Source organism: Equus asinus, chromosome 26, assembly GCF_041296235.1.
Source record: "Equus asinus isolate D_3611 breed Donkey chromosome 26, EquAss-T2T_v2, whole genome shotgun sequence".
In the NCBI taxonomy this organism is placed as follows: Eukaryota; Metazoa; Chordata; class Mammalia; order Perissodactyla; family Equidae; genus Equus; species Equus asinus.
Window position 1 is genome coordinate 39,767,825 of NC_091815.1, and position 57,711 is coordinate 39,825,535.

A 57,711-nucleotide genomic window follows, 5' to 3' on the forward strand; every position below is an offset into this window, starting at 1 on the left:
GGACTCCAGACTGAGCAGTGTGGGGCTGAGTGGGAGGTGGCTCTCCATCCTGGTGATTTAGTCTGACATCCTTCACTGGACCTGGAAAATGTTTTTGTTTTTGTTTATGCTTTTGTTTTTGAGGAAGGTTAGCCCTGAGCTAACATCTGCTGCCAACCCTCCCCTTTTTTGCTGAGGAAGACTGACCCTGAGCTAACATCCGTGCCCATCTTCCTCTACTTTATATGTGGGATGCCTGCCACACAGCATGGCTTCCCAAGCGGTGCCATGTCTGCACCCGGGATCCGAACTGGTGAACCCTGGGGCCGCCAAAGTGGAACATGTGCACTTAACCGCTGTACCACCAGGCCGGCCCCCTGGGAAATGTTTTGCTGATCCAACCTGTTCATTTCTTTTAATCGTAGGGACTCTGAGATCAAGTAAGCACACTCAAAGTTTCTTTGTAGCTCCATTTTCCAGTTTGGCTGCATGTCAGAATGACCTGGAAAGTTAAAGAAAAAGAAAACCACCCATGCTTGGGGGCCACACCCAGAGATAAGGATTTGCTTGGTCTGGAGTGTGGTCTTACGGTGTGCCTGACTCTGCCAGGTCAGTTTTCTGATTGTCCCTTGTAGTAACCCTAGTGACTGCTAGGTGCCTTGTCACTCTGTGTCCCCATCCTCTCATTGAAATCAGTGAGTCCATTTCAGAGGCACCACTGTATTCTCCAGGCCTATAGACCCTCTTAGAGGACACAGTTAGGATTTAGGAAGAGAGGAGGTCACATATGATAAACCATTCAGTCACTCCCACCTCTCTAGGTGTGGCTGCCCCCCACAACCAGCTGCATCCATATACCTGGGGTACTTGTTAGAAATTCAAATTCTCAGCCCCTAACCCAAACCTACTGAATCAGAAGCTCTGGGGATGGGGTCCCGGCTCTGGTTTAACAAGCCCTGCAGGTGATTCTAATACATCCCAAGATATATGAACCACTGCCCTTCATCTTCGGTTCTTAGATTTGGAATCACCTGGGTAGACTTCTGTTCTTTTATTATGAAATAATTATAGATTCACAGGAAGTTGCAAAAATTGTGCCTGGAGGTCTCATGTAGCTTTCATCCAATCTATTAAAAAACGTTTCCAGGGAGAAGGGGCAGAGCAAAATGGCAGGGTGAGCTGACCCAGGATTCTCTCCCCCCAAAATACAACAAAAGATTGGAAAAACTGAATTTCAGAGAATAAATCTAATGCCAACATGTTAGAGACCTACAATACCAAGAAGGCGGAGAAGGCAAACCTTGCTGATGGCCTCAGAGGCACTGGAACGGGTAGGAGAGAACGTGGCTCCCTCCTCTAGAGTCTGGGGTCGCAAGTCAGGAAGGAGCGGGAGAGGGGCCGCGCGACCGGGGGGTCATCCAGGACTCCTGTCGCTGGTTCAGTGGAAACCCGCTGCTGGGGGCGGGGGGAGCTTCCGTCTGCAGGGACCCCATAAACCCAGGGCCTTAGGAGGCCAGAGAACAGAACTGATCTGAATCCAGATCAGCGTGCGAGAAAAGCAGCCCCTCCCTCCCGGCAAACTACGCTGGGCGCTGCCATCTTGCCCGAAGGCGGAGAGCTCAGAACACGTGGCTCTCGACCCCCATCTAGTGGCGACAGGCTGTAACTGCAACTGAATTCTACCACCATGAGAAAAAACCGCTCCTCTACCATCCAGCAATTTATAAAAGCCCCAGACCAGAAGGAAAACAATAAAAACACAGAATTAAGTCCTGAGGACTTGGAATTAGGTAAACTAAGTGATAATGAGTTCAGAGCAGCTATAATCAAAAAACTCAATGAGGTAGAGAGAAACAAGCCAATGAGTTCTGGAGTTATTTCACAAAAGAGATTGAAATTATAAAGAAGAATCAAACAGAATTACTAGAGATGAAAAACACAATGGACCAGATAAAACAGAATACGGATTCCCTGAATGCCCGTGTAGACACCATAGAAGAGCAAATTAACATAACTGAAGATAGACAGGCTGAATGGCTCCAGACGGAGGAAGAAAGAGAACTAAGAATTAAAAAAAAAGAGGCAAATCTCCGAGAGATAGTGGATTCAATGAGGAGTAAGAACTTAAGGATCATAGGAATTCCCGAGAACGTGGAAAAGGAAAATGGAGCAGAAAGTGTGCTTAACGAAATTGTTGAAGAGAACTTCCCAAATCTAGGGATTGATGGAGAAATGTGTGTAGAGGAAGCTTTCAGATCTCCTAGATTTGTCAATGTAAGAAGACCTACTGCAAGGCACATAGTAGTACAATCGGCAAGAAGGGAAGGTAAAGAAAGAATACTCAGGGAAGCAAGAAAAAAGAAGAGAATAACCTACAAAGAAGCTCCTATCAGACTTTCAGCGGATTTCTCTACAGAAACCTTACAAGCTAGGAGAGAATGGAGTGACATAGTCAAAGCCTTAAAAGATAAAAATCTTCAGCCAAGAATACTCTATCCAGCAAGAATTTCCTTCAGATATGAGGGAGAAATTAAATCTTTTCCAGACAAACAAAAGTTAAGGGAATTTGTAACTAAAAGCCCTCCACTACAAGAAATCCTCAAGAAGGCTCTCATACCTGAAAAAAGAAAAAAGAGAGACAGGGGTCACAATCCACAGACTAGGGAGACCGATGGCTAGAACCAGAACAGGATAGCAAATATTCAACTATAGCATTAGGGTAAAAATAAGGAAACTACCAAAACAAGGACGATCTTATCACTCTAACTACAAATTCATAACACGAGTTGGAATAAGAAATGAAAATAATTATTTAGGAGGGGAAGAGCAAAGGGTCTAAATCAGTCTAGGCCAAGTAAGTAAGAGACCACCAGAGAATAGACTATATTATACACGAGATTCTAAATACAAACTTCAAGGTAGACACTAAAATAAAATACAGAACAGAGTCACAAATCATAAATAAGGAAAAATCTAAGAAACCCAGCATAAGAAATTGCAGTATTAAATGGGTAGGCTAAAGCACACAGGAAAAGAAATGCAGGAAAACAAGATAATGAGTGACAGATTGAGAGCATTAAGTCCACATGCATCAATAATCACTCTCAATATAAATGGATTGAATTCTCCAATAAAAAGACACAGAATAGCAAAATGGATTAAAGAACAAGATCCAACAATTTGTTGCCTCCAGGAAACACATCTCAGCCCCAAGGACAAACACAGGCTCAGAGTGAAGGGGTGGAGGACAATACTTCAAGCTAATAGCAAGGAAACTAAGTCAGGTGTTGCAATTCTTATATCAGACAAAGTGAATTTCAAAATAAGACAGGTAAAGAGAGACACAGCGGGACACTGTATAATGATCAAAGGGACACTTCATCAAGAAGAAATAACGCTTATAAATATCTATGCACCCAACACAGGAGCACCAAGATTCATAAAGCAACTATTAACAGACCTAAAGGAAGATGTTAAAAACAACATAATAATAGTAGGGGACCTCAACACCCCACTCACATCAATTGACAGATCATCCAGACAGAAAATCAACAAGGAAATAGTGGAGCTGAATGAAAAACTAAAACAATTGGACTTAATAGACATATATAGATCACTTCACCCTGAAAGAGCTGAATACACATTCTTCTCAAGTGTACATGGAACATTCTCAAGGATAGACCATATGTTGGGAAACAAGGCAAGCCTCTACAAATTTAAAAAACAATAGAAATAATAACAAGCATCTTCTCTGATCATAATGCTATAAGGCTAGAAATTAATTACAAGAGAAAAGCTGAGAAAGGCACAAAGACGTGCAGACTAAACAACACACTTCTGAACAAGCAATGGATCATTGAAGAAATTAAAGAAGAAATCAAAAAATACCTGGAAACAAATGAAAATGATAACATGCCATACCAACTCATATGGGATACAGCAAAAGCTGTATTAAGAGGAAAATTCATCGCAATACAGGCACATCTTAACAAACAAGAAAAATCGCAAATAAGCAATCTTAAACTACACCTAACTGAGCTAGGGAAAAAAGAACAAATAAAGCCCAAAGTCAGCAGAAGGAGAGAAATAATAAAAATCAGAGCAGAAATAAATACTATTGAAACAAAAAAGGCAGTAGAAAGGATCAATGAAACAAAGAGCTGTTTTTTTGAGAAGATAAATAAAATTGACAAACCCCTAGCCAGACTTAGAAAGCAAAAAAGGGAGAAAGGTCAAATAAACAAAATCAGAAATGAGCGAGGAGAAATAACAACAGACTCTGCAGAAATACAACGGATTATAAGAGAATACTACGAAAAAACTATATGCCAACAGAATGGATAAGCTAGAGGAAATGGATAAATTCTTGGACTCCTGGAATCTCCCAAAGCTCACTCAAGAAGAGGCAGACAATTTGAACAGACCAATCACAAGGAAAGAGATTGAAACAGCAATCAAAAACATCCCAAAGAATAAAACCCCAGGCCCAGATGGCTTTCCTGGGGAATTCTACCAAACTTTCAGAGAGGATTTAATACCTATCCTTTTCAAGCTATTCCAAAAAATTAGGGAAGAAGGGACACTTCCTAACACATTCTGTGAGGCCAACATCACGCTGATACCAAAGCCGACAAGGACACCACGAAAAAAGAGAACTACAGGCCAATATCACTGATGAACGTAGATGCTAAAATTCTAAACAAAATTTTGGCAACCAGAATTCAGCAATTCATCCACAGAATCATACATCAGGATCAGGTGGGATTCATACCAGGGACACAGGGATGGTTCAACATCCGCAAATCAATCAACGTGATACAGCACAGCAACAAACTGAGGAATAAAAACCACATGATCATCTCAATAGATGCAGAGAAGGCATTTGACAAGATCCAACAGCCATTTATGATAAAAACTCTGAACAAAATGGGCATAGAAGGAAACTACCTCAACATAATAAAGGCCACATATGACAAACCCATAGCCAACATCATACTCAATGGGAAAAAACTGAACGCCATCCCCCTGAAAACAGGAATGAGACAAGGATGCCCTCTATCACCACTCTTATTTAACATAGTCCTGGAGGTCCTGGCCAGAGCAATCAGGCAAGAAAAAGGAATAAAAGGAATCCAAATAGGGAGGGAAGAAGTGAAACTCTCCCTGTTTGCAGATGACATGATCTTATACATAGAAAACCCCAAAGAATCCATTGGAAAACTCTTAGAAGTAATCAACAACTACAGCAAAGTTCAGGGTACAAAATCAATTTGCATAAATCAGTAGCATTTCTACACTCTAATAATGAACTAACAGAAAAAGAACTCAAGAACACAATACCATTCACAATCGCAACAAAAAGAATAAAATACCTCGGGGTAAATTTAGCTAAGGAAGTGAAGGACCTGTACAATGAAAATTACAAGGCCTTTCTGAGAGAATTGGATGACAACATAAGGAGATGGAAAGACATTCCATGTACATGGATTGGAAGAATAAACATACTTAAAATGTCCGTTCTACCTAAAGCAATCAACAGATTCAACACCATCCCAATCAGAATCCCAATGACATTCTTTACAGAATTAGAACAAAGAATCCTAAAATTCATATGGGGCAACAAAAGACCCCGAATTTCTAAAGCAATCCTGAGAAAAAAGAACAAAACGGGAGGCATCACAATCCCTGACTTCAAAACACACTACAAAGCTACCAGTAATCAAAACAGCATGGTACTGGTACAAAAACAGGTGCACAGATCAATGGAACAGAATTGAAAGCCCAGAAACAAAACCACACATCTATGGACAGCTTATCTTTGACAAAGGAGCTGAGGGCATACAATGGAGAAAAGAAAGTCTCTTCAACAAATGGTGCTGGAAAAACTGGAAAGCCACATGTAAAAGAATGAAAATTGACCATTCTTTTTCACCATTCACCAAAATAAACTCAAAATGGATCAAAGACCTAACAGTGAGACCTGAAACCATAAGGCTTCTAGAAGAAAACGTAGGCAGTACACTCTTTGACATCAGTATTAAAAGGATCTTTTTGGACACCATGCCTTCTCAGAGAAGGGAAACAATAGAAAGAATAAACAAATGGGACTTCATCAGACTAAAGAGCTTCTTCAAGGCAAATGAAAACAGGATTGAAACAAAAAAAAAAAAACCACTAACTGGGAAAAAATATTTGCAAGTCATGTATCTGACAAAGGCTTAATATCCATAATATATAAAGAACTCTCACAACTCAACAACAAAAAATCAAACAACCCAATCAAAATATGGGCTGGAGACATGAACAGACATTTCTCCAAAGAAGATATACGGATGAGCAATAGGCACATGAAAAGATGCTCATCATCGCTGATCATCAGGGAAATGCAAATCAAAACTACACTAAGATATCACCTTACACCCATTAGAATGACAAAAATATCTAAAACTAATAGTAACAAATGTTGCAGAGGTTGTGGAGAAAAAGGAACTCTCATACACTGCTGGTGGGAATGCAAACTGGTGCAGCCACTATGGAAAACAGTATGGAGATTCCTCAAAAAGTTAAAAATAGAACTACCATACGATCCAGCCATCCCACTACTGGGTATCTATCCAAAGAGCTTGAAGTCAGCAATCCCAAAAGTCCTATGTACCCCAGTGTTCATTGCAGCATTATTTACAATAGCCAAGACATGGAAGCAACCTAAGTGCCCATCAACAGATGATTGGATAAAGAAGATGTGGTGTATATACACAATGGAATATTACTCAGCTGCAAAACAGAACAAAATCATCCCATTTGCAATAACATGGATGGACCTTGAGGGAATTATGTTAAGTGAAATAAGCCAGCTAGAGGAGGATAATCTCTGTATGACTCCACTCATATGAGGAATTTGAAAATGTGCTCTAAGAGAACAGTTTAGTGGATACCAGGGGAAAGGTGGGGTGGGGGGTGGGCACAAAGGGTGAAGTGGTGCACCTACAACATGACTGACAAACATTAATGTACAACTGAAATTTCACAAGATTGTAATGTATCATTAACTCAATTAAAAAAATTAAAAAAAAAAAACCACTTCCAAGTGACACAAAGTCAATGTACAAGTACTTCCCCCTTATCTCAGGGGGATACATTTCAGGACCCCCAGTGTATTCCTGAAACCACAGATCCTACTGAACCATATGTATACTATATGTTTCTTCCTGTAAGTACCCACCTTTGATAAAGTTTAGTTTATAAATTAGGCACAGTAAGAGATGAACAACAATAACGAATAATAAAATAAAGCAATTATAACAATATACTGTAATAGTAGTTACCGTAGGTCTTAGCAACCTCAGCACAAGATTTCTTTTCTTTCCTTATTCAGTTGAGAATCTATACCTCTTCACTTAAAGGAAGCACATTATGGCTTCTTTTTGGCGCATCTGAATTGCCAGCTTCACTCCTCTGGCGCTTTGGGGCCACAGTCAAGCAAAAGAAGGGTAACTTGAACCCAAGCACTGTGATTCTTGGACAGTTGATCTGCTAACTGAGCTGGCTACTAAGTGTCTAAGGGCTGGTAGCGATACAGCGTGGATCCGCCAGACAGAGGGATGACTCACGTCCTGGGTGGACGGAGCAGGACGGCTCCAGACGGCTTGAGACGTCATCGTGCTGCTCAGAACGGCAGCAATTCAAAACTTATGAATTATTTGCTTGGGGAATTTTCCATTTACTATTTTTGGACCGAGGTTGACAGCGGGTATCTGAAACCACAGAAAGCGAAACCGGGGACAAAGGGGGATGGCTGTAATGAACCATCTAAAGGGAACAGCAGGATGGAGAACATGGGTGGATAGACTTGTTTTTGTTTCTTCCCATCCTGTTCTCTTCTCAGCCCCTCTATGTAGGCTTTCTTCAAGCTCCTCGCCACTAAAACAGCTCTTATCAAAGTCCGCAGTGACTTTGGTCTCGTCAAAGTCAATAGTCAGTCTCAACCTACCTCTAACTTGAATTCTTAGCAGATGTGGACAGAATCGGCCATTCCATTCCTCTCAAACCCTTCGTCCTCTTGGCTTCAGTCACACGCTCGTCTGAATTTCCACTTCTCTACCTGACTTCTCTTTCTCCTTCTCCTCTGCCTCACATCCTCCTCTTCCAGATTTGCAAATAGTGGCATATCCTTGTTATGGGCTAAAAACCATCAGATTGTTAGAATGAAAATTAAAAAAAAAATTAAGTTGTACCCATTCACTATGCAGTAGCTCTAAGATACAGAGAAAATGAAAGAACATTTTTAAAAAGCATACTTTCCATACCCAGAGATATTAATTGTTAACATGTTCTATTTCTTTCCTTTTAAAAATTTATTTAATTCTATCTGCAGGTCACAGAATTGTTTTGACACTAGTGTAATTGGTGTAGTTATATTTCTCTTTAATTATATACTTATTTGTTAACTTACTTTCACTGTTGTTAATTTTACTTTTACACTATCATCTCCAAGAAATAGAATGTTGACCCTAACACGTCTATGGAGTTGCTTCCCTGAGAACGTCTCTCAGCCTGCCCGCCTGGAGGAAACCCGTCACAAATTCTAACTTCATCACTCCCTCACTTTAGAAAATAACTGTCACATTCGTGTGTGTGGCTAAGAACATATTGTTAGTTTGGGTTTTTTTTTTTTTTTTACAAAAAAGTAACAAACTGAAGGAAATCTTCTTGGAGCTGCTTTTTTTCATTCAATTTGTTACTAAAATACGTCCACATTTTTAAGTATAACTGTAGTGTATTCATATTACATTCTGCATACATTCCATGTCTGTGGCATATGGATATGCCCAGTATAGCCATCCTCTTGGTGGCTAATGGTGCTGTTGCTTGCTTATTTGTTGTTATATCCACTTCTCTACTCACTGTTGTCTGACTTTCTTTTACAAAACAGGATCACACTATACACAGTATAGGCAGATAGAACTTTCAGACATTAATCTATAAATCAACATCTGAATCTTTTTTTTCCACTCATTCCCTTCCTCAGTCAAGGTGTCACTGTGTGCTCATTGCCTGGGGGAAGCATGTGTCAGAGAGCAAAGCAAACATTTTTCCAAGTCCTGCTGACGTTTCAAACTGCAGCGAGCTTAGACGATAGCTTGAGAGAATAGAAAATGTACCCGACATTTCTTGGAAATGCAGCGGGCACTGCAAGACTTCCCCACACTCCAAATAAAAGAGGGTCCTACTGGACAGCGAGGAGAGGCTAAGAGATGAGAAATGAACAGAACAGAAAAGAGGGAGGGGCGAGAAAGAGACTGAGAGAGAAAATTGTCCCAAGAACATAGCTCACCTGGAAAGGCTGGAAGACCCCCAGAAAGAAATGGCGGCGTGGTGCTCTCATGTCCATGGGACCCTAGGGGGACTCACAAAGGAGTCGTGTGCACCAAGTCCTGGAACCATCAAGAAAATTCCAGAAAGATGAACTTCTCGGTGCAATGTGTACACAGTAAACGTGGAAAGGTTGCCTCCACCTCCTCGAGGGGTTATGACATTACGGAAGACTGAGGTTAAAAATTTTAAATGTTGGAAGGTTAGCAAAGTGAGGTCTCATGATGAGAAATTATCTTGCGTTGTTGACATTAAAGAAGAAATATTTCTTACAGGGAGGGGTTCAAGGCCTGAGGAGTAAATGAGAATTGGAAGAATCAGGGTTTACCGTTTCTTTACCGGTTCTAGTTTTTCACAGAACAAGGTGACTATGTCTCAGCTGCTGCCGCTAGCATCCTACACATCTTCGGGTTTTTTTGAACATTTTAAATTGTAAAATTGTGTCGATTTTAGAGCTAATTAGTATATTTATTATGACAAATGTCCAGTAGGTGGCAACAAAAGTCTTCTTCGCTAGATGTGTCGCTAGATGGTTCTCTTACCAACATTTAAAATAACCAATGCTTCAAACGGGGAAATGTTTTTTCTACCTGATATACCAGTGAATATCTTTTTAAAATATGTCTTTCTGCTGTTAGTGTGGGGCTCAATTTGATCCTTCCTATGGCAGTTCACATGATTTGCCATTTTTTCTTTTACTAGGATGCTATGTTTAAATTTCATCATGAAATATTATGTTATTATACAAATCATTATTTTGACCCCAAAGTCTTACAGAGAGATAAAATTATGATCTCTATATAATGATATTCTGATTAGACTATGGCCTGTTTTTTTATTATAAAGTTTTATGAGACCAAAATTATCATCATTTACATATTTTTAATTGTAACAAATTCTGGGATAAACTGCTAAGCTATTATGTTCTCTCTACTAATATCAGAAAGAATTTTTTTAAAGCCTCAGAAAGAGAAAACAGAAAGATAATAAAGATAAATGTGAAAAAAAATTTATCTTGATCATTGAGTAAAATGTTCAAGAAAATAAGTGAAATGCCAAAGAGGAAAAGACTTTGGAGCCAATAATTTCAGCCAAATATACCACAGACACAAGGTTGGAAGACGGGAGAGTTCTCAGCTGGTCTTCTGCCTCATGTCAATGATAACGATGAATTCCACAGAAAACAGTAACAAAAACTAAAACAAAGAATCAGTTCAAATGAACATATTTTTTTCCCCAATTGTTTTTATTGTGGTAAAACACACCATAACATAAAAATCACCATCTTAACCATTTCTAAGTGTATAGTTCAATAGTAAGTATAGTCACGTTGTTGTGCAACCAACTCCAGAACTCATCTTGCAAAACTGTAACTCTATCCGCAATACATAGTAACTTCCCAGTCTCGCCTCTCCCAGCTCCTGGAAACCATCATTCTACTTTTGATTGCTATGAATTTGACTCTAGGCACCTCATATAAGTGAAATCATACAGTATTTGTCTTTTAGTGACTGACTTATTTCATGTAGGTTAACGTCCTCGAGGTTCATCTATGTTGTGGCATGTGTCAGAATTCACTTCCTTTTTAAGATTGAATAATATTCCATCGTATGGATAGACCACATTTTGTTTATCCCTTCATCCACTGCTGGACACTTGGGCTGTTTCCACCTTTTGGCTGTTGTGAATAATTCTGCTATGAACATGGGTGTACAAATACCTGTTTGACTTCCTGCTTTCAATTCTTTGGAGTACATACCCACGAGTGACATTGCTGGATCATATAATTGTTTCCATATTGTTTTCTTTATGCACCACGGTGCACAAGGTTCCAATTCCTCCACGTCTTTGCCAATACTTATTTTCTGTGGGGGTTTTGGGGTTTTTTTTTTTTTTTTGACAGTGATGGTGTGAGGTGGTATTTCATGGTGGTGTTGATTTGCATTTCCCTGATGGTTAGGGATGTTGAGCATCTTTTCATGTGCTTGTTGGCCATTTGTACATCTTCTTTGGGGAAATGTCTATTCAGGTTCTTTATCCAGTTTTTAATTGGGTTGTTAGTTTTCTTGTCGAGTTTTGGAGTTCTTTATATATTCTGGATATTAACCTCCTTATCAGATACATGATTTGTAAATCTTTTCTCCCATTCCATAGGTTGCTTTGCATGCTGTTAATTGTGTCCCTTTGAAGCAGGAAAGGTGACTTTTTTAAAAAAAACATTTTTTACAATTTTTTAGGTATAATTGAAATAAACTGCACATATTATCAGTTTATGATTTAATGTCTTTCGATGTCTGTATAGACCTGTGAAACCGTTATCACAATCAAGGTAACAATTTTCATCCTCCCTGCAAGTTTCCACGTGAGCCTGTGTGGTCCCTCCCTCCCTCCTGCCCAGGTACCACTGTTCTGCTTTGCATCGTCATCGATTAGTTTGCAGTTTTTAGATTTTAAATAAATGGAACCACACAGTCAGCATGTACTCTTTGGATGTGGTTTCTTTCACTGAGAATTTTGGTTTTGAGATTCACTTCTGTTATTCCCATTTCAAGAATTCATGCATTTTATTGTTAAGGGTTATTCCATTGCGTAGACACGATGTTCTTTTTCTATTTATCTGTTAATGGACATCTGAGTTGTAAATTTTTTTATGCACAAAATTCTCCTGTATACGCAGTGTTTTTATGCACTCTATCTTCTTCTTTTCATCTATTGATTTATGCAGCTCTGCTCCAATAACACGTTTTAGTCATAGGCATCTTTCTCGTTATTACTCTTTCTTTTTATTTTATTTCGAGTTTGTGTGGTGCCTGCACTTTCTCTTCCACGTGAACTTTAGAACATACTTCATAAATTCCATTAAAAAATCCCCAAAGATAAATATATCTTTTATTACTTTTTCTTTGCAACTACATCCTCAGATGCTAGCGCCATACCCAACATATGTTAGATGCCTCAACAATATTTGCAGAAGGAGTGGACAGATAACACCATGGGATTCCACAGAATGGAAGCGACATAGTCATTGAGGAAGAATAAGAATAAGATAGATCTTGACTGCTCTGAAAAACGTCCATAACAAACTGACAACTGAAAAAAAGCAGGTGACCTAACCAAAGACATGGGCTGGGTCTGTTTGCGTATTCGATGCAGGTGCGTGCAGGTGTTCGCATCCATGCGCGCCTGTAAAAGGTCTACAGTGTCCAACTGCAAACAGGGTTCCTGGGAGAAGGGAATGAAGGGAGCGGAATGGCCAGGGAAAGTCTCCTGCTTTCTCTGCATCTTTAAAGCTGAGGTCCTTTGAAACAGTAAAGGTACTTCCATTTTAGTTAAAAAGCTTTTTGGCTACTATCTAGCTTGTGAAAACATACACAAAGTTGCATCTAATCTGCAGTTTCAAGAACGTCAATATTGAGCCTAAGTGCAGTCCAGGGCCGCCTGAGAACCTGGGGTGGGGAGTGGGGAGGAAAAGAGTGGTTGACAGCCGGGAGCAAACTTTCTCCAGTCACCACAGAGAATAGGGATCTCAGCCCTCAGCTCCTGTCATCATGCAAACAGCAAAAAGCAAAAACAGCCTCAACGTTCGCAGGTGGATTCGGCCTAATTACAGCCCCGATGCAACTCTCCTCTTGCTGTTTCAAAGTTTTAATTCCCTCTAACAAGTTCAAATTTATTTATTCCCAAACCTCCCTTCTCTGTGGCCCAAAGTTTTCTTTTCCCCTTTAGTGTTCTCTCTCCCTCCCAGAAGAAGCTGTTTTTCCTGCCAGCCCAGAGCTGGGTTAACTAATTGATCGTAATTACACAACCTGGCAGGAAAGATGAAGAACGCAGCTCCAGCTACTTCCAGGGGCCCTGCGAGGGTTGTTAAGATGGTTTAATGAGTCCCGGAGCATGAGGCTCAATTTCTGCCAGTTGAGGTGCTAAATTGGCTTCAGAAAGTTCACTCTAAAGATCTGGAAAATATTGTCGGTTGCCAGCTTCCAGGGCGGCCTGCTTCACTTCAATGCTTGTTTAAAAACCAGTCATCTCTGCCTGTTTCTGATCATAAAGATGGTATACATATATTTATTGAATGTATTTGGAAAATACAGAAACAGGATAGTGGAGAATATGTAAGTGGCCCATAATCCCACCATGTAGATTCAAGCAGTTTTAATATTTAGCGTGTCCGTCTATTTTTCCTATATATGTGTACATACACACATTTATAGACACATATACGTTATATACAAATGTATATATGCATGCATCTTCATGTAAGTATATATAAACTACATAAACAAGCACGTATACGTCGCATACGTATGTATGTACATATATATTCACACACGCGTCACACACATAGATTTAAAATGCAGAACAACTGGGTAGCCATGGAAGAGACTTACACACAGGAGTGACACAATCAGAATTTCCTTAAAAGAAAAAGATCAATCTGGCAGTTAGGGTGGGGACACGTGCCCCTGGTGGCACACACCAGCAGAGAGGCCACTGCCACGACCCAGGACATGCTGGTATGTGCCAACCCTGCTCTGAGCGAGGCAGTGGATGGAGGAAAAGGAGAGTCTGAGAGGCATCAAAAAGCCCAAAGGGCAGGGGTCGTGGGGACTCATGTGTTGCAGGCGGGGGTACAGAAAAGCAAATCGGTGCCTTGGGGATCCCCCAAAAGGAGCCCAAGATGAGGAGCAGGGCCAGAGGGGGAAATTCAGCGCTCATTTCAGGGTCAGTGAGAGGCCTGTGGTGTGTCGGGGAGCTGTTTGGAGTCCGTGGGATCCCTAGGTTTGGGGCTGTGGAGTTGACATGGGACTTGGCCATCATCCCAGAGTGGTCAAAGAGCCCAGAATAGTTGGGAGAGAGTGTGGGGAGAGAACTCTGCACTGGAGTCCGGAACCAGAGGAAGGACTAAGTAGGAGAAATGGGACCCAGGGAATCGTGGGGGCGTCCTGAGTCAGGACCGGGGCAATGCTCGGGGAGACCAAGGGGAGATCTGAGGGCCACTGAGACAGAATTCCTGGAAGGGGCTGACTCATCGGGGCCGGAGGCAGCTGGAGATGAACCCAGGGCTGATGGCCATGTTCCCAAGAGAAGGTATGGGAGGATACGGAACACTTGTTCCCGGGCCGTGGGCCGTGGGGTCCCTTCAGTTCCAGACAGACCTCTGATGTGCACACACTGGACGCCCACTGTCCTCACCCGGCCGAAGAGCTGGCCGCCTTCCACACCTGTCTCCTCCCCACCACCACGGCCGCATCTTCTTGGACACGGGCAGGGAAAGCCTCCGCAGGTTGCAAGGGCTTTGACCCCACCTGCCCCTTGGCGCCTCCCTCGGGAGTTATAGGGGTGCAGTTTTGTGGCAACCAATCCCACGTTTTCTGTGAGCCTCCTTAGGGCCACCTACCACCTTCAGTAAATACAGAGTACCTACCATGTTCTAGGCCTGTGTGGACAGTGGGGAGACATCAGGGAGTTTCTGCTCTGAAAGTTTGCATAGTCAAGCAGGGCTGACAGATGCACAAAAGCATCTGCTGTGTTTTTCAAAGACGGTCATGACATGCTCTCCCATCCACGTGTTCTCAACTTGCCAGTTCCTCGTACAGAGGTGGAGTCTAATTTTCTTTCTCTTGTATCTGGGCAGGGTGGTGACTTTCTTGTATCTGACAGAATGTGGCAGAAAGTTTGATACAACCTGCCCCCTCCTTGCACTGAAGGCCTGTGTTGGCCTCAGTTGACCCATTGCCCTGAGGCTGCCATGTTGTGAGGAAGACCCAACTAGCCAGTTCCACAGGGAGAGGCCCTGAGACAACACAAAGAGAGAGAGATGGGGGCCAGTCCTCAGCTACTCCAGTCACTTCAATCTCTTGTAGTTCTGGCTCTAGTCATCGGATGAGGGACCCTGAGCCGGAACCATGCAGTGCAGTCCTTCCCCGAATTCCTGACCCACAGGAACCACGAGAGAGACCAAAATAATTGCTGATGTTTTCAGTCACTAAGTTTTGGGGCAATGTGTTGTTTAGTCATAGATAGCTGGAATAGCTTCACATCTTCCCACCCTGTACTTCTTTTTTTTTTTTTTTTTAATTTTTATTGAGTTAATGGTAAGTTACAATCTTGTGAAATTTCAGTTGTACATTATTGTTTGTCAGTCATGTTGTAGGTGCACCACTTCACCCTTTGTGCCCAGCCCCCACCCCACCTTTCCCCTGGTAGCCACTAATCTGTTCTCTTTGTCTACATTTTTAAATTCCTCATATGAGTGGAGTCATACAGAGATTATCCTTCTCTAGCTGGCTTATTTCACTTAACATAGTTCCCTCAAGGTCCATCCATGTTGTTGCAAATAGGATGATTTTGTTCTTTTTTACAGCTGAGTAGTATTCCATTGTATATATGTACCACATCTTCTTTATCCAATCATCAGTTGATGGGCACTTAGGTTGCTTCCATGTCTTGGCAATTGTAAATAATGCTGCAATGAACATAGAGGTGCATGGGACTTTTGTAATTGCTGATTTCAGGTTCTTTGGATAGATACCCAGTAGTGGGACAGCTGGATCGTATGGTAGTTCTATTTTTTATTTTTTGAGGAATCTCCATACTGTTTTCCATAGTGGCTGCACCAGTTTGCATTCCCACCCTGTACTTCTGATCCCATCCTCTCCTTATTGTCCCTCATAAGATTCCCCTGGGATCTTAATCTGTAGAATCCAACCAACATTCTCTTTTGGGTTTGGTCTTGTTTTACCACATGCCTCTCCTCCATCCCACCTCAGATGTACCCTTTCTGACCTCTCTGTCCCTCCTGTTTGTGAGGAGTCCTCATGGAATCCACATATGCAGGCACACATAAAATTTTAGTGGCTGAAAATTCACATGTTTGAGTGGCTAAAAATGATTTTTAGAAGGTTTTCATATTCAGGATTCACATGCATGCTGTGCAGTTGATCTGAAAGGAAAGTTCAAAACCTGCCTCCGCCACTTATTAGTTTTGTGACTTTGGGTCACAAAACATCACAAATAAATACAAATATAAACAAATGACATAAAATGGTATTTTAGGCCTTTTTAAAAGTTTTTAAGAATCCTGCATTCTCCTACCTGCTGGGGAGGCACGCACGTCTGTTCGGCAGTGTCATTGTGGCTGTTCCAGGAAGCTTCACTCAGTCAACAGCCTCCTTTGGATTGAAATCATTTTTTGACTGGAAGACAGTTTTCACATTACAGCTTTAAAAACTTGTAGTTATTTTTTCTTGGTTTGTCACTTCCATTCACAGTTAAGTAAACAAATATAAGTAAACAAAAAGAAATGATTAGTGCTTTTCCCCCCAGTTTTTGGTTCTTCATTTAGTTCATTGGTGGTTTGCAGAAACAAGAGATGCTATAAGGAATTTTGCCCTTTCTGATTTGCTGTGTGCAAATTTCTCTAAGATGCATCATACGGACATAGGGTCCTGCAGAAGAGGCACTGGGGCTGATGGAAACTCACAGGCTTCCACAGCATGTCTGTCCTTCAAATTCTTCCCACTCTTCTCTGCCTCAGGAGCTTTGCACAACCTGTATCAAAGCCATCTTGCCCCAGATTGTCACCAATTCAGATCTAAATGCCAATGGTACCACCCTAGTGAGGTATTTCCTGACAACTCTAACTAAGGCAGTATCACAACCCCATCACTCGCTACCCCATGACCTATTTTATTTACCTTTTTTGCAGCAATGACCAGTCCCTGAAGCAGTATTATGTTTTGCCAATATTATCCTTGGTCTTCCTACACTAGAATATAAACTCTTTGGTCTACGGACCCTGAACCCCTGACACCTAGACTACTTAGTGCATGGAGGATGCTTTGCTTATGTGCCTCTCTCTTCAGCCTCACAGCCACCCGACCAGGCAGACGGTCTGATGAGATGGTTCATAGCATCATGGTTTAGAGCAGTGCCGTCCAATATGGGAGCCACTAGCACGGGGATTTAAATTTAAATTAGTTAAAGTGAAATAAAATTAAAACTACATTTTCTCAGTTGCATTCGCCTCATTTCAAGTGCTCAGTTGCCAAATGTGGCTGCCATATTGGGCAGCACAGAGGTAGGGTGTGCCCATCATTGCAGAAAGTTCTATTGGACAGGATTGGTTTAGAGCACACGCCGCACCTTCAGATGCTTGGCTTCAAACCCCAGTTCTGCCGAATACTAGCTACATGATTTTGTGTTGACTTTATGCTTTCTGGGTCTGTTTCCCCATCTGCACAATGGGGCCAATAACAGTTCCTATCTCATCGGGTTGTAGAAGTTACTAGATGAAAGGCACTTGGAAGAACGTCTGGTATATACAGAGTCAACAGTGTAAAAAAGTATTAGCTGTTTCTATGATGTCTCCATTGTTACTTCTCAAGAGATGGAGGACCAAAAAGGAGAAATAATTTGCCCACAATCACAGAGCCAGGAGGCAGAGGCGCTGCCTGAGGGGCTTTGATTCCGTAGCTTTCTGATTTCAGTCTGGCTCATCCCCATGACACGGTGTAAGTCCCTTCCAGACAAATGTCTTAAATTCATTGCTCCCTCATCTGTTTAGTGGGGGACAAGAGACTCCAGTGGACCCTCCATCCAGCTTAGAGGTGAAGAAACTAACTGGACAGCCAGACAGAGCCCTGGAAGTGGGTTGTCTATTCGAGGACCTCGTCAGTAGCTTGGGATTCCCCGGAAGTTGGGAGAAGGGAGCCAGCCTGCCTAGGTCAGAGAAGCATGGATGTGGCAGAGCTGGTCTTGCCAGCTGAGGTCATGACCACCTGTGTGGGTGCTGCTCGTGGGAGGAACGTCCCTGTGGCAAGGACAGTACGCTCTTCCCTCCCACCATGACTAAGCTCTGGGGTTGCTCCAGGAACGCAGGGCAGGTCTGAACAATTTTCGTTAATTCTCTGTAGAGAGCTGGGAGGTTGCTGCCAATGGTTTAGTTTTTAAATTTGGTTATTTTTAACATGTACAGTCACTGTGCTGGTAACTTGGCCTTTTCTTTTTGTAATACAGGATGCTATTTTGTTGTTATTTTTAGAGCTTTTAATGTATGTTTCCATACTTAAAATTTTTTTGAGATAAAATCACCCCGATAAGAAATTAATCATTTTAAAGTGTACAATTCATTGGCACTCAGCACGTTCACAATGCTGTGCAACCATCACCCACACCTAGTTCCAAAACATTTCCACCCCCCAGAGGAGACCTGGTTCTTGCTAAACGGTCGCTCCCTTTTCTCTCCCTGCCCCCTGCCCCTGGCAACCGTTAATCTACTTTCTGTCTCTATGGATTTACCTATTCTGGGCCTTTCAGATGTAGGGAATCACAGAATACGTGGTCTTTTGTGTCTGACTGCTTTCACTTAGCGTGATGTTTTCAAAGTTCATCCATCTTGCAGCCTCTGTCAGCACTTCATTTCCTTTTGTCGTTGAACAGCATCCCAGTGCATGGGTAGACCACATTTTGTTTATCCATTCACAGTTAGTGGACGTTTGCGTCGCTTCCACCTCTGGGCTATTGTGAATGGTGCTCCTGCGAATATTCCTGTGGGTTAGGGACTGAATGTTTGTGTCCTTCTCAAATCTATGTGTTGAAATCCTGATCCCCAATGGGATGGTGTTTGGAAGTGGGACCTTTGGGAGGTGATGAGGTCGTGAGGGTGGAGCACTCTTGAATGGCATTATTGTCCTTATAAAAGACATGAGAGCTGCCTTGCTCTCTCCTCTCTGCCAGGTGAGAGCACAACAAGAAGATGGCAACCTGCAAGGAAGGAAGGAAGGGGCTGGCCCCAGACACTGAATCTGCTGTCACCTTGATCTTGGACACACAAAGTTTCCACTATTATTAACGTCTTACATTAGTGTGATACATTTGTAACAATTGATGAATGAATATTGATACATTATTATTAACTAAGGTGTATAGTTTGCATTGGGGTTCATTCTTTGTATTGTTTCGACAAACACACAATGTTATGTATCCCCCACTACAGTATCGCACAGAATAGTTTCCCTGCCCTAAAAATCCCCTCTGCCCCATCCATTTATAATACACTTTAGTTTCATGATAAAAAAACTTAATGGGGCCCGCTTGCTGGCATAGTGGTTAAGTTTGCATGCTTCACTTCAGTGGCCTGGGGTTTGCAGGTTCGAATCCTGGGCACGGACCTAGCACTGCTCGTCAAGCCATGCTGTGGCAGTGTCCCACATAAAATAGAGGAAGATTGGCACAGATGTTAGCTCAGCAACAATTTTCCTCAAAAAAAAGAGGAAGATTGGCAACAGATGTAGCTCACGGCCAATCTTCCTCACCAAAAAAATATATATATATATTATGCTTACAAAACTTTGTGGTTAGTGAATATTTGAAGCCTTGGAGAAATGTCCAGTATTTATTGTGCACAAATAACAAGACAGGTTTTTTTTTTTTTTTTGAGGAAGATTAGCCCTGAGCTAACATCTGCTGCTAACCCTCCTCTTTTTGCTGAGGAAGACTGGCCCTGAGCTAACATCCATGCCCATCTTCCTCTACTTTATATGTGGGACGCCTGCCACAGCATGGCTTGACAAGTGGTGTGTAGGTCCATACCCAGGATCCAAACTGGCGAACCCCGGGCTGCCAAAGTAGAGCATGAGAACTTAACTACTGCACCACTGGGCCGGCCCCAAGGCAGTTTAAATACTTCATGCATGAAATGATCACTTCTTGAGATATACGTGCCTAAGATGTTATATATATCACACACTAAATGTAGGTATTTTAATGATATATACATATATTGCTTTCTTAAGATCCATATAGAGAGACTGTCTGCACTATGTACTTTACAGATAGGAACACAATCTTTTCAACAACCCTAGAAAGTTGTTACCATCACTCCTATTTTATAGATGAGGAAACTGAGGCACCCCGTGCTTAAGGAACTCGCTTGGGGCACACAGCTAGTAGGTGTTGGAGACAGGTATAAATGTAGAGATTGTTGGGAGGGGATATGCCCCAAATGGGAAAGTGATGTTTTCTCTGAGTAGAAGTGTGATGGGTGGTTTTGTTGTTGTTTGTTTTGTTGTTTTTCTGAAATTTGCAATTTGCCTAGGATGGGGTTGACAAAGTTTTTTCTTTAAAGGGCCAGACACTATTTTAAGCTTGTGAGTCAGACGGTTCCTGTCGCGATTATTCAGCTCTGCCGTTGTAGCCTGAAAGCAGCCGTGGACAGTACACACATAAATGGGTGTGGGTCCAATAAAACGCTATTTGTGGACACCGGAATTTGCGTTCCATGTAATTTTCACGTCATGAAATATTCTTTTTCTTTTGTCTCCCTCCTCCTCCAACCAACCCCTTAAAAATGTAAAACAACACCCTTAGCTCGTGGGCTGTGCAAAACCAGGATTTGGCCCGTGGCTCATAGGATGACAGGCATCGTGATCAGCGTGAAGTTGTTCTAAAATGCTGCTTTAAGATAAATAATCAGATGCGGGCGGGAAGAAGCAGTTCCAGTGTCAGCACCTGGTGGCGTGGGCACAGGCCCAGGCACCTGCCAGCCTCCAGGCCAGCTGGAGGACACGTGTGGGCAGTTGGCTGGGCCCTTGGAGTTTGGGAGAACAGTGGACGAGCTGAGTCCTGTTTGTCCTGGACTATCCGGCCCCACTATGGGCAGATCGGAGCTGTTTCTGAAGATGTCGCTGCTGATTCTGCTTTTCCTGGGCCTGGCAGAAGCCTGCATCCCCCGGGAAGGTAATGTCCACACCCACTGCTGGTGCCCCCTCCACTTCTGATGATGGGGAGGCTCCTGTTGGCTGGCTTCAGATAGGGCCTCCGGAAGTCTAACCAGACTCCTTCTTGCTTCAGGTTTGGACATTCTCATCTCCTTTCTCTTGGTGGAGATGGTGGGGGTGTGAGTCCTGGGTACCGGAGCCTCTGCCCTGAGAGACAGACGTGTGTCTGCATCCTGATATTCTCATGGACTCTTTGTGACTTTGGGGGGAGACATTTCCTCTGTAAGCCTCACTGTCCTCATCTGGCCAATGGTCATCCGAAGAATCACCAGTGTAAGGACTGCTGTGTTTGTATGGTGCCTGGAGGTCAACATTATTAGGAGAAAGATTTCTAGAGAGACCCCAGATCCTTATAATAGAAAGACACCATATATTGTGAAGAGGACTTGAGTCTTGTCCAAAGCTGACATTGAGTTCCTGGTTTGTCCCATGTGCTCGATGCTGGGAATGCAGTGGCTGAAAAAGACAGACACGGTCCCATCTTCATGGAATTATCAGGTCACACAAATAAACACATCCTAGTGTGGCGATTTAGAGAAGGCCTCCCTGGAGAAGTGATGTTTGAGGCAAGACCCTGATGAGAAGTAGGAGCTAGCCAGTGAAATCGTTAGGGGAGACAAATCTGGGTGGGGGAGTTGCACATGCAAAGGTCCTGGGACAGGAAGGCACTGGGTCCCTTCATGGGTCTGAGAGAAGCCAGTGTATCTGCAGCACGTTGGACAGGGTGAGGGGCATAGCAGGTGGGGATTGTTACAAGTAAGAATAGAGAGGAGGCAGAAGCCAGAACACACAGGGTCTTGTGGGTCTTATCAGGGATTTTGAATATTCATAAATGCAAAAGGAAGATGTTAAAGGGTTTTCAGCAAGGGAGTGTGATATTCAGAGGTGTGTGTGTAGTTAGACAATCAGTCTTGCCTTTGGGTGAAGAATAGATTGGGCAGGAACCAGAGCAGAAGCAAGAACACCAGTCAGGAGATCACTGCCATCATCTGGGGAGGTAAGATGAGTGGAAGGTGAAGAGGCATTTAGGAGAAAGAGTTCGCAGGACTGAGCGCTGGAGGGAAAGAGAGGAGTGGAGAAAGACTCATAATTTTTTTCTGTTTTGGAACCAGGTGATCGAGGCTTCCCTTAACTGAGATGGCAAAATTCTGTAGAGCCGCCGATGTTTCAAATTTCATTTTGAAGTAATTTTAAACTTACAGAAAAGTCACAAAAATAGTCAGAGTTCCCAATTTCCCTTAATGTTGCAGTCCTACCTAACGGTTGTACAGTGATCAAAACCAAGACCTTAACATCAGCAAAAAAAAGGCTAACTAAATTATAGACCTTATGAGAGTTTCACTAGTTTTTCCACGAACATCCTTTTTCTGGTTGAGGATCCGGTCACAACTCCTTACTCTGGTGATTAGTCCTTAGAACTTGCGACCGAAGTCCGTCAATCTTTCCTGGTTGTATATTCTGCAGAATGTCTCTCGATTTGAGTTTGTCTGACATTTTCTCACAATTACATTGAGGTGGTGCATCTTTGCAGGAGAACCCCAGAGGTGGTGCTACACCCTTCTCCGGGCATTTTGCCTGGGATTACGTGAGGTTGCTGTGTCTCATCACTTAGAAGGTGGTGTCTGCTGGACTTCTCCACCGTTCAGTTTCTATTTTCCCCATTTTCATTAATAAATATCCTGAGGGAGGTACTTAGAGACCATGCAAATATCCTGTTTCTCTTCAAATGTTTACCCACCAGTTTTAGCATCAGTCTGTGACTCTTGCCTGCAGAAAGGATTCCTGTAGTGCTTGCACAGTGGTGATTTTCTATTTCTCTTATTCCTTTTACATGTATTGGTTGGAATTCTTCTGTAAGGAAGAGCTGAGGCTTCTGCTCTATTTGTTTACTCAAGATTCATGTTTATCAATGTGAACTCATGGATATTTATTTTGTTAACAAAAAATAATGGATTGGTTTTTGATGGGTGGGAGGGTGGTGACTTTTTGGACATGCTAAGTTTGGACAACCTGTAAGATGTTCAAGACATCTATAGGTCACAAGTTCCATGATAGTAGAGTGTGGGATGTCTTGTTTACTCCTATACCAGCATCTCTCTCCCCACACAGTCTTGCAAATGCTTACAGAGTGGGGATTGAGCCTAATTCATCTGCATACTCAACATCAAGCATAGGCCAGTGACCAGAGTTATGTGCCAAATGAATGTTGGTTGGGTGAAGTGATGGATGGATGGATGGACGGATGGATGAAGGATGAATGCATTGATGGGTGGATGGATGGATGGATAAATGGATGGGTGGGTGGGTGGGTGGATGGATGGATGATTGGCTGGAGGATGGATGGATGGACGGATGGACAGATGGATGGACCCTAGTAGATTTATCAGTACAAACAGTGGGTGAGCTAGCTGATCTCCAATGACACTTCCAGCTCTGATCTCCTCAGTCATTGCCATGATCTGAGTCTAATGCTGAATTCTCTCCCTGCTGCCTGCTTCCTGCTCCTGTTGGGATCTGATGACTGACACTTTTGCCTCCAGTCGCAATTGAAGAAAAAAGTAAGAACTGTGAAAACCCCAAGTTTATATTCCCATGGCTAGCTCCTTGCAGATTCATTTAAATCATAAGACCCCTCATGAAATTCTGGGGAAAGGTGGGACTGAAAGAGCTGCCCCCTCCTTCATCCTTTTGTCTGGGGAAGAGAGCTTTAATAGGCTAATGGAGAACTCTTATCAGGAAGAAGAATGGTGGGGATATTTCCACTAGGGTAACACCCTGGCATGACCCACACTCACTCTAGCTGGTGGTTCTCAAACTTTATAGTCTTAGGATCCTTGCACACTCTTAAAAATTGTTGAGGACCCCAAAGAGACTTTTTTTGGGGGGTGAGTAAGATTGGCCCTGAGTTAACATCTGTTGCCAATCTTCCTCTTTTTGCTTGAGGAAGATTGTCGCTGGGCTAATATCTATGACAATCTTCCTCTATTTTATGTGAGATGCCACCACAGTGTGGCTTGATGAGCGGTGCTAGGTCCGCACCTGGGATCCAAACCTGTGAACCCCGGGGCCACTGAAGCAGAGCACATGAAATTAACCACTACACCACTGGGCTGGCCCCCCTCTTTTTTGTGTGTGTGAGGGAGATTCCCCTTGAGCTAACATCCATTGCCAATCCTCCTCTTATTTTTGTTTGAGGAAGATTAGCTCTGAGCTAACATCCATGCCAATCTTCCTCCACTTTGTATGTGGGATGCCTCCACAGCATGGGTGACGAGTGGAGTAAGTCTGCACCCAGGATCTGAACCTGCCAACCCAGGCCACCAAAGCGGAGCGCGTGGAACTTGAACAACTCAGCCACAGGGCAGGCCCCACAAACAGCTTTGTTTTTTAAATGTAGGTTATTTCTATTGTTGTTTATCTTAGTAGAAATTTAAAAATTTTAATTTAATAATATTTATTTATACAAATAAAGCAAAAAGCACATGAAAAGATTCTCAACATCTTTAGCAATCAGGAAAACACAAATCAAATCTCAATGAGATCCCACTTCACACCCACTAGGATGGCTATGACCAAAAAGACAGATGAAAGACAGCCCTGACGGCCTAGTGGTTAAAGTTCTGCGCTTACCACTCGGGTGGCCCGGGTTCATTTCCCAGGTGCAGAACCATACCACCTGCATGTCAGTTGCCACACTATGGCGGCAGCTCACAGGGAGGAACTAGAACGACTTACAACTAAGATACACAATCATGCTCTGGGGCTATGGGGAGGAAAAAAAGGAAGATTGGCAACAGATGTTAGCTCAGGATGACTATTTCCCTGAAAAAAAAAGGACAGATGATAACAAGTGTTGGCGAGGTGTGGAGCAATTGGAACCCTTTTATACTGTTGGTCGGAGGGTAAAATGGTTCAGCTGATTTGGAAAACAGTGTGGTAGTTCTTCAAAATGTTGAACATCGAGTTACCATATGACCCAGCAATTTCAGTCCTACCCAAGAGAACTGAAAGCATAAGTCCACACCAAAACCTATACACAAATGTTCACACCAGCATTTTTCATAAATTGTTTCAAAAAGTGGAAACAACCCAAATCTCTATCAATTGATGAATAGATAAACGAAGTGCGGCATATCCACACAAAGGAATATTATTCAGCTACAAAAAGAAATGAAGTACTGACACGGGCTGCAACGTGGACGAACCTGGAAAACATTATGCCAAGCGAAAGACGCCAGTCACACAGGACCACCTATTATCTTGTTCCATTTATACGAAATATCCAGAATAGGCAAATCCGTAGAGGCAAAATATAGATCAGTGGTCCCCAGGGGCTGTGGGGTGGGGCTGAGGGAGTAGAGGAGTGATGGCTGAAGACTCTATAGTTTCTTTTTGGGGGTGATTAAATGTCCTAAAATTGATGTGGTGGTGGTTGTACAACTTTGTGACATATTAGAAACCACTGAAATGCGTGACTTGTGTGTTGAATGAATTATATCTCCATAAAGCTGTTATTCAAATATTTATTACTTCATTTAAAAAATAGTGATAATAAACACATTGCACATTAACACAAATAAAATATTTTAATGAAACTACTATTTTTTCCAAACCAAAAACTGTTTAGTGAGAAGGGAGTTATTATTTTACTTTTTTGCAAATCTCTCCAATGTCTGGTTTAACTAAAAAAACAGCTGGATTCTCATTTATGCTTCTACATTCAATTTGTTGTGATATGTTGTTTTGGATGAAGCAAATGATGACAATCCAGTCTCATACAGATAAGGAGTTAGGAAAGGGAGGAGCACACAGACCCCCTCCTGTCTCAGGGACCCCCGATGGTGCACGGACAGCTGAGAGCTGCTGTTCCGTGTCGGATGGGAGGAGAAAGGATCTCTCTCTCTCCCATCCTTACTGGACTCCAAGACTAAGTTCCTAGAAGGCAGGGACTGTATTTTAGGGATCTGCTTATTCCCACAGCCTAGGGAAAGTCCCAGTGTCCCATAGGGCTAAATAGATGGGAAGGGCTTTGTAAAATACAAAAGCGCCATGCAAATGTAAGTCAATGTTATTACTTCAGATTGAAAGGAGAGAAGGGAACCAATGTTAATCAAGCATGTACGTGACCCATGGATTTAAAATGTTTTACGACATTTAATTCTCACAATAGTAAATGTCCCAGGTGGGGTCTGAGATGGCCAGAGCTCTGGATCCTCACGCTTCTTCACAATCACTTGGGAAGCTTTTTAAATATTTACTCCCCACACCAGACCAGGTAAATCAAAATGCCCTCAGAAAAGGCTTTGGAATATTTATACCTAAAAAGCTAGCCTGTGCTAGCTCCCTCCTGTATTCAAAAAGTGAAAGATCTTAAAAAAAAAATTTCAAACTATGTGAGGTGAGGGATGTGTTAACTAATTTTATTGTGTTAGTCATTTTGCAGTAGATACAAATATATCAGACCACTCTGCTGCACACCTCAAAAAAATGAACACATTAAACCTTGATGAATGCAAACATCTCACGATTCACGCATTTTTGTTTTAATTTAAAATATTGTGCTGTTTTAATTAAAAATATTATTTTCATGTTAAATTACTGTTTTATTAATATTTAAATTAATAATTTAAAATACCAATTACATTAACATCTAATAGTATTTAAGTTAATAATTAAATATTTAATTTACAATATGTTATTTTAATTGAAAATATTTTATTTTCATTTAAAATCAGATTTCTAAGGTTCAAAATTCAAATGTTCTCAAATTTATACTGTAAAAAATTTCTTTCCCAGGCTGTTCACCCTTTCCCCTCCCCAAATGCGCCCAATATTTCCTGTTTCTTACAGAACCTCCCAGAGATAGATGGTTTATGCAAGTAGAAGCAAATGTGTAATGATATAGTCATAGTCTTCCTGTTTCTATTTTTACACAAAAGGCAGCACATTAGACACACTGTTCTGCATGCATCTTGCTTTTTTCACCTAACAATACATCTCAAAGATCACCGCATGTCCTCAAGCTTTTTCTTAATGGCTGCATAATATTTCTTGTGTAGACGTCCATAATTTATTTCACCAGTCACTGTTGATGGGCATTCAGGCTGTTTCCAATAGTTCACAATTTCATACGGTGTTTCAGAGAAAAATAATCTTATATAATATCACACAGTGGGATACATATATATACATACATATAGTTTCAGAAGGGAATCCTACAGATATATATTACATTATATTATACACAATTAAATTAATTATACAATTAATAATAATTATATAATATGTAATTAATATAATGTATTATACAAATATATCATACAATTTTATATATATATGTATAATTTATCTGTAGGATTCGTTTATAAAGCTGTAATGTTAAAGAAGGATTCCCAATAGCCTTGCCAATACAGTGTTATCAAGCTGTTTGGTCCTTGTCTAATCATATATGACAAACCACATACAAATAGCCTCTCATGAAACCCCTCCCTGTATAACAATAGGCAGGGAGACGAAGGAATAAAGAAATGCGCGTGGAAATTAACCGAAGTGGATAATATCAGTATTAATCCTGCTCTCTTTCTTGCTTTTCTTTTCCATGTCAATTCACTGACTCCTGGTTCTGTTGCCTCTTCCAGTCAAATGTAAGTCCTACTTCCTTCTCCCTACATGACTAGGAAGCTCTCCAACCCAGAGAAGGAAGGGGCGAGAGGGAGAGGAGAAAGTGCTGACCATCATGTTCAACCAGGGGCAGCTCAGAGACATGCTCTCAATTCGAGCATGGGCTCTGAACCCAGAATCTGCGGATCCCTGGGGACAACTGGTTGGACTTTGGGGAGGTCAACGAGCCTCTGTAATCTCGTGTAAAACTGGGTACATGAGAGACAGAACCTGTGTGGTTTTCTGGGAATATGGACTTCATAGCTTGGATCAGATTTTCAGTTGGATCAGTTACCTTCTTCTCTAAAATGTACAACTGGATTGGGTTGGATTGTGTGTATTCATTGGTAGATTTTAGACGGGAAAAATATGGTGCAGAGTGGATAAAACCTCCCTCTTTTCCAAGTATTAACCACCCTGGTCTCCAGTTGAGAAATGGAGATGACAATTGGTTGTTATGGACACCCTCCATCTGCCAACCTCCCTAAACTCAGGTGCAGGGAGGGGTGGATGCCCCAGGCAACAGGTATCCCTGGGGTTTCTTGACTTCTAGGATACACGTGTCTCCAAAGGGGTCCAGGGCTCTTAGAACGGGTCATGGCTTCTCATTCTGGTTCCCTATCCTATCTTGGGACCTATGGGATGCAATGAGGTAGAAAGGATAACTTAATTTCATTCCGTATTTTCTCTGAAACTTTATTGGGAAAATGATCTCCACCGGCCACCATTGGCCCTCTCCTTCCTGCTGCTTGCATGTCAACAGTGCTGAAAGGTAAGACTCTCATTCCATCTCTCTCTCTTTTGGTTCTGATTGCCTTTGTCCAACAGAGATAATTTCTGTAGAACTTCAATGGGGTCTTTCTGCTCCTGGCTGCCTAGAGCCAAGCTTCTAATTTAGAAATGTAAAAAATCAAGTACTGGAATATCTTGACGAAAACAAAGCATTGCCCCCCTCTCCCCCCGCAAAAAAGCAGTTGCCCAGAAATTCAGTGCATTTTCGTGGTTCACATATGACTAAAGGAAAGTCATCAGGTCAGAAAGCTAAATTCAGGTCTATGTGAGATCTCATATTTGGACAAACACATTGATTTCCATCTCCGCTTTCTGAGATCAGGTAGAAAAAGCCACCACGATCTCTGTATTCAATAATTCCTATAGATGGTGCCTTAGTAGGTTTGGGCTGCTATATCAAAACACCACAGACCAGGGGCTTAAACAACAGACATTTATTTCTCACAGTTCTGGAGGCTGGAAGTCCAAGATTAAGATGTCAGCAGATTCAGTTCCTGGTGAGGGCCCACTATTTGGCTTGTAGACATCTACCTTCTTGCTGTGTCCTCACATGGTGGGGAGAGAGAGCTGTGGTCTCTCTTCTTCTTCTTATATATAGGATGCTACTCCCATTATGGAACCCCACCCTCATGACCTCATCTAAATCTGATTACTTCCGGAAGGCCCCACCTCAAAATACCATCACATAGGACTTCCACGTATGAAGTTTGGGGGGACACATTCATTTCGTAACAGATGGCAATCTGGAACAAGTTTAGTGAAATGAGATCACAGCTTTATGATTGAGTTTGCAAGTTGGGGAGGTAGGAGGCTAAGTCAAGAAGTGAGATAATGACCCACAAAAAGGGTAGTGGCTCAGCATTAGTCATCCTGTATTCAGAGCCCATCTGCCCCTTCCTGGTTGGACAAACTTGTCCACCTCTGTGTGCCTACTTCATGCAGTCAAATGCAAGTCACAGATGTGAAACACCTTTCAACTCAGGTTCAGGCCAGACCTGGTGTCCTAGTGGTTAAGTTTGGTGTGCTCCACTTCAGTGGCCCAGGTTTGGTTCCTGGGAGCAGAGCTACACTACTCGTCTGTCAGTCAACATGCTGTCGTGGTGGCTCACATACAGAAAGAGGAAGATTGGCAACAGATGTTAGCTCAGGACTAATCTTCCTCAGCAAAAAAAAAAAAAAGAAAGAAAAGAAAACCAGGTTCAACAGTTCTCTCTTCTTCTCACAACCCCTTCCACTATACACACATGCACACATACACCAATCATCCCTAAGTAAGGATGCAATGATGATAATAATAATAACTATTATTATTACTTACCTCATATTACTATTTATAACATTTACTGAATGTTTACCTTTGGCCAGGAATTAGGCTAAGTACTCCATATGCATTCTCTTCCTTCGTTATCACCACAGTTCCAAATGAGAGATAATGTCTTCATTTTTCAGAGGCATGGAGAGTTCAGTGACCAGCCCAAGATCACCCAGTTAGTAAAATGTACAGCCCGGATATCAGCCATTTAGCCTCCACATCAATATTCCCAGTGACAAGTTAGATTTATTACCCGATGACTTTAAGTGATGTGGAGGATGGTTTTGTGAGCTACATAAATAAAGGAATTTCCACTAACTGACTTAGTAGAATTCCTCAGTTTGTAGGAAGCCTAATCCCAATCTTATGATGGGTATTAATATTCTATTTTAAGGATGAAGAAATGGAAGGTTTACAGGGTCAGAGAGATCTGAGTCTGAATTCTTGCCCTTTCACTCACGGCAAATTATGTAACTTCTTGGAGCTTCGGCTCTCCTCATAGGCAACAGGGAGACAGCTCTCTCATCTGACATGGTTAGTGTGAGGTCAGTAGGAGTGAAGAGTTTGGCACCTCTTTCTAGAGTTAGTAAAGCGTCGTTCCTTCCTCTCTTCCTCGCATGACTGAAGAATGGTCCATGAGGTTTCCCAGCTCACTTAAGCTTTTCCCAACACCAAATGCAAAGGGGAGCCCAATAATCTCACAGGGTTCTGTACTTTAGTCCCCAACTGCTCACCACAACCCGTTGTGGACTCTACTTCCCAGCCTGTTCCCAGCTCCCAACATCTGATCTTGTTTTTGGTTTTCTACTCATGGCTTCATCTCTGTGATCCCACCATTCGGTGCCACATCTGCATCCGTGACCACCATGCTGGCTCTTCTTCTGGATGGGTTGCCATCAGGAATCCTAGGTAAACACCTTACCACATCTCTGATGCCCTTAGACTGTGAACTTTCGCAGGGAAACTTTGAGCAAGAATTTCTGAGCATCTAATATGTGCTTGGTGATGGAAACACAAAGATGGATCAGATATGCTCACTCTTTAGGAACTCAGAGGCTGGTGGAGAGCAGAGACAAATAAACAGGAATTAAATTAGATTAGAGACAAGTCATGCCCACTGGTGATGATGGGGCTTGGAAAAGGGATGGTGGGAATATTGAGGGAATCCTAAATCATGCCTGAAAAATTGTGGCCATACTGCCCTAATGAGAGAGTTTGTCAAATCTGTGGAACTGGGACATCCGTCAATTAGGAATATTTCTTTCTGCTGCATTTACACATCACGTGGTATGTCTTCTTCCTCTTCAGGTATGATGAGCAGGTTGTCCCTGGATGGTAAGTGTGAGGACTGCATCCTTCCTGGTGTTTCTTTTCTCTTGTCTACAAGCTAAAGCAGACTTAGGCAGTCATTTCTGTCTTTACTTTTTGACTTAAAATAAATATTTTATTTCATTTATTTTTTCTTGATTTACTTTGGAAGAACCATTCACATAGTATCCGATCCTCTTTGGTTTCTTTGAGTTTTGAGGTAACAGAAATCTCTATCACTGTATAACATTACAGCCAGAATTTTACCTAATAATTATTATGCTGTAGATTATTTAAGTTATAAAAATAGTATATGCACATGGGAAAAGTTGAGGAAACATAAAATGACAGCCAAAATCTTCCTCTTCGTCCCATCCCCAGTTTTACTGTCTGGAAACAGACACCATTACTAGTCTCTTGCATATTCTCACAAGAAATAGTCACGCATATCCTCAACTTTTTGAGTTAAAAATATTATGCATTTCAGCAATGGAACTTTACCTCCTTCTTTCAAATACCTGAATAATATTTCATGCATACTCATATAAGTTAATGGGTCTCCTATTCATGGATGTTCCATTTTTCTCTAATTTATTTTGAATTCAGTTTTGTCTCAGTCTGTTTTTACGCCATTGCAAACAACGCTACAACGAACATCCCTGTACAATCGTTGCATTTCTCATTTTTGTGTATACCTATCTGTAAGATAAATTCTTAAAAGGGAGATAGCTGCGTCAAAGGGCATAAGCATTTTAAATTTGGACAGAGGTTTAACAAATTTACAGTCCTGTAAACAGGCTACAAGAATGCTCATTTCCCCACACCTTCAACAACACAGGGTATTACCTAAGTTTATGACTTTCGAGGATGGGATGGCTGAACAAAATGGGTCCCCACTTTTCACAGAGACAGAGATCGATCAGTAGGAGTTCCTGCCACATCTATGTGCTACCAATACAATCATTTTTATTTTTCTTTAAATGGACTCAGTTTTCACTCACATAGATAAGCTTGAAAAAGAAACTTTATACCACTTGAGTTGGTGGAAAGCCAGTTTGTTATAAGGAGAAGACAACTATAATAATAAATATAAAGAAAATAAAATGTTAGTCAACTATGATGCAATACTGGTTTCTGCTGAGACTCTTCATCTGAAGGCTGCTCTCTCTTTGGTAGAAAAGAAGATTAGTGAGCCTTAGAGAGGTGTTATAGACAAGTTAGCATCATTTTGAGACTTTCCCTCTGGTCTGAAGAGAACTGTAAAGGGAATAACTTTCCCACCATGTGGGAGTTGGGACCCAATCTGTGTCCACCTGAGATCCTCTCAGCCATCACCAAGGCTTCATATCCCACTACATAGGAGATGCCTGGATCCAGAGATCTCAGCAGAGGGAATGTGAGCTGGGCTTCTGGAAACACATGTGCCTGGACTTTCAACCCAGCTCCATTCTTTACCAGCATATGTGACCAGGGACAAGTCTGTTTTATTTCCCCACAAAGTAGGGCTAGTAATATGCACTCTACTGGGTGCTTGTGATGTTAATTAAAATATATGAAAAACTCAAGTATGAGGGAGCCTGTAAAAGTTGGCTCAGCTCCCCACACCCCGCCATTCCGTGGATTCTGGAGTCCAAAGTCCTCCACAATTTCTGCTACTTGGAAGATAATTCTCATTTCTCTCCACCTGATTGTTAAACAACTGTATGCTTTCTCTGTTTTCTCATTAACCTGGAAGCAGAACTCTCCTTCATCACTTCCCATGAGAAATCTGCTCAGATCTACAATTGATGAAGATTACCATGTCAAGAATAGTCACAGCCTTGAGTAGACGGCTTTCTTCTGTCTCAGCAGCTCTGCTCTCTCGCCTCCTCTTCTCCCCTTTTCTTCCCCCTACATTGCCTGTGGAGCTCCAAGTCCTCCTCCTTCTAACAAGCTGAATAATTCAGCTCTTTCTGACTCCTACCCGTCAAAAATCCACCCACCCCATAAACGTCAGTCCTCTGTGAACGAGAACCTCCCTCCTTGGAAGGCAGTTGGATTTTATAAAAAGCAAAGTGTGCTTCTTATTCCACAGGTAAAGTGGCTGTGAAGCCAATGATCAATGTAATGTAGCCATTATTAGGCATAATAACCTAAGACCTAAAACTGTCAACCTGGAGTTGAGGGTGGATGAGGCAAAAGTCATAGGCTCAGGGGGCTGGAGATCATCTGACTCAATGATGGGGAAACTGAGGCCCGGAAAGAAGCAGAGCTTCCAAGACAAAGCGGCAACTAACATAAATTTCACTAGGCGCCTTAAAAACTCCAGTGTGTTTTCAAGGCTTTGCTTGTATTGTTTCCTTTAATCCCCATAAGCCCCCTGAGAGGGGTAGATGCCACGACAATGTAGAGTGACCCCATTTGCCCACGACATTCCCAGCTTTAGCATTAAAACTCTCTCATCCTGGGAACGCCTTCAGTCCCAGGCAAACCAGGATGGTTGGTCATCCTGTTATAATTCCGCTTTTATGATAAGGAAACTGGGGCACAAAGAGGTGGGGTAAGTTACCAAAGCTGGTAAGGCACTGAGCTGGGATTCGGACACAGGTCCAAACCTTTCAACGATGCTCTGTTGTGCTCAGCATGAAATCTGAGTACTTTACAATTACCTGCATGGCTCTGTGTCATCTAGCTCTGGACATTCCTGTGCCACCGTCATCTTCTGCTTTTGTGTCCCCACGGTGGGCACAATCCCTCAGTCCTTCCAACGCTCTGGACTCCTTCCCACCAGGACCATGCCTACGCTGTTCCCTCTGCCTGGGATGCTTTTCTCTCTCCCCTTCTAGATGTCTTCACCCGGCTAACCCTTACTCATCTTTCAGGTCTCAGACAGAGCGACCATTCCTCCAAGATGCCTTCCCCAGCACCCCAACAAGGTCAGCAACCACCGCCCCTTATAGGTTCCCGCTGCACCCTGCAGGTTTACCCAGAAACACTCATCCCGCCCGTACCCAATTTATGACTCTTTTATTGCCTGCTTCTCTGACTAGACCTGGGTGGATTATGTTCCCTGAGCACAGGGACCTTGCCTGCTTTGCTTTCCATGTGTCCTCCAGAACTTGCATCTCGTAGGTGCCCCATTAATATTCGTTAGAGAGGAAGACTGACTGCATAAGGGAGTCTGAGTGTTCATCTGCCTCATCTCCGGTAGCACTTCTGCCTCTGCTCTCTTCTGACTGGTCAGGGACGCTTACTTGGTGGTGTCTGGGACCCAAGTCTTAATGCCGATTTCTCTCTCTCCTCTGCACCTCCATTGGAACCTGGCTGCCTGCATTCTCACTTCCAGATAGGACAGAAGAAGAAAGTAAGTACTGTGACAGTCCTTTGGGTGCTTCAGATTAGATTCTTGTAACCCCCTCTGGGCCTTGAAACACCTTTAAAAGTTTCTAGGAAGGGTTGGTCTAGGCCCTGGCATTTAGCCATTGGCCTGGGATCAGGAGCATAATCAGTACAAATAGACTCCGCTGAAGAATCTCTACTGCGGTGTGCTGGTAGATGGTTAGCAACCACCTCTGTGGGGGAGGGGTGGAGAAGGAAGCCCTGATTTGGAGCAATTGTCAATTTCCACAGTATAAGTACTTTAATCCTGGCTGATTTCAGGCTATTAGTGGTTTCACAGCTGGCTCACAAAATTCCTGAAAATTTAACAATTGTCTCTGGCGAGCCAGCTTCATCATATCCCTGAGTCAAAACTATGTCTCTCTTATTTGGTGTATAAATTGCTCCAATGAGAAGGAGCTTACCCCATTCATCCTTCCAGAAGGAAAAGTGGTGGTTCTTGGGAGAGAAAGGGGTGTGCCCTTTAGAGAGTGGAGGGGAAATTTCAAGGAAGAAAGATGGTGTTACAATGTCCTCTGCAGATACACGCACATACATACACTCCAGCTCAGGTGAGATGGAGAAGGACCCCTGTCTTCCTCTCTACTGCCCCTCCAGGGCAAAGACTTGTCCATCGTTTACATCGATGACCTAGAAAAATGTCTAACACACAGTTCGGCTGCACAAATGTTTCTTAAAGAGTGACCCCTACAACTGCTAATGCTTGTTATTTTGCTAATTGGAAGGAATTGAAGAGAATTAATATTGGAGCATGTACCTCTGTTATATTACTGAATTCTCACAATGGCACTGTGAGACGGATGGAGCCTGAGTTACAAGATGTGGTTCCCTGAACCGGCTGATCATCAGAAACTTACAAACTACTGAATTTCTGTGTTCCAACCAGACCTTCTGCCTGAGAATGCCAAGGGGTGGGGTCTAGGAATCTGTTCTTTCACGAAGTTTCTCAGGTGACTTGATTCAGATGGTTTGGGAATGACCGAAGTAGAGCCGGAGCTGGCAAACGACAGCCTGGCCCACTGCCTGTTTTTGTAAATAAAGTTTTATTGAGACCCAGCCACACCCATTCATTTATGTATCATCCATGGCTGCTTTCATGCTACAATGGCAGAGCTGAGTAGTTGTGACTGAGATCCTATGACCTGTAAAGCCTAAAATAGTTACTATCTGGCCCTTTACAAAGAAGTTTGTTGACCTCTGAGCCAGAACAATGCCTCTCAGGGTCTTTGTTTAAAATTAAGATCCCACCTCAGATCTACCTAAGGAATCACGACTTCTGGGTGGAGCTTGAGGCTCTGTTTATAACAGGCTTACCAGGTGATGATTCATGTACACACTAAACCTGCACATATGGACCCACCAACTTCAACTCAACAGGCAGATTGTTTAGGTGGGGCCCATCATAATTTACGATGTGCATAGACAAATAAGGAAGGGGTGCTTCCCCTCAATCGCCAGTCTTTAGTCTCCACTCCTGCTTCCACTCTCCCCTTGAGTTGGAGAGGCAGGGACTCAGTGGTATCCACCTGTTTGGGGTCATTGCTTGAACCTTCTAAACCTAGACACCCTCAGCGACTGTAGGAGTCTCCGTATTTCATTTATAAAGCAAAGCAATTATGTTTTTATTATTTTAAAATAGCCTCTCTAAGACCACAGATAGGTAAATATTTAATAAAGTACCAAAAAAAAAATGAGTTCATGAAAAAACTAGTGAAATTTGAGTAAAGTTTACAGTCTAGTTAATGTCAATGTACCGGTTTTGACAACATGCTATGGTTATGCAAGATGCCACCACTGGGGGACGCTGGGTGATGAGTACACAGGACCCCTCTGCACTATTTTTATAATATTTTGTGAATCTGTAATTATTACACAATAAAAAGTTAGAAATAATTTTAAGAATATTTAGTAAAGGAATAACGGAATGTATGGGGGGGTGGGAGTTAATTTGATTTTAGTCTCTCACTCACTCTTTTCCATGTTGACTCCCTGACTTCCGGTTCTGCTGCACCCTCCAGTGAAAAGTAAGTTATTTTTCCTTTTCTGTGGTTAACTTTGATGTTTTCAGATGCTGGGAAGAAGAGAAAACAGGGAAGAGAAGGGAATCTTTGGACTGTTCTTCTTAATTTAGGATCCAGGTTGAGAGAAACCTTCTGCTAAAAGAGGTCTCAATCTACTGCCCCCATCACTGAAGAAGGCTCAGGATGAGCTTCAGGGGTCCACATGCCCCCTGAGATTGCGTGGAAAATCGCGAGGGTGTGTCTGGGATGCGGGTGGGTCTTGGGCTGCAGGTATGACTGGGCATGTGAGTTCAGATGCATAGAAGGTCCCCAGATTTTATCAGATTCTCAAAAGCCAAGGACCTGCCCCAGAAAACAAAGACGTATTGAGTTTGAGTATTTGTTGGGAGGCTCTACTGAATAAGGAGGACCCAAGAGGTCCTCTTACACTTTCCTCAAGCTTTCTCTCTTCTGACTCCTCAGGAGAGAAATGAGATAACGAGACACAAATGGGTTAAGGGGTTCCTCTTCTGATAATCCTCCTAATTTCTGGGGGATGAATCCTCAAGGAAACTGGGTACCTGGGGATTCCAACCATGTGGATAAATATGTCTCCAAAGGAGACCAGTGTAGTAGAAGTATCTAGAATCACCCTCCCCCCCAACCTATCCCATGAAATCTGGGAGACGCTCCCATTTCCCTCCCTTGCAGGGTCTCTTTTGAGAACCAGCAGGTGGGATAAGCTAGGAAGAAGGCATTAACACCTTTCTCATCCTTTCCTCTCTGCTTCTGTCGGCGCCTGATAACTCCCGCTGGATTTTCTCCTCCTTGCTGCTCGCATCTCAACAGTATTGAAGCGTAAGATCTTTGTTTCAAATTGCCCCCACTCTGCCTTGTTCCCTTTCTTATCTCTGCTAAGGGATCCATTCTTAACCATGAATCATCTCTCAGAGAATTTTTTTTTAACCCAGGGACTGGAAAAAAAATAGCTGTATTACCTTCTCCTTCAAAAAGGTGGGGTGTCCTATGGGAACCAACCCCCTCCTCAAGTCATGGATATGGGCAACTTTATTATGGAGACAGTGACGACAATGACTGACATGCATTAAGAGTTTCCCAGGCGCCAGGCACTGGAAACAGCACCTTTCATGAATTAGGTTATGTATCTCCCACAACTTCTTCACAAAGGAAGCATTATTTGTCTGAAGTGTGTAAGGTGCCTGCAACATCACCATGTGACACTCCACACATGGAGGAGTGGTGGCTGCCTTCCCAACCCAACTGTGGTCCAATGCAAGTCCTTTAAGCCACTAGATTTCCTCTCGGACCCATACAATGGGGCTTTCAACGGTCTCCCCCGGGTCACTGCCCTAAGTCCTAACTGCTTACCACAACCCACCTGGGCTCTGCTTTCCTTCGCTCCCAATCTCCCGCCTTCTGATCTTGTGATTTTTTTCCTACTGTGGTCTCAACTCTCATGGCCCATTGGACTCAACATTCTGGACTTTGTCTGCGACCCTGACCATGGTCTTGCCTCCCGGACCACATTTCCTTCTGGACGGGTGACATCAGAGATCCTAGGTAAATATCTCAGTCTATGCATGCCCTGGGATTTTGGTGGGAAGCTTGTTTGGCAAGAATATTTTTTATGTGCCAGGACCATGCAGGGGAGTAGAAACCCAAAGATGAATCTAATCTGCTTGTACTTCTACGTAAAATCATAGTCTGATGGGGGAGACAGACAGATAGTTATAGTACAACATGAATCAATGTCCAAGGGAGAGGCAATGAGAAAATGGGAATCCAGCAGGGGTCTTCAGAGGAGAGGCAGCTTGGGGTGAGCTTGTTGACATGTGGATCTGGAGGGATTTATCACACTGCCGTTTGCAACTCAATTTGTGTGTTGTCTTCCTTAGGTTTGATGAGCCTCCAGGCATTAAGCGGTAAGTGGAGACTCCTGTTTGGTGCCACCTTCTGTCTGTGTTTGCTCCTGTGCACAGAAATACAGAGCTATCAGTTTCTTTTCTTTTTTTTTTTAAATGTTGGAAGAGACTTTAGATATCATCAAGCTTTACACTCTCTATCATCATCATCATTAGCATCATAAATGTTTAACTTTGTTTTTCATTCATCCAACAAATACTGAGTTTTTTTTCATTCATCCAACAAATACTGTTAAATCCTGTTCTAGGTGCTGAGAATGTAATAGGAAACAGACCAGACAAAACTCTGTGCCCAGATGGAACTTGAATTCTAATGAGAGGGGAAAGAAGATAAATAAATAAAGAATTAGGTTAAAAGTCTGCTGGATGTTAAGCCCTACGAAGATAATAGAGTGAGGGAGAAGGAAAGGCAGTGTGGAAGAGGTGGATGAGTTTTTAAAGGGCGACCAGGGAGAGTGACATTTGAGCAAAGACTTGAAGGAAGTGAGGGAGCCAGTTATGTGTACATCTGGGCAAAGTTTGCTCCAGGCAGAGGGAACAGAATGTGCAAAGGCCATGAGGCAGGAGAGTGCCTGGGATCAACGGTACAGCAAGGAGGCCAGTTATAGTCTCCTCTCTCCTCTGACACAGTCAGATGCACTGTTTACAGTTTGGTGTCCATCCATTTGGTGTCCATAACTCACTGATGATGCGTCTTCTTCTTTTCTTTCCTCCTCCTCCTCTTCCCCTTGTTATTCCTCCCTCTCTCCTCCTTCCTTCTACTCTTCCTTTCTTCTATCTTCCTCTTCCTCCTCCTTCTCCTTCTTCATTTTTAGAAGAAAGAAATGGCTGCAAGGAAGAAGGTGAGTCGTGGATTCATGCCTTTTCCATCTAGAGGTCACTGAGTTCCTTCAGTCTGTGTTAGGAGAAAGCCTTAAGAAGAGAAGATTTCAAGAACCAGGTCAGGGCTTCAGCACCTGAGAAGATGTACTTCTAAAGGGCACCCAAAGCTTCAGACCACCCTCCCCTTTGTACTGCCCGTTGGTATCAAGGAGACCCAACATACTGAAGTATGAGTGGAAAACGTTTTTGTTTTTCCCAGTCGCTTCTTCTGCTGAGCACTGAAACTTCTCTTCCCTCTGGAAATTACCAGGCCAGCCCTGAGTGACAGGACTGTATGGCTGAAACCAAGAGAAAGAAATCCAGACAATAGAAGTAAGCCACCAGGTGACCCAGATATTGGAGACAAGCACTTTAAAATAGCTATAATTATTAAGTTCACAAAAACAGATGAATAGTTTCACCAGAGAACTATAATTTGTAAAAAAAAAAAAATTAATCAAATGGAAATTCTAGAATTGAAAACACAACTGAAATTAAGAATTCAATAGCTGGGCTTCACAGCAGAAAGCACGATCAGTGAGCTAGAAAACAAGTCAGGAGAACTTATTCAAACTGAAGCACAATGAATAAAAGAGTAGAAAATACAGACAAGAGCACAAGAGACACATGAGACACAGTGAACAGTTGTGATGTAGGTGAAAGTAGAATTTTAGAAGGAGAAGGAAGGGGGAGTGAAGCTGAAACAATATCTGAAGAGTGAATGGCTAAGAATTTTGCATCTGATAAAAATAACCATCCAGCGAAGATGTTAAATGTTCTGAGAACCCCAAGGGGAACAAATATATAGGAAATCACTTCTAGGAATGCTGCCACAAATGTCTGAAAACCACAGATAGAGAGGAAAAAATTAAACCCCATCCTAACCCCATTCCCCCCCAAAACAACAAAGACTGGATGTATTTCCTGGGACTGCCGTAACAACATTACTGTAAACTGGGTTGCTTAAAACAACAGAAAGTCATTGTCTCACCGTCTGGAGGCTTGGAGGCTAAGAGTCTGAAACCAAGGTGTTGGCAGGGTCACGCTCCCTCCAGAGGCTCCAGGGGAGAAGCCTTCCTCGCCTTCTCGCCTTCTCCCAGTTTCTGGTGTTTGCTGGCAATCTTTGACATTCCCGGCTTGCAGATACATCACTCCCGTCTCTGCCTCCGTCGTTACATGGCCTCCTGCCTGTGTGTTCTGTGTCCAAATTTTCCTCTTTTTATAAGGATACTAGTCAGGAGATTAGAGCCCACTCTAATTCAGTATGACCTCACCTTAACTTGATTACATCTGAAAAGACCCTATTTCCAAATAAAGTCACATTCATAGGTACTGGGGGTCAGGACTTGGACAAATCTTTTTGGGGGACACAATTCAACCCATAACAGATTCTTTACCATCCAAAGAGCAAAGAAGAATGACAGCTGTCTTTCCACAGAAGTGATGAAAGCCAGAAGATGATGGAGTGAGATTTTTTTTTAATGCTGAAAGAACTGCTCATCAAGAATTCTGCACCTAACCAAAAAAATCCTTTAAAAATGAAGGAAAATAGAGGCTTTCAGAAAAAAAAATCAAGACAGATTTGCTGCCAGCAGACCTGAATGAATGAAATACTGTAGGAAACTCTTCCTGCAGAAAGGAAATGATCTCATGTGGAAGCATGGAAATGAGGACGGAATACAGAACAATGTGAAAGTAAACATGTGGTTAAATAGAGATGAACATTCAATGCATTAAACAGTAATACTAATATCTAGTGTGAATTAAATATAGAGAGAAAATGCAGGATACACACAAAAGGCAGGTTGGGGTACAAATATGTTAGAGCATTCTAATTTCCTGGCCTTGTACAAGGACGTGGTAAAAGACATAATTTATATTAAATCCTAATAAGTCGAGGATACATATTAGAATCTCTAAGTCAACCACTAAAGGAATGATTTAAGACTTTGTAATGTATAAGCTAATGTACTTCAAATGGAATAATGAAAATATTTGACCAGTAGGAAAGAAGGCAAGAAAGAAAAAGTGATCGTAATAGAAATGCATCAACTAGAAATAAAGAGTAAGATGATATTTGTAAACCCAGCTACATCAGCAATGTCTCTGAATTTCAATAGATCTGTTATTCCAAATAAAAACCAAGAGTGTTAGACTAAATAAAAACCAATGAAACCCAACTATTTACTGCTTACCAGAGACACACCTTATAGATGAGGACATGGAAAATTTGAAAGAAAAATAATGGAAATTATATCATAAAAAAGTATATCCATGAGCTGCTAACTAAAAGGAAGCTGGCAAAGTTATTCCAACATCAGATAAGGTAGGTTCTAAGGCAAGAAGTGTTCCTACAGATGAAGAGGGACATTGAAATTGATAAAGAGTTAACTCACCTCTAGCATTACTGATAAGAAAAAAAATTAGAGGAGAAACAAATGACCAATATCAGGAGAAAAGAGGGGAGAACCATATAGATCTTGCAGGTACTAAAAGAATAATAAGATGATAGTTTGAAAAACTTGATGCCAATAAAATGGAAAGTTTAGATGATGTGGACAAAACCCTAGGAAAACACAAATTACCAAAAGTGAAATAAATGGTTATAGAATTCTGAATAGTCCTCTACCTATTAAAGAAACTTAATCTGAAATTAAATAACCTTTCCACAAAAAAAAAATCTCCCAAGGTCAAACGGCTTTCATGGTGATTTCTTCCAAACATTTAAGGAAGAAATCACACCAATCCTACACACAAAATCTTCCATAAAATGAAAAACAGGCATTTTCCAACTCGTTTGGAGGCCAGAATAACCTTGATGAAAGATCTGACAGATATTATAGAGAAGGAAGAATTTTAGGTTAATCTTTCCCACAAACATAGAAGCAAAATCCTAGACTAAATGTTAACAAACCCAACTCGGCGATATACTTTCTAAAAAGTCACGACCAAGTGGAGTTTATTCCAACAATGCAGAGATGGTTTAATATATGAAAATCTATGTATGTAATTCCCACCTTATCAATATAAAAAGGAGAAAAATCATATTATCATCTGAATAGATACAGAAAAAGAAGATGGTAAAATTCAACAGTCATTCATGATTAAAAAATAAAATCTCAGCAAATCAGGAATAGAGAGAACGTCCTAATATGATAAAGAGAGTCTACAAAAACTTACAAGGAATAATCTGCTTAGTGTTGAAACACTGGAAGCATTCCCTCGAGCTCATCAGTGATTCTGGCTATTGCCATTCCTATCACACGCTGTACTGGATGTTCTGTCCAGCCCAAGTCCTACCCAGAGAAGGGAGAAGAATGAAAAGGCGCGAGGATCACAAAGGAAGAAAGAAAACTCTCATTTTTATAGACGTGATTGTGTACTCACGATATACCTTTGACTGGGAGGTTCTACCCGAGGGGGTTATATTATGCTGGTGTAGGTGAAATGTGATTAAAAACAAAATCTCCTTCTGACCCAGAAAACCTCTCCACAAAGGTAGGAGAGAGAGAAAACAGTTTTATTATTAAATCAGCGTCAAAGCAGAATTTGATACGCATCACAGGCAATCCGCTCAAGAGATTGCAAAGACAGAAAGAAATCTCTTTTTCTATAGCCAGGTGGGTCCAACCCGTTACATACACGTTCTCAAGATAAACACTAACCAGCCCTCCAGTAAGAGGACTCGACAGCACTATTTATTATACAGAGTTCAACCTAAATTCACCTGGCAATAGGGGTGACCATCTGTGCTAGCTAATTGATTTTATCCAAAGGAAAAATAAACTCATAGATTTATGACAGGAGGTAGTTTTGTAACTTGAAGAAAGACGCCCACAGAAGTGAGGCTCCTGACCGCCCACAGGGAGTTAAACTGGCTGTTTAACATTTCAAGAGATGCCTCCAAGGTCCTTGAGAAAGGCGTCCCTCGTTGTGAAACTGCCAGGAGGCGTATGTAGCTTTTAAGAAGGATTTGCATACATTTCAAAGAGACAGAGAAAGGACTTACAACTACAAATATTCTCAAGGAAATTCTCTAAGAAGAGGGGACAGGGTTCTATTCCCGAATTTTCGACAGGGAAAATTAATTTTTTTTCCTTTTTCAATTTGTATTACCCTTTACATTGATAATGTTCTATTTTTTTATTTGAGGTCTGTTTAGACAGGTGTGTTTGTCAAAAATCCAGAAATAGCGAAGTTCAAACCACCAGATCAGTAAAATAGTATTAAGTAAGAGTTTATTGTGCATATAAGAGCAGTTCTCAAACTGGGAGCTTTCAAGATTCAAAACGGATACCAACCTCAGGTGCCTGACTCCCGGATGGTTTCTAAGGTGGAAACGAGGACGCTGTTTAACCTTCACACTGATTGGTTATTACAACGGAGGTTTCCAGACAGCTGTGGGATCAGTTAAAAGTGATCATCTTCTACCACTTTAGGAAGATGACTCAAGTTTCTTTTATGATGATCAGAGGCATTTAAAAGAAGTAACTTAAGTTTCGATAATGTTCATGAAATTAAGCTAGACTTAGGTTACCTTCTGTGGCTTAAATGCTTTTGTCAGCTCAGGGAATTTTCAAGTCCGGTCTCCATTTTGTACATAATTTTAAGAGTTTGTGTGTAAAAATTTGAATTTTTTGTATGTAATACGTTCATAGAAATTCAAAATGAAAAAAGAAGAGGGAAGAATGTTGGATAGGTAAAAACAACATTCGTGTACCACATTTGGTCTGAAACGATGAGGTGACATGGTCACATCTGGGGGTCAGAAAGATCCTCCTGGTGCCCTGGTGGGAGATGGTTTGAGGGAGAGGAAGTGTGGACCAGGGGGCTGAAACAATGATGATCAAGAGGCGAGCTGAGGAGGCTGGTGCCTTGGGGATGCGGAGAGGTGTGGGAACCCACCACAATTAACCAAAATTTCAATTCAGGAGGCAGGTGGAGGTGTGAGTGCGGAGTTCAGAAGGGAGATCTATGCTGGGAATGGAGATTCAGGAAGGACAGGAACTTCTAGACAGGGAGGGGCATGCCTTCATTTCCATCCCGTTCTTCCCAGTTAAGCTTCCCCCCACTACCATCCCCCCCAAGAAACCACCCAGGAAAAAGAACAAGTGGAGCTTGTTGAAATGCGCCTACATGATGTTCACCTTCTTGTTCGTGTCCTACAATAAAGGAGACTGGGTAAGAGAAAACCTTGTTCCCTAAGGAGGGAGGTGGCGGGGAGTGGGAGCAGAGAGAAGGGTAGCGCGGGAGGGAAGGAAGTGCCAACCAAGTAAAGGTGTAGGAGAGAAGACGCCCCTTTCTAATAAAACCCCTCTCCTTCCTTCCTTTCTCTCCCTTTCTCTCCCCCCTCCTCTCTAACCCTCCCTCCATCCTCAGGCTTGGATAGAAGCCACTTCCTTCCACATTAGCAAACCCCAGAGATTCCTCTGAAACACTACCACTCATTCATTCCCTCCTTCCCTTTCTCCCCCCATCTCTCTCTCCTTCCACTATTTACTGTTTTGCTGGAGCTGCTGATGAATGTTACCTTCAAGTAGGTCATAATTTTGTAAGGGAGACAGGCATCAAAAACGATGTTCAGATCACCAAGTGGGACTCACGCAAACCTCTGGGGCTGTGTTACTGGAGGAGGTGGTGGCTCTTATCCCAGCCCAGGGAAAGGATGGACTCATGGAAGGCTTCCTGAAAGAGATGCCACTTCCACTACATCTGGCACAGAATTAGCCAATTGAAGGGGAGAAGGGGAAAAAGCATTGCAGGAAAGGAAACACCATGTGCATGAGAGTAGAGGCACGAGGGTAGAGATGTGGGAGGAGAGGCATGAGCGTAGAGCATGGAGTAGAGGTGTGAGCCGAGAGGCGTGGGAGTTGATGTGTAGGGGTAGAGGCATGGGAGGATAGGCATGGAGTAGAGGTACGAGAGTGAACCGTGGGGGCAGAGGTGTGGGAGAGGTATGGGAGCATTACTTGCCTGAAATGGCCAGTGTGATTCATTCATCCACGCATTCACTCCTCAAATATTTATGCTCATAGCAGGCCCCATGCTAGATGCTGGAGACTCAGGAGAACAGAACCCACAGGGTTCCTGGGCCTGCGGAGCTCAGGGGATAGTAGCAGGGGGACAGAAATAAAATAAGCAGTGAGCCCCAGAAGAGGGAGTAAATCAGGGGGGTATCACAGCGCGTGTAGGGCAGCGGGCTGCTTCACCTGGAAGGCGATATTGGACGGCGGAGCCTGCCTTGAGAATTGCCCCGGGACAGCTGTCATGAGCAATCTGATCTGAGGCATGAAAGGATCGCTCTGGGTGCTGTATGCAGACAGTAATTGGGATTGAGGCAAGAGTGGAAGCAGAGAGACTGAGAGAAGGAGGCCCAGGTGGGCTGCACAGGACAATTCGGTGACGGTAGTGGAGACGAGGAGGACCTGAGAGCAGTTCTACAAGGAGAAGGGCTAACAGATCGGGTGTGAGAGATGAGGAAATGGAGAGACCAAGGAGATGAGCCCCAGGCTTGGCTTGCGCCCTTGGTTAGACCAGTGGTTCTCAAATGGGAGTGACTTTGTCACACAGGGGACACTCAGCAGTGTCTGGAGACATTTTTGGTTGTCACAACTGGGGAGGGGGTGCTACTGGCATTTAGTGGGAAGAGGCCGGGCATGCTGCTAAACATCCTATATTGTATACGACAGCCCCCAAACAAAGAATGATCCGGGTTAAAATGTCAGCAGTGACGAGGTTGCGAAGCCCCAGGTTAGAGGATGGTGTCACATATGGGGATGGGGAGAACTGGCTGGAAGATGGGGCAGAAGGTGGGAGCCGTGAGAAGTGAGGCTGAATAGATCAGTAAGACCACCGTAACTCACAACAGGAGGGAGGGAGGAGAGCGGTGGGCAGGAAAGAAGGAGAGGGGGGAAAGGGAGGGAAGTTGACTTGCCTCACCCCGACCTTTTCTTTCTCTGTTTCTGGTTCACCCCTTTGTCAACCTCCCAAGTGTTACTGCCACTACTGCAACACAGAAGTGGACATCAGGTATGTTACTGTAGGGAAGGGGGTTTCGACCACTGCTGGGCTGGGGGGGCTTGGTCCCAAGTGCCTAGTGTTTGAGTAGCGAACCCCGGGTGGGTTTGGAAACTCCAATCACAGAATCACAGAATTATATGAAAGGTCCCAAGGTCATCACCCTGGATCTCAAGCCTCCGCTTGACATGGCTAATAAAGAACGTTACAAATGATGGGGATGTGGAGAGTTGGAGGAATTCATTTACAAATTCTCTCAAAAATTTTTATGTTGGATTTTTTTAAGTTGTGGCAAAATACACATAACATAAAATATACCATTAGTGACATTTAATACATTCGCAATGTTGTGTGACCATCACCACTATCTAGCTACAGACAATTTTTATCACCCCAAAGGGAAACGCTATACCCATATGCAGTCTCTCCTCCCAGCTCCTGGAAATCACTAGTCAACTCTCTCTCTTTATGGATTTACCTGTTCTGGATATTTAATATAAATGGAATCATACACCATGTGGCCTTTTGTGTCTGGCTTCATTCACTTAGTATAAAGTTTTAAGGTTCATCTGGGTTGTAGCATGGATCAGTACTTCATTCTTTTTTTATGGCTGAATAGTATTCCATCGAATTGATACGCCACATTTTGTTTATTCGTTCATCAGTTGAAGGACATTTGAGTTGTTTCCACTTTTTGACTATTTTGACTAGTGATACTATGAACATTTGAGGGCAAATTTTTGTTTGAATGCCTATTTCCAATTCTTTGGGGTACACACTTCAGAGTGGAATTGCTGGGTCATATGATTAATTCTATGCTTAACTTATTGAGGAATTCACTCAACGAGTTTTTATTGAGCAACTACTCTACGATGGATCCTGCATTAGTTAAAATTGTTAAACAGTGAATTTTACATTATATGGATTTTACCTCAATTTTTAAAAAAATACAAAAAGGGGTGGAGGCTGGAATGGATCTTGGGCCCTAGTTTGCAGACTCTTGCCCTAGACCATGGGCCCCTCTGGGAGCAAGACGTATGCCTGATCTATCCCTGGGACTCTAGTGCCCAGAGAAAGCCATATATATTCAGCTGCAGTGTGCTAGGCTGGGGATGCAGCTGGGTTGTGGCAGAGCAGGTCCCTGCACTCACAGAGTGCACCCCTTAGTGGGAGGGCGGGGGTAAACTAGCAATCACATGAGTTTCCTGGAAGGCCTGACAGGGTGCTGTGCCAGAGAGGAACTGGAGAGGGCAGCTTTGTTCAACTGGGTGTTCAGAAGAACCCATCTCTGAGGAGGAGACATCTGTGCTGAGTGATGCGGAAGAGCCAGCCCAGCTCAAACCTAGGGAAGACTGTTCCAGGTGGTGGAACAGCCTGGTGGGTTGGAGGGACAGAGCGAGCAGAACATAGTGAGTGAGGAATGTGGTCTAAGGTGACAGAAGGAGGAGGTGGGCTTAGGGCAGGTCATGCAGAGGGCAAGGCAAGGAGTTTGAGAATGCATGAAGATGTAAATCAATGTGCAAATACAAGTCTCTCTTCTTTCTTCCCTTCCTTAGAGATGATCCCTGCTGTTCTTTCTAGCCAACCGGCTCCATCTCAGCGCAACCTTCACAAGTCCTCATCTCCCAGGTAGTGTCACCTCCCAAGAAACCTCTCTGCTCCCTGGACTGCCAAGTTGGAGGATAATTAATCAGGTCCTCTGAGGACTAACACCTGTCTGCCAAGGGGCATGGTGGGAAGGCCTCTTGAGGGCCGGGAGAAGATGGTCCCAGAGAGTGGCTGAGTGAGCATGTGCAGGGGTTTCTCCTACAACTTCGTTTCCAGGCCTTTTTCAACTCTTCCCCACTGTTTCTATAATAAAATGTAGGCTTGTTGAAATGGCTAAATGCTCTGTTCTTCCATTCACCTAACATCAAGAATTAACAGGGTGTGGGGTGATGAGTGCCAAGAATCGTATATATCACTTATTCTGGCAACAACTCTATATGGAAATTAATAAGAGAAACTTTGACTAAATTGGAGTCAGGAAGACCTGTAGGGGGAGCTCTCGTGCCCTATCACACATCCTCAATTATACCAGACAGGAAAAGAGGGATGGCTTCCATCTTGGAGAGGAAGCAGAGCTACTTCACCACTGAAGGAAGACTTCTCCTCCCACCTAGGAACAGCCCGGCCAGTGAGAAGCCATTGCTGCCCTGACCCGCTACTTTCCTCCAATGGAATTTCATTTAGAGCAGCCCCTCCGTACTCTCCCTTTTTCTCTATAAAAGCAGCTCCCCTTCCTTGTTTGTTGGATTTGCCTATGGTTTGCCATAGGGCGCACATTCCAAATTGCAATTCTTTTGGCTGTTTCCGAATAAACTCATTTTGAGGCTTTTCAAGTCAATATCTATCAGGAGGTCCTATTATGTCATCTACCTTACAGATGAAGAGACTGGCTGGGGGGATCGATAACTTGTATGAGTTCATACAAGTGACACAACTGAGATTTGACCCATTCCAAGGTCTTTTTGTAATAAAGATTTAGGGCTCCCCGCTGGGGAAATGGCATCTGAAGATGCAGCGGCTCCATAAGTCAGCTGCGTTGTGGCTCTCCAGCCTGCACGTTTCTTGCTTCTGTTTGAGGAGGCCCAGCGTCCTGGTTGAGAGCTTGGGCTCTGGAGACAAGTTTCTTGAGTTCAAATCCCAGCTCCACCCCCTGGGGAAGCTGTCTCTTGATGCCTCATTTTGTCATCTGTAAAATGGGGATATTAACAGAGTAGAAGCCCTCTTATCATCATGATCAGGACCAGTAGTTGGTTGGTTCATCAAAAAGTTGGTTAAAATGGGCAATTAAAGGGGCTGGCCCAGTGGCACAGTGGTTAAGTTTGCATGTTCCACTTCTCGGAGACCCCGGGTTCACCAGTTCGGATCTCGGATGCGGACATGGCACCACTTGGCACACCATGCTGTGGTAGGCGCCCCACATATAAAGCAGAGGAAGATGGGCATGGATGTTAGCTCATGGCCAGGCTTCCTCAGCAAAAAGAAGAGGATTGGCAGTAGTTAGCTCAGGGCTAAACTTGCTCAAAAAAAAAAAAAGAAAAGAAAAATGGGCAATTAAAAATACGTTAAAGCATGTAAATGTACACCCATTTGCCAATCTTTTGATACAGGACAAAGGTCTTGCTTTCTTTTTAGTGTGGGTCTGTGGACCTACAATTTCCAGTTTGTCCCTTAAAAGGGGAGCAAAAATTTGGGAACTCTTTCAAAGCAGTTTGAGCATAGACCCTTCCTAGAGGAAAACAAGAGAAAAAGTCCATCTTTACAGCGATCTTGCCCATTTGAAGGCAACACATTTTGTTGTTGTAGCTGTTCTTATTAACAACTGGCCTTTGTCACATCTTTCCCAAGCACTTACATTTGCTTTCATGGAAACAATTCAATGCACTGAAATGCTCCTGGTTTACGTAATATTTAACGGCTTTACAGAATTGAAACCAATTCTATTAGTATGAGAAAGTTTGGAATAAATACAACTAACTCTTGGAACTGACAAAGGAGAAGAAATCAGGCATGTCCAAGAGCAGTACGCTGGCCACAGGCACCCGTGAGCCCTGGACATCAGCCGTATGTCTTAGAGACGGAATGGGGGGCATCAGTTATGCCAGGAATCACTTAAAACTGGAGTTTGTTTAAGAAAGTTTCTACTGAATCTACCTCCTAGGGTTACCGTAAGGTTTAAATGAAATGATATTTCCCAAACACAATGCCTGGCACACAGTAAGTTCTCATCAAATGTTAGTTAGTATATTATTATCCAGGGCAGTGCTGTCCAGTCAAAATCTAATGTGAGCTATAGCAATTTTAAACTTTCTAATAGTCACATTAAAAAGTAAAAAGAGAAAAAAAAAGTAAAAAATATTGGTCAAAGGGAACAGACTTCCAATTATAAAATGAATAAGTTCTGGGGATCTGACGTACACCATGGTGACTTTGGGTAACAATACTGTATTGTGTACTTAAAAGTTGCCAAGAGAGTAGATCTTAAATGTCCTCACCACACACACACAAAAGAGGTAATTATGTGAGGCGGTGGGGGTGTTCCCTAACCCTATTGTGGTAATCATTTCATGATATATACGTGTAGCAAATCATCACGTTGTACACCTTAAACTTACACAATGCTATATGTCAATTCTATCTCAATAAAGCTGGAAAAAAGTAAAAAGAAATAGGTGAAATCAGTATTTATAATACATATGAATTAACTCAATATAGCCCAAATATTATCATTTTAACAGGCAACAGATAAAACTATTATTAATGCAATAGTTTACATCCTTCTTGTTGCATGAACTCTTTGAAATCCAGTATGCATTTTTCACATATAGCACATCTCCCTTGGAATGCTAAATTCTCATCAGAAATCATTGATCTGCAGTTAGATGTCATAAAATTTCGAAGGAAAAAAGTAGATTCCCATATCCAAGTTGTTCCAAACATGCTTAAAAGTTGTCCAATAATTGAATCAAGTATCAATTTTAAATTAAGATTAAATTAGAAAGTCAGTTCCTACTGATAACCCAAGTCTAGTCATAAACAAACACCTGAAGGACATTTTATAAAACACCTGGCCAGTCCTCTTCGAAACTGTCAAGGTCGTCTAAGGCCTTGACTGAGAAGCGCTGGAATGGAGGCGGGGAAGAGGCAGCCAGCCTGAGGGGCAGGCGTGCACGAGAACAGGGCACTGGGACAGGCCCCCTGGAAGCCTGGCAGGGCCCACCCAAAACTCCCCTAGGGCAGCCACTGCAGCAGTCCCCTCACCAGCACCTCCCCTCGTCAGCCCACCAGTCAGTCTGTTTTGTTTGCCTCCTCCTCACCCCACTGGTGAGGGAGAGATTCCTGCCCTAGGGTCATGAGGATGGCGTGACAGGACACCTGACACTGCACAGATGAGCCGGCAGCAGTTTATCAGTCACAAATACTCACAGCCTGGGTGGAGGACACCCAGGGCCAGAGGGAGGGTGTGCTCAGAAACAGAGTGAACCAGGAGGGGCTATGGGAGGCAGGCTTTTGGGGTGAGCCTCGCTTCCTGTGACTGGCTTATTTGAATAATTCCACGGGCTGGCAGAGAGGTGAAAAAAGAAATAGGTGAAAACAGTATTAATAATATATATGAATTAACTCAATATAGCCAAAATATTATCATTTTAACAAGCAACAGATAAAACTATTATTAATGTGATAGTTTATATCCTTCTTCATTAGGTTGGGGACTGGGTGGGGTGCAGCTGGCCTAGCTGGGGGGAGCCTTTTCCACTGGGTGGGCGACAAATGTGGTGAGAATAGGGGACCTCATGGTTAAGCCTTGGGGCCCTGTGAGGCTCAAAGATCTCAAGACAGCACATGAAATTTTAGACCTTACAACACAGCATCCTGACTAGTTTTTTAATATTTTGCAAGACTGAGGACCTGCACCATGTGCCCCTTCCCCACACCTTCCCTGAACTCCCAGAAAGTCTCTGGGGGGAAGAGGGGCCTCTACTGGACTCCTCAGACTCTGAGGCAACATTTCCCGGTCACTGTCCCTCTGGTTGTAATGGTTTTGTCTGTCTTCCTCTCTCGGCTGTGAATCTTTGGGACACCGTGTCTGATTGCCTCTGTGGACCCAGCTGCCAGCCCAAGGACTGGCACTCAACAGGCTTCAATGATTGTCGGATGAATGAAAAGCCAGAGTACAGGGCCCTTGCCCAGGGTAGTGGAGGAAACGTGGTTGTATCTGTTCTTGGCAAATGAGACTGTCTTTCTCCCAGCCCCCTCAAAATCTTAAAGGAAGAGTGGTAGCTTAATGGATAAGGAAATAAAGACTTTCCTGTACTCCTCAGAGGGTAATTTCACGTGCTTGAGTTCCAACTAAGCGGTCATGAAAAACTCCTCTAAAACCAAGCTCCGTGTGACTTCCCAAGTCAACCTAACTCCTTCATTCAAGGGGGTGTGGACATGGCTGTGTTGGCACAGGTGCCTCTGAGCTCATAGGAAGCTGTTGTCTTTTCTTCAGCAATTTGAGTACAAATGGGGCTGCTCCTTTAATAAATAAGAAGAAACTGCTAAAAACTATGGAAACCACTGGTGATGATTCTGACAGACAGATGGAAGGGAATGCCAATTCCTTTAGATACATCAGGCAAAAATAATGGTACTGTGCCCTTTATCCTAGTGAAACCCAGCAGTAACTAATTTTTTTTTTTTTTTGAGGAAGATTAGCCTTGAGCTATCATCTGCCTCCAATCCTCCTCTTTTTGCTGAGGAAGACTGGCCCTTGAGCTAACATCCATGCCCATCTTTCTCTACTTTATGTGGGACGCCTGCTACAGAACGGCTTGACAAGTGGTGCACAGGTCCACACCTGGGATCCGAACTGGCAAACCCCGAGCTGCGGAAGCGGAATGTGTGAACTTCACTGCTGCAACACAGGGCTGGCCGCAGCAGTAACTAATTTTTAAAATTAATTTTAAACTAGGTATTATAAGGAAGAGGTTCTATATGCTAACCAGAAGCAGCCCAGGTAGTTGACGTTATTCAAGGTGGTTTTTGTAACTTTCCCTGTATACCTTTAAGGGCCTTTCCGATCACCCCTTCCCTTTGAGGGTGTGGTGGTGGTGAAGGAGGCTCTCTTAAATCTTATTTAAAATTGAGTTTTGGGGCTGCCGCGTGGCTAAGTCGTTGAGTTTGCACGCTCTGCTTTGGCGGCCTGGGGTTTTGCCCGTTCAAGTCCTGGGCATGGACATGGCACTGCTCATCAGGCCATGCTGGGGTGGCGTCCCACATGTGACAACTAGAAGGACCCACAGCTAAAAATACACAACTATGACCCAGCGGGCTTTGGGAGAAAAAGGAAAAGTAAAAAGAAAATCTTTAAAATTGAGTTTTGTTAACCTGTCAGCTCATCACAGCAACTGATATCAGATTCCCTCCTGCAGTTTTATTATAATTGACATACATTATATTAGTTTAAAGTGTACAAGATAATGATTTGATACAAGTATATATTGCGAAATGATCACCACAATAAGTTTAGTTAACATCTGTCATCTCACATACTTTTTTTTTGTTGTGATGAGAACCTTTAAGATCCACTCAGCATCCCTGAAATACACAGATGTCACAATTTAAGGAGCTGGCGAGAGTTTACCAGGTGCCCAAGTTATTTGAAAGTAGGATGGGTGCTTAGGAAAACCCCTTGAAGAGCAGTGGCTCTCAAGGGGGCTGACTTTGCCCTCCTAGGGGACGCTTGTCAGTGTCTGGAGACACTTTGGGCCGTCAGACTGGTGGGCGGGGTGGGGGTGTTGCTCCTGGCATCTAGCGGGTGGAGACCAGGGATGCTGCTCAACATCTTACAGTGCACAGGTCGGCTCTCACCCCAAGGGAAGATCAGACCCAAATGTCAATAACGCTGAGGATGAGAAACAGGGTTCACTTTCTTCCTACCCGAGCTCCCAACACAACGTCCGAGGCTGTTCCCCTGCTTGTTTACTGCTGTCTCCTTGGCAACCGGCATTTACTGGGCATTTAATAATGACCTGTTGAAAGAATAAGTGCACAGCACGAACATGTCATCACGGCCCAGAGCAGGCAGGGGGAGGCGGGGGTGCTCCCCAGAGCTACCAGTCACTTCTTTTGCTTGGAGACACGCGTGAAATGGAAAGTCTAGGTTTCCCACCAAATTGGGAGCAAAAAACTTTTTTTAAAAGAGTGAATTCCAGAGAAGTCTCTGAGCACCTACTAGAAAGCAGACGCCCAGGCACACTACCAGGTGCTCGCACATATATTATTATTCAGATAAGGTTTCCCCAACCCCACGTACAGGGTTGGCAAGAGCCCCTCCCGTCCCACGACCCAACCGACAGCCGCCTTGCCCAGGCGCATGCGCCCACTGCTTCCTCTCGGGGCTCGGCGCGTGACGTCACCACGCAAGGGGCGGAGAGCGAGCGGTGTTACCATGGTGATCGCGACGCGCTCAGAAAAGTCCACAAGTGACGGTCGAGCCCCCATAACCGACTCCAAGGCTCGCAAACGGGCCGGCCACCGTGGCAGGACCTGACAAGCGGAGCCAGGGAAAGAAAGCAGGAACGCCTGGGTCGCGGACATTTCTCACTGTCATCAGCGGCCCTGTCGCTTGGCGGCCACTTCCGTATCCAGGGTGGGGTCGCCATCTCCCAGCCCGTCCCCAGCGTGCTGAACTACAACTCCCAGAAGCCTCCGCGGCCACCCCCTCCTTTCTTTCCACTTCGCCAGTAAACAACAGTTGGCGAAAGCACTTACAGGCGCTTTCTATCCATAAAGTCATGCCTGGACGTAGGTATTTGTATCACAATCTCCTTTTTACCAACATGTGCGCCTCCTGTTTCTCTGCCCCTTTGAGACTACAATACCCAGAAACCTCTGGGCTGCTCTTTCCCAGGCCCTCTGGCAGAGGGTTGCCTTGGAGACAGCGAGACGCCGGAAGCCTAACGAATGAGGCGGGGCAAGGCTGGAAGAAGGCTTCTAATTGGCGGAGAGGCCACTACGTCAGCCCTAAAGGACGGGTCAGGGGTGCACATGCGCATTGCGTTGGCCCCGCGCGTTTTCGGTCGGGGAGGCTGGGGGGTCCTCAAGGCTCCAGCAATTGGGCGGTGTCGCTGGTCGCGCTGCGGGGAGGTGGAGTCTGCGCATGCTCAGGGCCTCCCTACCCAAACCAGAGGCGCAGGCTCCGAAGTGCCCCTGGAGGTGAGTGCGACCCTCGGCTCCCCTGCCCGGGTTTCGGAATGGGATTCCCTGTCTCCACGGTAACAGTTCCTCCTCGCTTGCATGTGACGTCATAGCTGCCTCTCGCGGGGAGAGCGAGCAAATTTGGAGTCATGGATTCTGAGCCGCGCCACCTCCTCCGGGCCGCCCACCCTGAATCCCCCACCCCGGGAAGGGTGGGCCGATACCTTTTCATCCTCTCTGGGCCTCGGTTTCCCTTTTTGTGAAATGATCTTTGGAGTTCCTTCTCTGCCCCTTACTAGCTCTAGGATCCCAGGCAAGGTACTTGGGCTCTGTGCCTCAGTTTCCCCATCTAAAATGAGGATGATGATAGAACTTGACTCGTAATGTTGTGAAGATTAAAGAGCCTTAGGACAGTGTCCTGGACACAATGACCGTCTCTGCTTGTCATCAGGTTGTCTTTTGTTTGGCATCTGAACAGGTCCCTCCCTCCTCTGGGGTCTCAGTGTGTTGATCTGCAAATTGGACGTATTGGGTTTCGTGAGTACTAAGCTTTCTTCTGGGCACACAACCAATGACTTTGTTCTCCCCGAGAGATGCTACAGGGTTTGGTGGTAAGACACCGGAATTTCAGAAATCTGCCCTTGTCTTGTTCACTGCTGCGTGACCTGGTCCACGGCTCCTTGAGGAGCCCTGAGTTTCCTCCAGTGGAAAATCATGGGGATGGACTTCTAATTCTCGCTTCTGGTCCAGGCACTACCCCTGACCTTGCTTGGTAACCTTGGGCAAGCTGTGTGGTCTGACCTTGCACCATCTGTAAAATAACCAAGGGATGTACAATTGAACTTGGAGGTCGCTTTCCGTGCTAAAATTGCAGTCAGTAAATCTGGTACCCATGCAGACCTCCCTTTGTGGTGTCGCCGTATCTTTTTCCTCTTAGTCTCAGATAGGCCTTCACCCATTGTTCATCCGTGTTTGTTTTTCCAGTTGTGTAGCAAAACTGGGCCAGTCATGTTTCCCTCTCACCTCCCCTCTGAAATAGGACTGTAACTAGGTCACTGCCCCTCATGACCCGTGGAGGCATAAGGCGATGGCATCATTGAAGTCCGTGGTCAGGAAGTTGTTATTTTTTCTGTTCCCTGACTTTCTCATTACTGAGGGAGTAAGCATATCCTCACAGCTCTAACGCTTACCCATCTCTTTTGTATCAGATTGTATTTGGTTTCATTGTATTTACTGTTAGAATCCAATCTTCTCTTTATGGCAAGTGATACTGGCTTTCCATTTGGGGCAGTACAATGAAGGTTCATTTTAAAAATAATTTTTGAACATTCAGCGGTTCTCACTCTAGGTTGGACATCAGAACCACTTGGGAACTGTAAAAAAAAGAATACTGTGCCCAGCCCTGCCTGTGGAGATTGGTTAAAGTTTTCTTGGTTGTAGCCCAGTGCATTGTGTTTTTAAAACTCCTCAGAAGATTCTGACATGTAGTAGCATTGAGAAACACCAGCTGGATGATCTGTAAAGGTCTGTTGTGCTCTAACATTCATCACTTTTTTCATTCCTGAATCCTAAAGAGGTGTGTGCTTGTTCCCCTTTTGGCTTCCTTCATTCGGTCACTAACCCCTTCATTTAAACTAATAGTCAACCTTTCACCTAAACTAACAGCTAGGGATGACTCGGCTGCCTGGCCTCTTGCAGGGTGTAGAAGCTGCTGGCATTCTGTGGTGGGCTGAATGTTTGTGGGCCCCGCCCCTCCCCCAAATCCATATGTTGCGTCCCTAATGGCCAATGTGATGGTATCTGGAGGTGGGGGCCTTTGGGAGGTAATTGGGTTTGGATGAGGTCATGGGGGTGGGGCCCCCACGATGGGATTGGTGCCCTTATAAGGGGATGAAGGGACCAGAGCTGTCTGCATCCATTAAGCCACAACACCACCTGGAGGCAGGAATTCGAGTCCACGTGTTGTAGACGGTCCCTCAGCTGTTAGGAGGTGGAGCTGGGATAAACTGTTTGGAGCCAGGGCCCTTTGTGTGCATCACCCGTCCTAAGCTGTGCAGGCGGTGAGGGGTGCTCACCCAAGAACAGAATTCTTTTTTTCCTTTGTGGGAACCCCATGGATGACACGTGCATTTTCAAATTCTTTCAGCTGGAGCGACTTAGCGGAGGCACCAGAACAGGGACGTTTCTGGAGAGTAAACCCATGAGGACGCGATGGAGGTCCCTCAGTGTCCCAAGCCCCTAGAGGCCCGGAGGCAGGACCCACCCTACGACCAGGAGCCGCTCTTGGGGGAACTGACCATCGTGGAGGACGAAGGCCACCCATGTTATGGATTTGAGAAGACCGCCAGCCGGCCTGTCGGCAAGCCTCGGAAAGCTCCTTCGGCAGAGAGTCATCACCAGTGCACCATCTGCGGGAAGAGCTTTGAGCAGCGCTCGGACCTGCTCGACCACCAGAGGATCTACGCGGGCAAGAAGCCGTTCAAGTGCAGTGAGTGTGGGAAAGGCTTCAGTTACCCCTCGGCCCTGGCGGTGCACCAGAGGACGCACACCGGCGAGCGGCCGTTCCCCTGCGCGCAGTG

At 43.5% G+C, this 57,711-nt stretch overlaps 2 protein-coding genes across 7 annotated transcripts in view; both read left to right on the top strand.

The window, feature by feature from the left end:
- Positions 1-20,691: 20,691 nt before the first annotated feature.
- Positions 20,692-48,285, top strand: EDDM13 (epididymal protein 13). 3 transcript variants are annotated; one of them, XM_070499595.1, is made up of 10 exons: positions 20,692-21,090; positions 23,672-23,711; positions 31,204-31,230; positions 34,065-34,118; positions 34,529-34,570; positions 38,498-38,524; positions 39,340-39,366; positions 44,442-44,566; positions 46,377-46,414; positions 47,959-48,285. In XM_070499595.1, exons 3-10 carry the CDS (start codon positions 31,206-31,208, stop codon positions 47,981-47,983), a joined length of 363 nt encoding a protein of 120 aa, XP_070355696.1. In that variant the 5' UTR covers positions 20,692-21,090; positions 23,672-23,711; positions 31,204-31,205; the 3' UTR covers positions 47,984-48,285. The 3 variants fall into 3 exon arrangements, with proteins under 3 accessions (XP_070355696.1, XP_070355697.1, XP_044615220.2); XM_070499596.1 differs by lacking the exon at positions 34,065-34,118 and having other exon boundaries at positions 20,732-21,090; XM_044759285.2 differs by lacking the exons at positions 20,692-21,090; positions 23,672-23,711; positions 31,204-31,230; positions 34,065-34,118; positions 34,529-34,570 and adding an exon at positions 37,607-38,162.
- A 6,711-nt stretch (positions 48,286-54,996) lies between these two features.
- The window catches only part of LOC106823978 (zinc finger protein 34-like), a 3,636-nt gene continuing 921 nt past the window's right edge, over positions 54,997-57,711 (top strand). Inside the window, exons 1-3 of one of the 4 annotated variants that reach the window (XM_044759277.2) lie at positions 55,019-55,150; positions 55,611-55,743; positions 57,279-57,711. The exon at positions 57,279-57,711 is cut by the window's right edge and continues 914 nt beyond it. In XM_044759277.2, the coding sequence (XP_044615212.2) occupies positions 57,344-57,711 (368 nt within the window). In that variant the 5' untranslated portion in view covers positions 55,019-55,150; positions 55,611-55,743; positions 57,279-57,343. Of the gene's footprint in view, positions 55,210-55,610; positions 55,744-56,533; positions 56,657-57,278 lie in introns of those variants that run through there. The other 3 variants (XM_014829988.3, XM_044759276.2, XM_070499589.1) reach the window with 3 other exon arrangements.

Bases quoted from the DNA above. Each gene is read 5' to 3' on its own strand.
- EDDM13 (XM_044759285.2), top strand. From the start codon at position 37,742: ATGTATCTCCCACAACTTCTTCACAAAGGAAGCATTATTTGTCTGAAG. The intron at 38,525-39,339 runs GTAAGTGGAGAC...CTTCATTTTTAG, and splicing joins GAGCCTCCAGGCATTAAGCG to AAGAAAGAAATGGCTGCAAG. The intron at 46,415-47,958 runs GTATGTTACTGT...TCCCTTCCTTAG, and splicing joins AACACAGAAGTGGACATCAG to AGATGATCCCTGCTGTTCTT.